The 72,089-nt window shown below is 40.5% G+C and overlaps 1 protein-coding gene across 1 annotated transcript; it reads right to left on the reverse strand.

The window, feature by feature from the left end:
- Window positions 1–41,967: 41,967 nt before the first annotated feature.
- On the reverse strand, window positions 41,968–46,889 carry LOC143364516 (uncharacterized). The gene is made up of 6 exons (XM_076804818.1): window positions 46,050–46,889; window positions 45,351–45,917; window positions 44,678–45,246; window positions 44,338–44,590; window positions 42,224–44,274; window positions 41,968–42,178 (listed from the first exon to the last, which is right to left on the reverse strand). The coding sequence occupies exons 1-6, from the start codon at window positions 46,887–46,889 to the stop codon at window positions 41,968–41,970; spliced, it is 4,491 nt and encodes a 1,496-aa protein (XP_076660933.1).
- Window positions 46,890–72,089: the final 25,200 nt, after the last annotated feature.

A 72,089-nucleotide genomic window follows, 5' to 3' on the forward strand; every position in this document is an offset into this window, starting at 1 on the left:
ACTTCACTCTCCACTTCACTTCACTCTTCACAACACTTTACTCTTCACAACACTTCACTCTTCACTTCACTTCACTCTTCTCTTCACTTCACTCTTCACTTCACTTCACTCTTCAATTCACTTCACTCTTCACTTCACTTCACTTCACTCTTTACTTTACTCCAAAGTTCACTTCCCCCTTCACTTCACTCCACTCTTCACTTCACTTCACTCTCCACTTCACTTCACCCGTCACAACACTTAACTCTTCACTTCACTTTCCAATTCACTGCACTCTTCACTTCACTTCACTCTTCACTTCACTTCACTCTCCACTTCAACTCACTCTTCACTTCACTCCACTCTTCACTTCACTCTTCACTTCACTTCACTCTTCACTTCACTTCACTCTTCACTTCACTTCACTCTTCACTTCACTTCACTTCTTCGTCTCTTCACTTCACTCTTCACTTCACTTCACTCTTCACTTCACTTCACTCTTCACTTCACTTCACTCTTCACTTCACTTCACTTCACTCTTCTCTTCACTTCACTCTTCACTTCACTTCACTTCTTCACCTTCACTTCACTCCACTCTTCACTTCACTTCACTCTACACTTCACTTCACTCTCCACTTCACTTCACTCTTCACAACACTTTACTCTTCACTTCACTTCACGCTTCACATCACCTCACTCTTCACTTCCCTCTTCACTTCACACCACCCTACACTTCACCTCAATCTACACTTCATGTTCACTCTTCACTTCACTTTACAACTCACTTCACTCTTCACTTCACTTCACTCTTCACTTCACTTCACTTTACTCTTCACTTCACTTCACTCTTCACCTCACATCACTCTTCACTTCCCTCTTCACTTCACACCACCCTACACTTCACTTCAATCTACACTTCATTTCACTCTTCACTTCACTTTACAAGTTCACTTCACTCTTCACTTCACTTCACTCTTCACTTCACTTCACTTCACTTCACTCTTCACTTCACTTCACTCTTCACTTCACTTCACTCTTCACTTCACTTCACTCTTCACTTCCCTTCACTCTTCACTTCACTTCACTCTTCACTTCACTTCACTCTTCACTTCACTTCACTCTTCACTTCACTTCACTCTTCACCTCACATCACCCTTCACTTCCATCCTCACTTCACACCACCCTACACTTCACTTCAATCTACACTTCATTTCACTCTTCACTTCACTTTAAAATTCACTTCACTCTTCACTTAACTTCACTCTTCACTTCACGTCACTCTTCACAATACTTCACTCTTCACTTCACTTCACTCTACACTTCACTTCACTCTTCACTTTACTTCACTCTTTACTTCACTTCACTCTGTCACTTCACTTCACTCTTCACTTCACTTCACTCTTCACTTCACTTCACTCTACACTTCACTTCACTCTTCACTTCACTTCACTCTTTACTTCACTTCACTCTTCACTTCACTTCACTCTTCTCTTCACTTCACTCTTCACTTCACATCACTCTTCAATTCACTTCACTCTCCACTTCACTTCACTTCACTCTTTACTTTACTCCAAATTCACTTCACCCTTCACTTCACTCCACTCTTCACTTCACTTCACTCTCCACTTCACTTCACTCTTCACAACACTTAACTCTTCACTTCACTTCACTCTTCACCTCACATCACTCTTCACTTCACTTCACTCTTCACTTCACTTCACTCTTCACTTCACTTCACTCTTCACTTCACTTCACTCTTCACTTCACTTCACTCTTCACTTCACTTCACTCTTCACTTCACTTCACTCAAAACTTCACTACACTCTTCACTTCACTTCACTCTTCACTTCACTTCACTCTTCACTTCACTTCACTCTTCACTTCACTTCACTCTTCACTTCACTTCACTCTTCACTTCACTTCACTCTTCACTTCACTTCACTCTTCACTTCACTTCACTCTTCACTTCACTTCACTCTTCACTTCACTTCACTCTTCACTTCACTTCACTCTTCACTTCACTTCACTCAAAACTTCACTACACTCTTCACTTCACTTCACTCTTCACTTCACTTCACTGTCCAATTCACTTCACTCTTCACTTCACTTCACTCTCCACTTCAACTCCCTCTTCACTTCACTCCACTCTTCACTTCACTCTTCACTTCACTTCACTCTTCACTTCACACCACCCTACACTTCACTTCAATCTACACTTCATTTCACTCTTCACTTCACTTTACAACTCACTTCACTCTTCACTTCACTTCACTCTTCACTTCACTTCACTCTTCACTTCACTTCACTCTACACATCACTTCACTCTTCACTTCACTTTACTCTTCACTTCACTTCACTCTTCACCTCACATCACTCTTCACTTCCCTCTTCACTTCACACCACCCTACACTTCACTTCAATCTACACTTCATTTCACTCTTCACTTCACTTCACTTTCCAATTCACTTCACGCTTCACTTCATTTCACTCTTCACTGTCACTTCACTTCACTCTTCACTTCACTCTTCACTTCACTCTTCACTTCACTTCACTCTTCACTTCACTTCACTCTTCACTTCACTTCACTCTTCACTTCACTTCACTCTTCACTTCACTTCACTCTTCACTTCACTTCACTCTTCATTTCACTTCACTCTTCACTTCACTTCACTTCACTCTTCACTTCACTCTTCACTTCACTCTTCACTTCACTTCACTCTTCACTTCACTTCACTCTTCACTTCACTTCACTCTTAACTTCACTTCACTCTTCACTTCACTTCACTCTTCACTTCACTTCACTTCTTCACTTCACTTCACTCTTCACTTCACTTCACTCTTCACTTCACTTCACTCTTCACTTCACTTCACTCTTCACTGCACTTCACTTGTTCACTTCACTTCACTCTTCACTTCACTTCACTCTTTTCTTCACTTCACTCTGTCACTTCACTTCACTCTTCACTTCACTTCACTCTTCACTTCACTACACTTCACTCTTCACTTCACTTCACTCTTCACTTCACTTCACTCTTCACTTCACTTCACTCTTCACTTCACTTCACTCTTCACTTCACTTCACTCTTCACAATACTTCACTCTTCACTTCACTTCACTCTTCACTTCACTTCACTCTTAACTTCACTACATTCTTCATTTCACTTCACTCTTCACTTCACTTCACTCTTCACTTCACTTCACTCTTCACTTCACTTCACTCTGTCACTTCACTTCACTCTTCTCTTCACTTCATTCTTCACTTCACATCACTCTTCAATTCACTTCACTCTCCACTTCACTTCACTTCACTCTTTACTTGACTCCAAATTCACTTCACCCTTCACTTCACTCACTCTTCACTTCACTTCACTCTCCACTTCACTTCACTCTTCACAACACTTAACTCTTCACTTCACTTCACTCTTCACCTCACATCACTCTTCACTTCACTTCACTCTTCACTTCACTTCACTCTTCACTTCACTTCACTCTTCACTTCACTTCACTCTTCACTTCACTTCACTCTTCACTTCACTTCACTCTTCACTTCACTTCACTCAAAACTTCACTACACTCTTCACTTCACTTCACTTTCCAATTCACTTCACTCTTCACTTCACTCTTCACTTCACTTCACTCTCCACTTCAACTCACTCTTCACTTCACTCCACTCTTCACTTCACTCTTCACTTCACTTCACTCTTCACTTCACACCACCCTACACTTCACTTCAATCTACACTTCATTTGCACTCTTCACTTCACTTTACAACTCACTTCACTCTTCACTTCACTTCACTTCACTTTCTCTTCACTTCACTCTTCACTTCACTTCACTCTTCACTTCACTTCACTCTCCACTTCACTTCACTCTTCACAACACTTTACTCTTCACAACACTTCACTCTTCACTTCACTTCACTCTTCTCTTCACTTCACTCTTCACTTCACTTCACTCTGCAATTCACTTCACTCTTCACTTCACTTCACTGTCACTCTTTACTTTACTCCAAATTCACTTCCCCCTTCACTTGCACTCCACTCTTCACTTCACTTCACTCTTCACTTCACTTCACTCTTCACTTCACTTCACTCTTCACTTCACTTCACTCAAAACTTCACTACACTCTTCACTTCACTGTCACTCTTCACTTCACTTCACTTTCCAAGTTCACTTCACTCTTCACTTCACTCTTCACTTCACTTCACTCTCCACTTCAACTCACTCTTCACTTCACTCCACTCTTCACTTCACTCTTCACTTCACTTCACTCTTCACTTCACTTCACTCTTCACTTCACACCACCCTACACTTCACTTCAATCTACACTTCATTTCACTCTTCACTTCACTTTACAACTCACTTCACTCTTCACTTCACTTCACTTCACTGTTTCTCTTCACTTCACTCTTCACTTCACTTCACTCTTCACTTCACTTCACTCTCCACTTCACTTCACTCTTCACAACACTGTTACTCTTCACAACACTTCACTCTTCACTTCACTTCACTCTTCTCTTCACTTCACTCTTCACTTCACTTCACTCTTCAATTCACTTCACTCTTCACTTCACTGCACTTCACTCTTTACTTTACTCCAAATTCACTTCCCCCTTCACTTCACTCCACTCTTCACTTCACTTCACTCTCCACTTCACTTCACCCTTCACAACACTTAACTCTTCACTTCACTTGTCCAAGTGTCACTTGCACCACACACACCCCCCCCCCCCCTTCGTCGTCTGCCCCTCGCTCTCAACACCACACCCCAGCCCACACCACACCACACCCCACACCACACCAGACACCACACCACAACACACACCACACCACACCACACAACACACCACACCATAAACCACACCCCCAACACCCCACCCCACACACCACACCACACCACACCACACACCACACCCACCACACACCACACCACACCACACACCACACCACACCACACACCACACCACACCACACACCACACCACACCACACCCCACACCACACCACACACCACACCACAACACACACCACACCACACCACACACCACACCACACCACACACCACACCACACCCCACACCACACCACACCACTCCACACACCACACGCCACCCCACACCACACCACACACCCCACCACACCTCCACCACACCACACCTGACATACACACCACACCACACTCCTCACCACTCCACACACCACACCACACCACACACCACTCTCAACACTCTCACCACACTCACAACTCATCACACACCACACCTCACCACACTCCTCTCCACACACCACTCCCATCCCTACCACACCTCTCCACACTCCTATCCACACCTACACTCCACTCCTAACCCTCTCTCCTATCCACTCTCTCATCCTATCCACACCTCTATCCTCACCTCTCCTCAATCCTATCCCATCCTCTATCTCACCTCTCCTGTTCCACACCAACTACTCCCCTACCCACTCACCTATCCTATCCTACACCTCCACTCCACTCCTCACTATCCTATCCTCTCCTCACTATCCTCACCTCTCTCAATCCTCACCTCTACTCCTACTCTCCACTACCCTATCCTCTCCACTACCTATCCTCATCTCTATCCTATCCTATCCTCTATCCTATCCTATCCTCTATCCTATCCTCTCCCCTATCCTATCCAATCCTATCCTCTATCCTATCGAATACCCTATTCCTATCCTCTATCCCATCCTATACTCAATCCTATCCTATACTGTATTATATCCTATCCTCTATCCTATCCTATCCTCTATCCTATCCTCTATTCTATCCTATCCTCTATCTAATCCTATGCTCTATCCTATCCTATCCTCTATCCTATCCTCTATCCTATCCAATGCCCTATCCTATCCTATCCTCTATACTATCCTAAAATCTATCCTATCCTATCCTCTATCCTATCCTATCCTCTATCCTATCCTATCCTCTATCCTATCCTATCCTCTATCCTATCCTATCCTCTATCCTATCCTATCCTCTATCCTATCCTATCCTCTATCATATCGTATCCTCTATCCTATCCTATCCTCTAACCTATAATATCCTCTATCCTATCCTATTCTCTATCCTATCCTATCCTCTATTCTATCCTATCCTGTATCCTATCCAAATTCTACCCTACCCTCTATCCTATCCTATCCTATGCTCTATCCTATCCAATCCTCTATCATATCCTATCCTCCATCCTATCCTCTCCTCTATCCTATCCTATCCTCGATCCTATCCTATCCTCTATCCTATCCTATCCTCTATCCTATCCTATCCTCTATCCTATCCCATCCTCCATACTATCCTAACCTCTATCCTATCCTATCCTCTATCCTATCCTATCCTCTATCCTACAATATCCTCTATCCTATCCTATCCTCTATCCTATCCTATCCTCTATCCTATCCTATCCTCTATCCTATCCTATCCTCTATCCTATCCTATCCTCTATCCTATACTATCCTATCCTCTATCCTATCCTATCCTCTATCCTATCCTATCCTCTATCCTATCCTCCCGCTATCCTATCCTATCCTCTATCCTATCCTATCCCCTATCCTATCCTATCCTCTATCCTATCCTATCCTCTATCCTATCCTATCCTCTATCCTATCCTATCCTCTATCCTATCCTATCCTCTATCCTATCCTATCCTCTATCCTATCCTATCCTCTATCCTATCCTAACCTCTATCCTATCCTATCCTCTATCCTATCCTATCCTCTATCCTATCCTATCCTCTATCCTATCCTCTATCCTATCCTCTATCCTATCCTATCCTATCCTCTAGCCTATCCCATCCTCTATCCTATCCTATCCTCTATCCTATCCTATCCTCTATCCTATCCTATCCTCTATCCTATCCTATCCTCTATCCTATCCTATCCTCTATCCTATCCTATCCTCTATCCTATCCTCTATCCTATCCTCTATCCTATCCTATCCTATCCTCTATCCCATCCTATCCTCTATCCTATCCAATGCCCTATCCTATCCTATCCTCTATCCCAGCCTATACTCAATCCTATCCTATACTGTATTATATCCTATCCTCTTTCCTATCCTCTATCATATCGTATCCTCTATCCTATCCTATCCTCTACCCTATCCTATCCTCTATCCTATCATATACTCTATCCTATCCTATCCTCTATCCTATCCTATCCTCTATCCTATCCTATCCTCTATCCTATCGAATACCCTATCCTATCCTCTATCCCATCCTATACTCAATCCTATCCTATACTGTATTATATCCTATCCTCTATCCTATCCTATCCTCTATCCTATCCTCTATTCTATCCTATCCTCTGTCTAATCCTATGCTCTATCCTATCCTATCCTCTATCCTATCCAATGCCCTATCCTATCCTATCCTCTATCCTATCCTATCCTCTATACTATCCTAAAATCTATCCTATCCTATCCTCTATCCTATCCTATCCTCTATCCTATCCTATCCTCTATCCTATCCTATCCTCTATCCTATCCTATCCTCTATCCTATCCTATCCTCTATCCTATCCTATCCTCTATCCTATCCTATCCTCTATCCTATCCTATCCTCTATCCTATCCTATCCTCTATCCTATCCTATCCTCTATCCTATCCTATCCTCTATACTATCCTAAAATCTATCCTATCCTATCCTCTATCCTATCCTATCCTCTATCCTATCCTATCCTCTATCCTATCCTATCCTCTATCCTATCCTATCCTCTATCCTATCCTATCCTCTATCCTATCCTATCCTCTATCATATCGTATCCTCTATCCTATCCTATCCTCTAACCTATAATATCCTCTATCCTATCCTATTCTCTATCCTATCCTATCCTCTATTCTATCCTATCCTGTATCCTATCCAAATTCTACCCTACCCTCTATCCTATCCTATCCTATGCTCTATCCTATCCAATCCTCTATCATATCCTATCCTCTATCCTATCCTCTCCTCTATCCTATCCTATCCTCTATCCTATCCTACCCTCTATCCTATCCTATCCTCTATCCTATCCTATACTCTATCCTATCCTATCCTCTATCCTATCCTATCCTCTATCCTATCCTATCCTCTATCCTATCCTACCCTCTATCCTACCCTATCCTCTATCCTATCCTATACTCTATCCTATCCTATCCTCTATCCTACAATATCCTCTATCCTATCCTATCCTCTATCCTAACCTATCCTCTATCCTATCCAAAACCCTATCCTATCCTCTATCCCATCCTATACTCAATCCTATCCTATACTGTATTATATCCTATCGTCATTCCTATCCTGTATCATATCGTATCCTCTATCCTATCCTATCCTCTATCCTATCCTATCCTCTATCCTATCCTATCCTCTATCCTATCCTATCCTCTATCCTGTCCTATCCTCTATCCTATCCTATCCTCTATCCTATCCTATCCTCTATCCTATCCTATCCTCTATCCTATCCTATCCTATCCTATCCTCTATCCTATCCTATCCTCTATCCTATCCAATACCCTATCCTATCCTCTATCCCATCCTATACTCAATCCTATCCTATACTGTATTATATCCTATCCTCTTTCCTATCCTCTATCATATCGTATCCTCTATCCTATCCTATCCTCTACCCTATCCTATCCTATCCTCTATCCTATCCTATCCTCTATCCTATCGAATACCCTATCCTATCCTCTATCCCATCCTATACTCAATCTTATCCTATACTGTATTATATCCTATCCTCTTTCCTATCCTCTATCGTATCATATCCTCTATCCTATCCTATCCTCTACCTATAATATCCTCTATCCTATCCTATTCTCTATCCTATCCTATACTCTATCCTATCCTATCCTCTATTCTATCCTATCCTCTATCCTATCCTATCCTCTATCCTATCCTCTCCTCTATCCTATCCTATCCTATCCTCTATCCTATCCTATCCTCTATCCTATCCTATCCTCTATCCTATCCTATCCTCTATCCTATCCTCTCCTCTATCCTATCCTATCCTCTATCCTATCCTATCCTCTATCCTATCCTATCCTCTATCCTATCCTATCCTCTATCCTATCCTCTATTCTATCCTATCCTCTATCTAATCCTATGCTCTATCCTATCCTATCCTCTATCCTATCCTATCCTCTATCCTATCCAATGCCCTATCCTATCCTCTAACCTATAATATCCTGTATCCTATCCTATTCTCTATCCTATCCTATCCTCTATTCTATCCTATCCTGTTTCCTATCCAAATTCTACCCTACCCTCTATCCTATCCTATCCTATCCTCTATCCTATCCAATCCTCTATCCTATCCTATCCTCTATCCTATCCTCTCCTCTATCCTATCCTATCCTCTATCCTATAATATCCTCTACCCTATAATATCCTCTATCCTATCCTATTCTCTATCCTATCCTATCCTCTATCCTATCCTATCCTCTATCCTATCCTCTCCCCTATCCTATCCTATCCTATCCTCTATCCTATCGAATACCCTATCCTATCCTCTATCCCATCCTATACTCAATCCTATCCTATACTGTATTATATCCTATCCTCTATCCTATCCTATCCTCTATCCTATCCTCTATCCTATCCTCTATTCTATCCTATCCTCTATCTAATCCTATGCTCTATCCTATCCTATCCTCTATCCTATCCTCTATCCTATCCAATGCCCTATCCTATCCTATCCTCTATCCTATCCTATCCTCTATACTATCCTAAAATCTATCCTATCCTATCCTCTATCCTATCCTATCCTCTATCCTATCCTATCCTCTATCCTATCCTATCCTCTATCCTATCCTATCCTCTATCCTATCCTATCCTCTATCCTATCCTATCCTCTATCATATCGTATCCTCTATCCTATCCTATCCTCTAACCTATAATATCCTCTATCCTATCCTATTCTCTATCCTATCCTATCCTCTATTCTATCCTATCCTGTATCCTATCCAAATTCTACCCTACCCTCTATCCTATCCTATCCTATGCTCTATCCTATCCAATCCTCTATCATATCCTATCCTCTATCCTATCCCATCCTCCATACTATCCTAACCTCTATCCTATCCTATCCTCTATCCTATCCTATCCTCTATCCTACAATGATCCTCTATCCTATCCTATCCTCTATCCTATCCTATCCTCTATCCTATCCTATCCTCTATCCTATCCTATCCTCTATCCTATCCTATCCTCTATCCTATACTATCCTATCCTCTATCCTATCCTATCCTCTATCCTATCCTATCCTCTATCCTATCCTCCCCGCTATCCTATCCTATCCTCTATCCTATCCTATCCCCTATCCTATCCTATCCTCTATCCTATCCTATCCTCTATCCTATCCTATCCTCTATCCTATCCTATCCTCTATCCTATCCTATCCTCTATCCTATCCTATCCTCTATCCTATCCTCTATCCTATCCTCTATCCTATCCTATCCTATCCTCTAGCCTATCCTATCCTCTATCCTATCCTATCCTCTATCCTATCCTATCCTCTATCCTATCCTATCCTCTATCCTATCCTATCCTCTATCCTATCCAATACCCTATCGTATCCTCTATCCCATCCTATACTCAATCCTATCCTATACTGTATTATATCCTATCCTCTTTCCTATCCTCTATCATATCGTATCCTCTATCCTATACTATCCTTTATCCTATCCTATCCTCTATTCTATCCTATCCTGTATCCTATCCAAATTCTACCCTACCCTCTATCCTATCCTATCCTCTATCCTATACTATCCTATCCTCTATCCTATCCTATCCTCTATCTAATCCTATGCTCTATCCTATCCTATCCTCTATCCTATCCTATCCTCTATCCTATCCAATGCCCTATCCTATCCTATCCTCTATCCCAGCCTATACTCAATCCTATCCTATACTGTATTATATCCTATCCTCTTTCCTATCCTCTATCATATCGTATCCTCTATCCTATCCTATCCTCTACCCTATCCTATCCTCTATCCTATCATATACTCTATCCTATCCTATCCTCTATCCTATCCTATCCTCTATCCTATCCTATCCTCTATCCTATCGAATACCCTATCCTATCCTCTATCCCATCCTATACTCAATCCTATCCTATACTGTATTATATCCTATCCTCTATCCTATCCTATCCTCTATCCTATCCTCTATTCTATCCTATCCTCTATCTAATCCTATGCTCTATCCTATCCTATCCTCTATCCTATCCAATGCCCTATCCTATCCTATCCTCTATCCTATCCTATCCTCTATACTATCCTAAAATCTATCCTATCCTATCCTCTATCCTATCCTATCCTCTATCCTATCCTATCCTCTATCCTATCCTATCCTCTATCCTATCCTATCCTCTATCCTATCCTATCCTCTATCCTAAAATATCCTCTATCCTATCCTATCCTCTATCCTATCCTATCCTCTATCCTATCCAATCCTCTATCCTATCCTATCCTCTATCCTATCCTATCCTCTATCCTATCCTATCCTCTATCCTATCCTATCCTCTATCCTATCCTATCCTCTATCCTATCCTATCCTCTATCCTATCCTATCCTCTATCCTATCCTATCCTCTATCCTATCCTATCCTCTATCCTATCCTATCCTCTATCCTATCCTATCCTCTATCCTATCCTATCCTCTATCCTATCCTATCCTCTATCCTATCCTATCCTCTATCCTAAAATATCCTCTATCCTATCCTATCCTCTATCCTATCCTATCCTCTATCCTATCCTATCCTCTATCCTATCCTATCCTCTATCCTATCCTATCCTCTATCCTATCCTATCCTCTATCCTATCCTATCCTCTATCCTATCCTATCCTCTATCCTATCCTATCCTCTATCCTATCCTATCCTCTATCCTATCCTATCCTCTATCCTATCCTATCCTCTATCCTATCCTATCCTCTATCCTATCCTATCCTCTATCCTATCCTATCCTCTATCCTATCCTATCCTCTATCCTATCCTATCCTCTATCCTATCCAATACCCTATCGTATCCTCTATCCATCCTATACTCAATCCTATCCTATACTGTATTATATCCTATCCTCTTTCCTATCTTCTATCATATCGTATCCTCTATCCTATACTATCCTTTATCCTATCCTATCCTCTATTCTATCCTATCCTGTATCCTATCCAAATTCTACCCTACCCTCTATCCTATCCTATCCTCTATCCTATACTATCCTATCCTCTATCCTATCCTATCCTCTATCTAATCCTATGCTCTATCCTATCCTATCCTCTATCCTATCCTATCCTCTATCCTATCCAATGCCCTATCCTATCCTATCCTCTATCCCAGCCTATACTCAATCCTATCCTATACTGTATTATATCCTATCCTCTTTCCTATCCTCTATCATATCGTATCCTCTATCCTATCCTATCCTCTACCCTATCCTATCCTCTATCCTATCATATACTCTATCCTATCCTATCCTCTATCCTATCCTATCCTCTATCCTATCCTATCCTCTATCCTATCGAATACCCTATCCTATCCTCTATCCCATCCTATACTCAATCCTATCCTATACTGTATTATATCCTATCCTCTATCCTATCCTATCCTCTATCCTATCCTCTATTCTATCCTATCCTCTATCTAATCCTATGCTCTATCCTATCCTATCCTCTATCCGTATCCAATGCCCTATCCTATCCTATCCTCTATCCTATCCTATCCTCTATACTATCCTAAAATCTATCCTATCCTATCCTCTATCCTATCCTATCCTCTATCCTATCCTATCCTCTATCCTATCCTATCCTCTATCCTATCCTATCCTCTATCCTATCCTATCCTCTATCCTAAAATATCCTCTATCCTATCCTATCCTCTATCCTATCCTATCCTCTATCCTATCCTATCCTCTATCCTATCCTATCCTCTATCCTATCCTATCCTCTATCCTATCCTATCCTCTATCCTATCCTTTCCTCTATCCTATCCTATCCTCTATCCTATCCAATACCCTATCGTATCCTCTATCCCATCCTATACTCAATCCTATCCTATACTGTATTATATCCTATCCTCTTTCCTATCCTCTATCATATCGTATCCTCTATCCTATACTATCCTTTATCCTATCCTATCCTCTATTCTATCCTATCCTGTATCCTATCCAAATTCTACCCTACCCTCTATCCTATCCTATCCTCTATCCTATACTATCCTATCCTCTATCCTATCCTATCCTCTATCTAATCTATCCTATCCTATCCTCTATCCTATCCTATCCTCTATCCTATCCAATGCCCTATCCTATCCTATCTTCTATCCCAGCCTATACTCAATCCTATCCTATACTGTATTATATCCTATCCTCTTTCCTATCCTCTATCATATCGTATCCTCTATCCTATCCTATCCTCTACCCTATCCTATCCTCTATCCTATCATATACTCTATCCTATCCTATCCTCTATCCTATCCTATCCTCTATCCTATCCTATCCTCTATCCTATCGAATACCCTATCCTATCCTCTATCCCATCCTATACTCAATCCTATCCTATACTGTATTATATCCTATCCTCTATCCTATCCTATCCTCTATCCTATCCTCTATTCTATCCTATCCTCTATCTAATCCTATGCTCTATCCTATCCTATCCTCTATCCTATCCAATGCCCTATCCTATCCTATCCTCTATCCTATCCTATCCTCTATACTATCCTAAAATCTATCCTATCCTATCCTCTATCCTATCCTATCCTCTATCCTATCCTATCCTCTATCCTATCCTATCCTCTATCCTATCCTATCCTCTATCCTATCCTATCCTCTATCCTATCCTATCCTCTATCCTATCCTATCCTCTATCCTAAAATATCCTCTATCCTATCCTATCCTCTATCCTATCCTATCCTCTATCCTATCCTATCCTCTATCCTATCCTATCCTCTATCCTATCCTATCCTCTATCCTATCCTATCCTCTATCCTATCCTATCCTATCCTATCCTATCCTATCCTATCCTCTATCCTATCCTATCCTCTATCCTATCCTATCCTCTATCCTATCCTATCCTCTATCCTATCCTATCCTCTATCCTATCCTATCCTCTATCCTATCCTATCCTCTATCCTATCCTATCCTCTATCCTATCCTATCCTCTATCCTATCCTATCCTCTATCCTATCCTATCCTCTATCCTATCCTATCCTCTATCCTATCCTATCCTCTATCCTATCCTATCCTCTATCCTATCCAATACCCTATCGTATCCTCTATCCCATCCTATACTCAATCCTATCCTATACTGTATTATATCCTATCCTCTTTCCTATGCTCTATCATATCGTATCCTCTATCCTATACTATCCTTTATCCTATCCTTTCCTCTATTCTATCCTATCCTGTATCCTATCCAAATTCTACCCTACCCTCTATCCTATCCTATCCTCTATCCTATACTATCCTATCCTCTATCCTATCCTATCCTCTATCTAATCCTATGCTCTATCCTATCCTATCCTCTATCCTATCCTATCCTCTATCCTATCCAATGCCCTATCCTATCCTATCCTCTATCCCAGCCTATACTCAATCCTATCCTATACTGTATTATATCCTATCCTCTTTCCTATCCTCTATCATATCGTATCCTCTATCCTATCCTATCCTCTATCCTATCCTATCCTCTATCCTATCATATTCTCTATCCTATCCTATCCTCTATCCTATCCTATCCTCTATCCTATCCTATCCTCTATCCTATCGAATACCCTATCCTATCCTCTATCCCATCCTATACTCAATCCTATCCTATACTGTATTATATCCTATCCTCTATCCTATCCTATCCTCTATCCTATCCTCTATTCTATCCTATCCTCTATCTAATCCTATGCTCTATCCTATCCTATCCTCTATCCTATCCTATCCTCTATCCTATCCAATGCCCTATCCTATCCTATCCTCTATCCTATCCTATCCTCTATCCTATCCTATCCTCTATCCTATCCTATCCTCTATCCTATCCTATCCTCTATCCTATCCTATCCTCTATCCTATCCTATCCTCTATCCTATCCTAATCCTCTATCCTCTATCCTATCCTCTATCCTATCCTATCCTCTATCCTATCCTATCCTCTATCCTATCCTATCCTCTATCCTATCCTATCCTCTATCCTATCCTATCCTCTATCCTATCCTATCCTCAATCCTATCCTATCCTCTATCCTATCCTATCCTCTATCCTATCCTATCCTCTATCATATCCTATCCTCTATCCTATCCTATCCTCTATCCTATCCTATCCTCTATCCTATCCTATCCTCTATCCTATCCTATCCTCTATCCTATCCTATCCTATCCTCTATCCTATCCTATCCTATCTCTATCCTATCCTATCCTCTATCCTATCCTATCCTCTATCCTATCCTATCCTCTATCCTATCCTATCCTCTATCCTATCCTATCCTCTATCCTATCCTATCCTCTATCCTATCCTATCCTCTATCCTATACTATCCTATCCTCTATCCTATCCTATCCTCTATCCTATCCTATCCTCTATCCTATCCTCCCCGCTATCCTATCCTATCCTCTATCCTATCCTATCCCCTATCCTATCCTATCCTCTATCCTATCCTATCCTCTATCCTATCCTATCCTCTATCCTATCCTATCCTCTATCCTATCCTATCCTCTATCCTATCCTATCCTCTATCCTATCCTATCCTCTATCCTATCCTATCCTCTATCCTGTCCTATCCTCTATCCTATCCTATCCTCTATCCTATCCTCTATCCTATCCTCTATCCTATCCTATCCTATCCTCTAGCCTATCCTATCCTCTATCCTATCCTATCCTCTATCCTATCCTATCCTCTATCCTATCCAATACCCTATCGTATCCTCTATCCCATCCTATACTCAATCCTATCCTATACTGTATTATATCCTATCCTCTTTCCTATCCTCTATCATATCGTATCCTCTATCCTATCCTATCCTCTATCCTATCCTATCCTCTATCCTATCCTATCCTCTATCCTATCCTATCCTCTATCCTATCCTATCCTCTATCCTATCCTATCCTCTATCCTATCCAATACCCTATCGTATCCTCTATCCCATCCTATACTCAATCCTATCCTATACTGTATTATATCCTATCCTCTTTCCTATCTTCTATCATATCGTATCCTCTATCCTATACTATCCTTTATCCTATCCTATCCTCTATTCTATCCTATCCTGTATCCTATCCAAATTCTACCCTACCCTCTATCCTATCCTATCCTCTATCCTATACTATCCTATCCTCTATCCTATCCTATCCTCTATCTAATCCTATGCTCTATCCTATCCTATCCTCTATCCTATCCTATCCTCTATCCTATCCAATGCCCTATCCTATCCTATCCTCTATCCCAGCCTATACTCAATCCTATCCTATACTGTATTATATCCTATCCTCTTTCCTATCCTCTATCATATCGTATCCTCTATCCTATCCTATCCTCTACCCTATCCTATCCTCTATCCTATCATATACTCTATCCTATCCTATCCTCTATCCTATCCTATCCTCTATCCTATCCTATCCTCTATCCTATCGAATACCCTATCCTATCCTCTATCCCATCCTATACTCAATCCTATCCTATACTGTATTATATCCTATCCTCTATCCTATCCTATCCTCTATCCTATCCTCTATCTAATCCTATGCTCTATCCTATCCTATCCTCTATCCTATCCAATGCCCTATCCTATCCTATCCTCTATCCTATCCTATCCTCTATACTATCCTAAAATCTATCCTATCCTATCCTCTATCCTATCCTATCCTCTATCCTATCCTATCCTCTATCCTATCCTATCCTCTATCCTATCCTATCCTCTATCCTATCCTATCCTCTATCCTAAAATATCCTCTATCCTATCCTATCCTCTATCCTATCCTATCCTCTATCCTATCCTATCCTCTATCCTATCCTATCCTCTATCCTATCCTATCCTCTATCCTATCCTATCCTCTATCCTATCCTATCCTCTATCCTATCCAATACCCTATCGTATCCTCTATCCCATCCTATACTCAATCCTATCCTATACTGTATTATATCCTATCCTCTTTCCTATCCTCTATCATATCGTATCCTCTATCCTATACTATCCTTTATCCTATCCTATCCTCTATTCTATCCTATCCTGTATCCTATCCAAATTCTACCCTACCCTCTATCCTATCCTATCCTCTATCCTATACTATCCTATCCTCTATCCTATCCTATCCTCTATCTAATCCTATGCTCTATCCTATCCTATCCTCTATCCTATCCTATCCTCTATCCTATCCAATGCCCTATCCTATCCTATCTTCTATCCCAGCCTATACTCAATCCTATCCTATACTGTATTATATCCTATCCTCTTTCCTATCCTCTATCATATCGTATCCTCTATCCTATCCTATCCTCTACCCTATCCTATCCTCTATCCTATCATATACTCTATCCTATCCTATCCTCTATCCTATCCTATCCTCTATCCTATCCTATCCTCTATCCTATCGAATACCCTATCCTATCCTCTATCCCATCCTATACTCAATCCTATCCTATACTGTATTATATCCTATCCTCTATCCTATCCTATCCTCTATCCTATCCTCTATTCTATCCTATCCTCTATCTAATCCTATGCTCTATCCTATCCTATCCTCTATCCTATCCAATGCCCTATCCTATCCTATCCTCTATCCTATCCTATCCTCTATACTATCCTAAAATCTATCCTATCCTATCCTCTATCCTATCCTATCCTCTATCCTATCCTATCCTCTATCCTATCCTATCCTCTATCCTATCCTATCCTCTATCCTATCCTATCCTCTATCCTATCCTATCCTCTATCCTATCCTATCCTCTATCCTAAAATATCCTCTATCCTATCCTATCCTCTATCCTATCCTATCCTCTATCCTATCCTATCCTCTATCCTATCCTATCCTCTATCCTATCCTATCCTCTATCCTATCCTATCCTCTATCCTATCCTATCCTCTATCCTATCCTATCCTCTATCCTATCCTATCCTCTATCCTATCCTATCCTCTATCCTATCCTATCCTCTATCCTATCCTATCCTCTATCCTATCCTATCCTCTATCCTATCCTATCCTCTATCCTATCCTATCCTCTATCCTATCCTATCCTCTATCCTATCCTATCCTCTATCCTATCCTATCCTCTATCCTATCCTATCCTCTATCCTATCCAATACCCTATCGTATCCTCTATCCCATCCTATACTCAATCCTATCCTATACTGTATTATATCCTATCCTCTTTCCTATGCTCTATCATATCGTATCCTCTATCCTATACTATCCTTTATCCTATCCTATCCTCTATTCTATCCTATCCTGTATCCTATCCAAATTCTACCCTACCCTCTATCCTATCCTATCCTCTATCCTATACTATCCTATCCTCTATCCTATCCTATCCTCTATCTAATCCTATGCTCTATCCTATCCTATCCTCTATCCTATCCTATCCTCTATCCTATCCAATGCCCTATCCTATCCTATCCTCTATCCCAGCCTATACTCAATCCTATCCTATACTGTATTATATCCTATCCTCTTTCCTATCCTCTATCATATCGTATCCTCTATCCTATCCTATCCTCTACCCTATCCTATCCTCTATCCTATCATATACTCTATCCTATCCTATCCTCTATCCTATCCTATCCTCTATCCTATCCTATCCTCTATCCTATCGAATACCCTATCCTATCCTCTATCCCATCCTATACTCAATCCTATCCTATACTGTATTATATCCTATCCTCTATCCTATCCTATCCTCTATCCTATCCTCTATTCTATCCTATCCTCTATCTAATCCTATGCTCTATCCTATCCTATCCTCTATCCTATCCTATCCTCTATCCTATCCAATGCCCTATCCTATCCTATCCTCTATCCTATCCTATCCTCTATCCTATCCTATCCTCTATATTATCCTATCCTCTATCCTATCCTATCCTCTATCCTATCCTATCCTCTATCCTATCCTATCCTCTATCCTATCCTATCCTCTATCCTATCCTATCCTCTATCCTATCCTATCCTCTATCCTATCCTATCCTCTATCCTATCCTATCCTCTATCCTATCCTATCCTCTATCCTATCCTATCCTCTATCCTATCCTATCCTCAATCCTATCCTATCCTCTATCCTATCCTATCCTCTATCCTATCCTATCCTCTATCATATCCTATCCTCTATCCTATCCTATCCTCTATCCTATCCTATCCTCTATCCTATCCTATCCTCTATCCTATCCTATCCTCTATCCTATCCTCTATCCTATCCTCTATCCTATCCTATCCTATCCTCTATCCTATCCTATCCTCTATCCTATCCTATCCTCTATCCTATCCTATCCTCTATCCTATCCTATCCTCTATCCTATCCTATCCTCTATCCTATCCTATCCTCTATCCTATACTATCCTATCCTCTATCCTATCCTATCCTCTATCCTATCCTATCCTCTATCCTATCCTCCCCGCTATCCTATCCTATCCTCTATCCTATCCTATCCCCTATCCTATCCTATCCTCTATCCTATCCTATCCTCTATCCTATCCTATCCTCTATCCTATCCTATCCTCTATCCTATCCTATCCTCTATCCTATCCTATCCTCTATCCTATCCTATCCTCTATCCTATCCTATCCTCTATCCTATCCTATCCTCTATCCTATCCTATCCTCTATCCTATCCTATCCTCTATCCTATCCTATCCTCTATCCTATCCTCTATCCTATCCTCTATCCTATCCTATCCTATCCTCTAGCCTATCCTATCCTCTATCCTATCCTATCCTCTATCCTATCCTATCCTCTATCCTATCCAATACCCTATCGTATCCTCTATCCCATCCTATACTCAATCCTATCCTATACTGTATTATATCCTATCCTCTTTCCTATCCTCTATCATATCGTATCCTCTATCCTATCCTATCCTTTATCCTATCCTATCCTCTATTCTATCCTATCCTGTATCCTATCCAAATTCTACCCTACCCTCTATCCTATCCTATCCTCTATCCTATACTATCCTATCCTCTATCCTATCCTATCCTCTATCTAATCCTATGCTCTATCCTATCCTATCCTCTATCCCATCCTATCCTCTATCCTATCCAATGCCCTATCCTATCCTATCCTCTATCCCAGCCTATACTCAATCCTATCCTATACTGTATTATATCCTATCCTCTTTCCTATCCTCTATCATATCGTATCCTCTATCCTATCCTATCCTCTACCCTATCCTATCCTCTATCCTATCCTATCCTCTATTCTATCCTATCCTCTATCCTATCCTATCCTCTATCCCAGCCTATACTCAATCCTATCCTATACTGTATTATATCCTATCCTCTTTCCTATCCTCTATCATATCGTATCCTCTATCCTATCCTATCCTCTACCCTATCCTATCCTCTATCCTATCATATACTCTATCCTATCCTATCCTCTATCCTATCCTATCCTCTATCCTATCCTATCCTCTATCCTATCGAATACCCTATCCTATCCTCTATCCCATCCTATACTCAATCCTATCCTATACTGTATTTTATCCTATCATCTATCCTATCCTATCCTCTATCCTATCCTCTCCTCTATCCTATCCTATCCTCTATCCTATCCTATCCCTTATCCTATCCTATATCCTATTGTATCCTCTATCCTACAATATCCTCCATCCTATCCTATCCTCTATCCTATCCTATCCTCTATCCTATCCTATCCTCTATCCTATCCTATCCTCTATCCTATCCTATCCTCTATCCTATCCTATCCTCTATCCTATCCTATCCTCTATCCTATCCTATCCTCTATCCTATCCTATCCTCTATCTAATCCTATGCTCTATCCTATCCTATCCTCTATCCCATCCTATCCTCTATCCTATCCAATGCCCTATCCTATCCTATCCTCTATTCCAGCCTATACTCAATCCTATCCTATACTGTATTATATCCTATCCTCTTTCCTATCCTCTATCATATCGTATCCTCTATCCTATCCTATCCTCTACCCTATCCTATCCTCTATCCTATCCTATCCTCTATTCTATCCTATCCTCTATCCTATCCTATCCTCTATCCCAGCCTATACTCAATCCTATCCTATACTGTATTATATCCTATCCTCTTTCCTATCCTCTATCATATCGTATCCTCTATCCTATCCTATCCTCTACCCTATCCTATCCTCTATCCTATCATATACTCTATCCTATCCTATCCTCTATCCTATCCTATCCTCTATCCTATCCTATCCTCTATCCTATCGAATACCCTATCCTATCCTCTATCCCATCCTATACTCAATCCTATCCTATACTGTATTATATCCTATCATCTATCCTATCCTATCCTCTATCCTATCCTCTCCTCTATCCTATCCTATCCTCTATCCTATCCTATCCCTTATCCTATCCTATATCCTATTGTATCCTCTATCCTACAATATCCTCCATCCTATCCTATCCTCTATCCTATCCTATCCTCTATCCTATCCTATCCTCTATCCTATCCTATCCTCTATCCTATCCTATCCTCTATCCTATCCTATCCTCTATCCTATCCTATCCTCTATCCTATCCTATCCTCTATCCTATCCTATCCTCTATCCTATCCTATCGTCTATCCTATCCTATCCTCTATCCTATCCTATCCTCTATCCTATCCTATCCTCTATCCTATAATATCCTCTATCCTATCCAATACCCTATCCTATCCTCTATCCCATCCTATACTCAATCCTATCCTATACTGTATTATATCCTATCCTCTTTCCTATCCTCTATCATATCGTATACTCTGTCCTATCCTATCCTCTACCCTATCCTATCCTCTATCCTATCCTACCCTCTATCCTATACTATCCTCTATCCTATCGAATACCCTATCCTATCCTCTATCCCATCCTATACTCAATCCTATCCTATACTGTATTATATCCTATCCTCTTTCCTATCCTCTATCGTATCATATCCTCTATCCTATCCTATCCTCTACCTTATAATATCCTCTATCCTATCCTATTCTCTATCCTATCCTATCCTCTATCCTACAATATCCTCTATCCTATCCTATCCTCTATCCTATCCTATCCTCTATCCTATCCTATCCTCTATCCTATCCTATCCTCTATCCTATCCTATCCTCTATCCTATCCTATCCTCTATCCTATCCTATCCTCTATCCTATCCAATGCCCTATCCTATCCTATCCTCTCTCCTATCCTATCCTCTATACTATCCTATCCTGTATCCTATCCTATCCTCTATACTATCCTAAAATCTATCCTATCCTATCCTCTATCCTATCCTATCCTCTATCCTATCCTATCCTCTATCCTATCCTATCCTCTAGCCTATCCTATCATCTATCCTATCCTATCCTCTATCCTATCCTATCCTCTATACTATCCTATCCTCTATCCTATCCTATCCTCTATCCTATCCTATCCTCTATCCTATCCTATCCTCTATCCTACAATATCCTCTATCCTATCCTGTCCTCTATCCTATCCTATCCTCTATCCTATCCTATCCTCTATCCTATCCTATCCTCTATCCTATCCTATCCTCTATCCTATCCTATCCTCTATCCTATCCTATCCTCTATCATATCCTATCCTCTATCCTATCCTATCCTCTATCCTATCCTATCCTCTATCCTATCCTATCCTCTATCCTATCCTATCCTCTATCCTATCCTATCCTCTATCCTATCCTATCCTCTATCCTATCCTATCCTCTATCCTATCCTATCCTCTATCCTATCCAATACCCTATCGTATCCTCCATCCCATCCTATACTCAATCCTATCCTATACTGTATTATATCCTATCCTCTATAATATCGTATCCTCTATCCTATCCTATCCTCTATCCTATCCTATCCTCTATTCTATCCTATCCTGTATCCTATCCAAATTCTACCCTACCCTCTATCCTATCCTATCCTCTATCCTATACTATCCTATCCTCTATCCTATCCTATCCTCTATCCTATCCTATCCTCTATCCTATCCTCCCCGCTATCCTATCCTATCCTCTATCCTATCCTATCCTCTATCCTATCCTCTCCTCTATCCTATCCTATCCTATCCTCTATCCTATCCTATCCTCTATCCTATCCTATCCTCTATCCCAGCCTATACTCAATCCTATCCTATACTGTATTATATAATATCCTCTTTCCTATCCTCTATCATATCGTATCCTCTATCCTATCCTATCCTCTAGCCTATAATATCCTCTATCCTATACTATACTCTATCCTATCCTATCCACTATTCTATCCTATCCTCTATCCTATCCTATCCTCTATCCTATCCTATCCTCTATCCTACAATATCCTCTATCCTCTCCTATCCTCTATCCTATCCTATCCTCTATCGTATCCTATCCTCTATCCTATCCTATCCTGTATCCTATCCTATCCTCTATCCTATCCTATCCTCTATCCTATCCTCTATCCTACCCTCTATCCTATCCTATCCTATCCTCTATCCTATCCTATACTCTATCCTATCCTATCCTATCCTCTATCCTACCCTATCCTATCCTCTATCCTATCCTGTCCTCTATCCTATCGTATCCTCTATCGTATCGTATCCTCTATCCTATCCTATCCTCTATCCTATCCTACCCTCTATCCTATCCTATCCTCTATCCTATCCTATACTCTATCCTATCCTATCCTCTATCCCATCCTATACTCAATCCTATCCTATACTGTATTATATCCTATCCTCTTTCCTATCCTCTATCGTATCATATCCTCTATCCTATCCTATCCTCTACCTTATAATATCCTCTATCCTATCCTATTCTCTATCCTATCCTATCCTCTATCCTACAATATCCTCTATCCTATCCTATCCTCTATCCTATCCTATCCTCTATTCTATCCTATCCTCTATCCTATCCTATCCTCTATCCCAGCCTATACTCAATCCTATCCTATACTGTATTATATCCTATCCTCTTTCCTATCCTCTATCATATCGTATCCTCTATCCTATCCTATCCTCTACCCTATCCTATCCTCTATCCTATCATATACTCTATCCTATCCTATCCTTTATCCTATCCTATCCTCTATCCTATCCTATCCTCTATCCTATCCTATCCTCTATCCTATCGAATACCCTATCCTATCCTCTATCCCATCCTATACTCAATCCTATCCTATACTGTATTATATCCTATCCTCTATCCTATCCTATCCTCTATCCTATCCTACCCTCTATCCTATCCTATCCTCTATCCTATCCTATCCTCTATCCTATCCTACCCTCTATCCTATCCTATCCTCTATCCTATCCTATACTCTATCGTATCATATCCTCTATCCTATCCTATCCTCTATCCTATCCTATCCTCTATCCTATCCTATCCTATCCTATCCTCTATCCTACCCTATCCTATCCTCTATCCTATCCAATCCTCTATCCTATCCTATCCTCTGTCCTATCCTATCCTCTATCCTATCCTATCCTCTATCCTATCCTATACTCTATCGTATCATATCCTCTATCCTATCCTTTCCTCTATCCTATCCTATCCTCTATCCTATCCTATCCTCTATTCTATCCTATCCTCTATCCTATCCTATCCTCTATCCCAGCCTATACTCAATCCTATCCTATACTGTATTATATCCTATCCTCTTTCCTATCCTCTATCATATCGTATCCTCTTTCCTATCCTCTATCATATCGTATCCTCTATTCTATCCTATCCTCTACCCTATCCTATCCTCTATCCTATCATATACTCTATCCTATCCTATCCTCTATCGTATCGTATCCTCTATCCTATCCTATCCTCTATCCTATCCTACCCTCTATCCTATCCTATCCTCTATCCTATCCTATACTCTATCCTATCCTATCCTCTATCCCATCCTATACTCAATCCTATCCTATACTGTATTATATCCTATCCTCTTTCCTATCCTCTATCGTATCATATCCTCTATCCTATCCTATCCTCTACCTTATAATATCCTCTATCCTATCCTATTCTCTATCCTATCCTATCCTCTATCCTACAATATCCTCTATCCTATCCTATCCTCTATCCTATCCTATCCTCTATTCTATCCTATCCTCTATCCTATCCTATCCTCTATCCCAGCCTATACTCAATCCTATCCTATACTGTATTATATCCTATCCTCTTTCCTATCCTCTATCATATCGTATCCTCTATCCTATCCTATCCTCTACCCTATCCTATCCTCTATCCTATCATATACTCTATCCTATCCTATCCTCTATCCTATCCTATCCTCTATCCTATCCTATCCTCTATCCTATCCTATCCTCTATCCTATCGAATACCCTATCCTATCCTCTATCCCATCCTATACTCAATCCTATCCTATACTGTATTATATCCTATCCTCTATCCTATCCTATCCTCTATCCTATCCTACCCTCTATCCTATCCTATCCTCTATCCTATCCTATCCTCTATCCTATCCTACCCTCTATCCTATCCTATCCTCTATCCTATCCTATACTCTATCGTATCATATCCTCTATCCTATCCTATCCTCTATCCTATCCTATCCTCTATCCTATCCTATCCTATCCTATCCTCTATCCTACCCTATCCTATCCTCTATCCTATCCAATCCTCTATCCTATCCTATCCTCTATCCTATCCTATCCTCTATCCTATCCTATCCTCTATCCTATCCTATACTCTATCGTATCATATCCTCTATCCTATCCTTTCCTCTATCCTATCCTATCCTCTATCCTATCCTATCCTCTATTCTATCCTATCCTCTATCCTATCCTATCCTCTATCCCAGCCTATACTCAATCCTATCCTATACTGTATTATATCCTATCCTCTTTCCTATCCTCTATCATATCGTATCCTCTATTCTATCCTATCCTCTACCCTATCCTATCCTCTATCCTATCATATACTCTATCCTATCCTATCCTCTATCCTATCCTATCCTCTATCCTATCCTATCCTCTATCCTATCGAATACCCTATCCTATCCTCTATCCCATCCTATACTCAATCCTATCCTATACTGTATTATATCCTATCATCTATCCTATCCTATCCTCTATCCTATCCTCTCCTCTATCCTATCCTATCCTCTATCCTATCCTATCCCTTATCCTATCCTATATCCTATTGTATCCTCTATCCTACAATATCCTCCATCCTATCCTATCCTCTATCCTACCCTATCCTCTATCCTATCCTATCCTCTATCCTATCCTATCCTCTATCCTATCCTATCCTCTATCCTATCCTATCCTCTATCCTATCCTATCCTCTATCCTATCCTATCCTCTATCCTATCCTATCCTCTATCCTATAATATCCTCTATCCTATCCAATACCCTATCCTATCCTCTATCCCATCCTATACTCAATCCTATCCTATACTGTATTATATCCTATCCTCTTTCCTATCCTCTATCATATCGTATACTCTGTCCTATCCTATCCTCTACCCTATCCTATCCTCTATCCTATCCTACCCTCTATCCTATACTATCCTCTATCCTATCGAATACCCTATCCTATCCTCTATCCCATCCTATACTCAATCCTATCCTATACTGTATTATATCCTATCCTCTTTCCTATCCTCTATCGTATCATATCCTCTATCCTATCCTATCCTCTACCTTATAATATCCTCTATCCTATCCTATTCTCTATCCTATCCTATCCTCTATCCTACAATATCCTCTATCCTATCCTATCCTCTATCCTATCCTATCCTCTATCCTATCCTATCCTCTATCCTATCCTATCCTCTATCCTATCCTATCCTCTATCCTATCCAATGCCCTATCCTATCCTATCCTCTCTCCTATCCCATCCTCTATACTATCCTATCCTGTATCCTATCCTATCCTCTATACTATCCTAAAATCTATCCTATCCTATCCTCTATCCTATCCTATCCTCTATCCTATCCTATCCTCTATCCTATCCTATCCTCTATCCTATCCTATTCTCTATCCTATCCTATCCTCTATCCTACAATATCCTCTATCCTATCCTATCCTCTATCCTATCCTATCCTCTATCCTATCCTATCCTCTATCCTATCCTCTATCCTATCCTATCCTCTATCCTATCCTATCCTCTATACTATCCTAAAATCTATCCTATCCTATCCTCTATCCTATCCTATCCTCTATCCTATCCTATCCTCTATCCTATCCTATCCTCTATCCTATCCTATCCTCTATCCTATCCTATCCTCTATCCTATCCTATCCTCTATCCTATCCTATCCTCTATCCTATCCTATCCTCTATCATATCGTATCCTCTATCCTATCCTATCCTCTAACCTATAATATCCTCTATCCTATCCTATTCTCTATCCTATCCTATCCTCTATTCTATCCTATCCTGTATCCTATCCAAATTCTACCCTACCCTCTATCCTATCCTATCCTATGCTCTATCCTATCCAATCCTCTATCATATCCTATCCTCTATCCTATCCTCTCCTCTATCCTATCCTATCCTCGATCCTATCCTATCCTCTATCCTATCCTATCCTCTATCCTATCCTATCCTCTATCCTATCCCATCCTCCATACTATCCTAACCTCTATCCTATCCTATCCTCTATCCTATCCTATCCTCTATCCTACAATATCCTCTATCCTATCCTATCCTCTATCCTATCCTATCCTCTATCCTATCCTATCCTCTATCCTATACTATCCTATCCTCTATCCTATCCTATCCTCTATCCTATCCTATCCTCTATCCTATCCTCCCCGCTATCCTATCCTATCCTCTATCCTATCCTATCCCCTATCCTATCCTATCCTCTATCCTATCCTATCCTCTATCCTATCCTATCCTCCATCCTATCCTATCCTCTATCCTATCCTATCCTCTATCCTATCCTATCCTCTATCCTATCCTATCCTCTATCCTATCCTATCCTCTATCCTATCCTATCCTCTATCCTATCCTATCCTCTATCCTATCCTCTATCCTATCCTCTATCCTATCCTATCCTATCCTCTAGCCTATCCTATCCTCTATCCTATCCTATCCTCTATCCTATCCTATCCTCTATCCTATCCTATCCTCTATCCTATCCTATCCTCTATCCTATCCAATACCCTATCGTATCCTCTATCGCATCCTATACTCAATCCTATCCTATACTGTATTATATCCTATCCTCTTTCCTATCCTCTATCATATCGTATCCTCTATCCTATCCTATCCTTTATCCTATCCTATCCTCTATTCTATCCTATCCTGTATCCTATCCAAATTCTACCCTACCCTCTATCCTATCCTATCCTCTATCCTATACTATCCTATCCTCTATCCTATCCTATCCTCTATCTAATCCTATGCTCTATCCTATCCTATCCTCTATCCCATCCTATCCTCTATCCTATCCAATGCCCTATCCTATCCTATCCTCTATCCCAGCCTATACTCAATCCTATCCTATACTGTATTATATCCTATCCTCTTTCCTATCCTCTATCATATCGTATCCTCTATCCTATCCTATCCTCTACCCTATCCTATCCTCTATCCTATCATATACTCTATCCTATCCTATCCTCTATCCTATCCTATCCTCTATCCTATCCTATCCTCTATCCTATCGAATACCCTATCCTATCCTCTATCCCATCCTATACTCAATCCTATCCTATACTGTATTATATCCTATCCTCTATCCTATCCTATCCTCTATCCTATCCTCTATTCTATCCTATCCTCTATCTAATCCTATGCTCTATCCTATCCTATCCTCTATCCTATCCAATGCCCTATCCTATCCTATCCTCTATCCTATCCTATCCTCTATACTATCCTAAAATCTATCCTATCCTATCCTCTATCCTATGCTATCCTCTATCCTATCCTATCCTCTATCCTATCCTATCCTCTATCCTATCCTATCCTCTATCCTATCCTATCCTCTATCCTATCCTATCCTCTATCCTATCCTATCCTCTATCCTATCCTATCCTCTATCCTATCCTATCCTCTATCCTATCCTATCCTCTATCCTATCCTATCCTCTATCCTATCCTATCCTCTATCCTATCCTATCCTCTATCCTATCCTATCCTCTATCCTATCCTATCCTCTATCCTATCCTATCCTCTATCCTATCCTATCCTCTATCCTATCCTATCCTCTATCCTATCCTATCCTCTATCCTATCCTATCCTCTATCCTATCCAATACCCTATCGTATCCTCTATCCCATCCTATACTCAATCCTATCCTATACTGTATTATATCCTATCCTCTTTCCTATGCTCTATCATATCGTATCCTCTATCCTTTACTATCCTTTATCCTATCCTATCCTCTATTCTATCCTATCCTGTATCCTATCCAAATTCTACCCTACCCTCTATCCTATCCTATCCTCTATCCTATACTATCCTATCCTCTATCCTATCCTATCCTCTATCTAATCCTATGCTCTATCCTATCCTATCCTCTATCCTATCCTATCCTCTATCCTATCCAATGCCCTATCCTATCCTATCCTCTATCCCAGCCTATACTCAATCCTATCCTATACTGTATTATATCCTATCCTCTTTCCTATCCTCTATCATATCGTATCCTCTATCCTATCCTATCCTCTACCCTATCCTATCCTCTATCCTATCATATCCTCTATCCTATCCTATCCTCTATCCTATCCTATCCTCTATCCTATCCTATCCTCTATCCTATCCTATCCTCTATCCTATCCTATCCTCTATCCTATCCTATCCTCTATCCTATCCTATCCTCTATCCTATCCTATCCTCTATCATATCGTATCCTCTATCCTATCCTATCCTCTAACCTATAATATCCTCTATCCTATCCTATTCTCTATCCTATCCTATCCTCTATTCTATCCTATCCTGTATCCTATCCAAATTCTACCCTACCCTCTATCCTATCCTATCCTATGCTCTATCCTATCCAATCCTCTATCATATCCTATCCTCTATCCTATCCTCTCCTCTATCCTATCCTATCCTCGATCCTATCCTATCCTCTATCCTATCCTATCCTCTATCCTATCCTATCCTCTATCCTATCCCATCCTCCATACTATCCTAACCTCTATCCTATCCTATCCTCTATCCTATCCTATCCTCTATCCTACAATATCCTCTATCCTATCCTATCCTCTATCCTATCCTATCCTCTATCCTATCCTATCCTCTATCCTATACTATCCTATCCTCTATCCTATCCTATCCTCTATCCTATCCTATCCTCTATCCTATCCTCCCCGCTATCCTATCCTATCCTCTATCCTATCCTATCCCCTATCCTATCCTATCCTCTATCCTATCCTATCCTCTATCCTATCCTATCCTCCATCCTATCCTATCCTCTATCCTATCCTATCCTCTATCCTATCCTATCCTCTATCCTATCCTATCCTCTATCCTATCCTATCCTCTATCCTATCCTATCCTCTATCCTATCCTATCCTCTATCCTATCCTCTATCCTATCCTCTATCCTATCCTATCCTATCCTCTAGCCTATCCTATCCTCTATCCTATCCTATCCTCTATCCTATCCTATCCTCTATCCTATCCTATCCTCTATCCTATCCTATCCTCTATCCTATCCAATACCCTATCGTATCCTCTATCGCATCCTATACTCAATCCTATCCTATACTGTATTATATCCTATCCTCTTTCCTATCCTCTATCATATCGTATCCTCTATCCTATCCTATCCTTTATCCTATCCTATCCTCTATTCTATCCTATCCTGTATCCTATCCAAATTCTACCCTACCCTCTATCCTATCCTATCCTCTATCCTATACTATCCTATCCTCTATCCTATCCTATCCTCTATCTAATCCTATGCTCTATCCTATCCTATCCTCTATCCCATCCTATCCTCTATCCTATCCAATGCCCTATCCTATCCTATCCTCTATCCCAGCCTATACTCAATCCTATCCTATACTGTATTATATCCTATCCTCTTTCCTATCCTCTATCATATCGTATCCTCTATCCTATCCTATCCTCTACCCTATCCTATCCTCTATCCTATCATATACTCTATCCTATCCTATCCTCTATCCTATCCTATCCTCTATCCTATCCTATCCTCTATCCTATCGAATACCCTATCCTATCCTCTATCCCATCCTATACTCAATCCTATCCTATACTGTATTATATCCTATCCTCTATCCTATCCTATCCTCTATCCTATCCTCTATTCTATCCTATCCTCTATCTAATCCTATGCTCTATCCTATCCTATCCTCTATCCTATCCAATGCCCTATCCTATCCTATCCTCTATCCTATCCTATCCTCTATACTATCCTAAAATCTATCCTATCCTATCCTCTATCCTATGCTATCCTCTATCCTATCCTATCCTCTATCCTATCCTATCCTCTATCCTATCCTATCCTCTATCCTATCCTATCCTCTATCCTATCCTATCCTCTATCCTATCCTATCCTCTATCCTATCCTATCCTCTATCCTATCCTATCCTCTATCCTATCCTATCCTCTATCCTATCCTATCCTCTATCCTATCCTATCCTCTATCCTATCCTATCCTCTATCCTATCCTATCCTCTATCCTATCCTATCCTCTATCCTATCCTATCCTCTATCCTATCCTATCCTCTATCCTATCCTATCCTCTATCCTATCCTATCCTCTATCCTATCCTATCCTCTATCCTATCCAATACCCTATCGTATCCTCTATCCCATCCTATACTCAATCCTATCCTATACTGTATTATATCCTATCCTCTTTCCTATGCTCTATCATATCGTATCCTCTATCCTTTACTATCCTTTATCCTATCCTATCCTCTATTCTATCCTATCCTGTATCCTATCCAAATTCTACCCTACCCTCTATCCTATCCTATCCTCTATCCTATACTATCCTATCCTCTATCCTATCCTATCCTCTATCTAATCCTATGCTCTATCCTATCCTATCCTCTATCCTATCCTATCCTCTATCCTATCCAATGCCCTATCCTATCCTATCCTCTATCCCAGCCTATACTCAATCCTATCCTATACTGTATTATATCCTATCCTCTTTCCTATCCTCTATCATATCGTATCCTCTATCCTATCCTATCCTCTACCCTATCCTATCCTCTATCCTATCATATACTCTATCCTATCCTATCCTCTATCCTATCCTATCCTCTATCCTATCCTATCCTCTATCCTATCCTATCCTCTATCCTATCGAATACCCTATCCTATCCTCTATCCCATCCTATACTCAATGCTATCCTATACTGTATTATATCCTATCCTCTATCCTATCCTATCCTCTATCCTATCCTCTATTCTATCCTATCCTCTATCTAATCCTATGCTCTATCCTATCCTATCCTCTATCCTATCCTATCCTCTATTCTATCCAATGCCCTATCCTATCCTATCCTCTATCCTATCCTATCCTCTATCCTAAAATATCCTCTATCCTATCCTATCCTCTATCCTATCCTATCCTCTATCCTATCCTATCCTCTATCCTATCCTATCCTCTATCCTATCCTATCCTCTATCCTATCCTATCCTCTATCCTATCCTATCCTCTATCCTATCCTATCCTCTATCCTATCCTATCCTCTATCCTATCCTATCCTCTATCCTATCCTATCCTCTATCCTATCCTATCCTCTATCCTATCCTATCCTCAATCCTATCCTATCCTCTATCCTATGCTATCCTCTATCCTATCCTATCCTCTATCATATCCTATCCTCTATCCTATCCTATCCTCTATCCTATCCTATCCTCTATCCTATCCTATCCTCTATCCTATCCTATCCTCTATCCTATCCTATCCTCTATCCTATCCTCTATCCTATCCTCTATCCTATCCTATCCTATCCTCTATCCTATCCTATCCTCTATCCTATCCTATCCTCTATCCTATCCTATCCTCTATCCTATCCTATCCTCTATCCTATCCTATCCTCTATCCTATACTATCCTATCCTCTATCCTATCCTATCCTCTATCCTATCCTATCCTCTATCCTATCCTCCCCGCTATCCTATCCTATCCTCTATCCTATCCTATCCCCTATCCTATCCTATCCTCTATCCTATCCTATCCTCTATCCTATCCTATCCTCTATCCTATCCTATCCTCTATCCTATCCTATCCTCTATCCTATCCTATCCTCTATCCTATCCTATCCTCTATCCTATCCTATCCTCTATCCTATCCTATCCTCTATCCTATCCTCTATCCTATCCTCTATCCTATCCTATCCTATCCTCTAGCCTATCCTATCCTCTATCCTATCCTATCCTCTATCCTATCCTATCCTCTATCCTATCCTATCCTCTATCCTATCCAATACCCTATCGTATCCTCTATCCCATCCTATACTCAATCCTATCCTATACTGTATTATATCCTATCCTCTTTCCTATCCTCTATCATATCGTATCCTCTATCCTATCCTATCCTTTATCCTATCCTATCCTCTATTCTATCCTATCCTGTATCCTATCCAAATTCTACCCTACCCTCTATCCTATCCTATCCTCTATCCTATACTATCCTATCCTCTATCCTATCCTATCCTCTATCTAATCCTATGCTCTATCCTATCCTATCCTCTATCCCATCCTATCCTCTATCCTATCCAATGCCCTATCCTATCCTATCCTCTATCCCAGCCTATACTCAATCCTATCCTATACTGTATTATATCCTATCCTCTTTCCTATCCTCTATCATATCGTATCCTCTATCCTATCCTATCCTCTACCCTATCCTATCCTCTATCCTATCCTATCCTCTATTCTATCCTATCCTCTATCCTATCCTATCCTCTATCCCAGCCTATACTCAATCCTATCCTATACTGTATTATATCCTATCCTCTTTCCTATCCTCTATCATATCGTATCCTCTATCCTATCCTATCCTCTACCCTATCCTATCCTCTATCCTATCATATACTCTATCCTATCCTATCCTCTATCCTATCCTATCCTCTATTCTATCCTATCCTCTATCCTATCGAATACCCTATCCTATCATCTATCCCATCCTATACTCAATCCTATCCTATACTGTATTATATCCTATCATCTATCCTATCCTCTATCATATCGTATCCTCTATCCTATCCTATCCTCTACCCTATCCTATCCTCTATCCTATCATATACTCTATCCTATCCTATCCTCTATCCTATCCTATCCTCTATCCTATCCTATCCTCTATCCTATCCTATCCTCTATCCTATCGAATACCCTATCCTATCCTCTATCCCATCCTATACTCAATGCTATCCTATACTGTATTATATCCTATCCTCTATCCTATCCTATCCTCTATCCTATCCTCTATTCTATCCTATCCTCTATCTAATCCTATGCTCTATCCTATCCTATCCTCTATCCTATCCTATCCTCTATTCTATCCAATGCCCTATCCTATCCTATCCTCTATCCTATCCTATCCTCTATCCTAAAATATCCTCTATCCTATCCTATCCTCTATCCTATCCTATCCTCTATCCTATCCTATCCTCTATCCTCTATCCTATCCTATCCTCTATCCTATCCTATCCTCTATCCTATCCTATCCTCTATCCTATCCTATCCTCTATCCTATCCTATCCTCTATCCTATCCTATCCTCTATCCTATCCTATCCTCTATCCTATCCTATCCTCAATCCTATCCTATCCTCTATCCTATGCTATCCTCTATCCTATCCTATCCTCTATCATATCCTATCCTCTATCCTATCCTATCCTCTATCCTATCCTATCCTCTATCCTATCCTATCCTCTATCCTATCCTATCCTCTATCCTATCCTATCCTCTATCCTATCCTCTATCCTATCCTCTATCCTATCCTATCCTATCCTCTATCCTATCCTATCCTCTATCCTATCCTATCCTCTATCCTATCCTATCCTCTATCCTATCCTATCCTCTATCCTATCCTATCCTCTATCCTATACTATCCTATCCTCTATCCTATCCTATCCTCTATCCTATCCTATCCTCTATCCTATCCTCCCCGCTATCCTATCCTATCCTCTATCCTATCCTATCCCCTATCCTATCCTATCCTCTATCCTATCCTATCCTCTATCCTATCCTATCCTCTATCCTATCCTATCCTCTATCCTATCCTATCCTCTATCCTATCCTATCCTCTATCCTATCCTATCCTCTATCCTATCCTATCCTCTATCCTATCCTATCCTCTATCCTATCCTCTATCCTATCCTCTATCCTATCCTATCCTATCCTCTAGCCTATCCTATCCTCTATCCTATCCTATCCTCTATCCTATCCTATCCTCTATCCTATCCTATCCTCTATCCTATCCAATACCCTATCGTATCCTCTATCCCATCCTATACTCAATCCTATCCTATACTGTATTATATCCTATCCTCTTTCCTATCCTCTATCATATCGTATCCTCTATCCTATCCTATCCTTTATCCTATCCTATCCTCTATTCTATCCTATCCTGTATCCTATCCAAATTCTACCCTACCCTCTATCCTATCCTATCCTCTATCCTATACTATCCTATCCTCTATCCTATCCTATCCTCTATCTAATCCTATGCTCTATCCTATCCTATCCTCTATCCCATCCTATCCTCTATCCTATCCAATGCCCTATCCTATCCTATCCTCTATCCCAGCCTATACTCAATCCTATCCTATACTGTATTATATCCTATCCTCTTTCCTATCCTCTATCATATCGTATCCTCTATCCTATCCTATCCTCTACCCTATCCTATCCTCTATCCTATCCTATCCTCTATTCTATCCTATCCTCTATCCTATCCTATCCTCTATCCCAGCCTATACTCAATCCTATCCTATACTGTATTATATCCTATCCTCTTTCCTATCCTCTATCATATCGTATCCTCTATCCTATCCTATCCTCTACCCTATCCTATCCTCTATCCTATCATATACTCTATCCTATCCTATCCTCTATCCTATCCTATCCTCTATTCTATCCTATCCTCTATCCTATCGAATACCCTATCCTATCATCTATCCCATCCTATACTCAATCCTATCCTATACTGTATTATATCCTATCATCTATCCTATCCTATCCTCTATCCTATCCTCTCCTCTATCCTATCCTATCCTCTATCCTATCCTATCCCTTATCCTATCCTATATCCTATTGTATCCTCTATCCTACAATATCCTCCATCCTATCCTATCCTCTATCCTATCCTATCCTCTATCCTATCCTATCCTCTATCCTATCCTATCCTCTATCCTATCCTATCCTCTATCCTATCCTATCCTCTATCCTATCCTATCCTCTATCCTATCCTATCGTCTATCCTATCCTATCCTCTATCCTATCCTATCCTCTATCCTATCCTATCCTCTATCCTATAATATCCTCTATCCTATCCAATACCCTATCCTATCCTCTATCCCATCCTATACTCAATCCTATCCTATACTGTATTATATCCTATCCTCTTTCCTATCCTCTATCATATCGTACACTCTGTCCTATCCTATCCTCTACCCTATCCTATCCTCTATCCTATCCTACCCTCTATCCTATACTATCCTCTATCCTATCGAATACCCTATCCTATCCTCTATCCCATCCTATACTCAATCCTATCCTATACTGTATTATATCCTATCCTCTTTCCTATCCTCTATCGTATCATATCCTCTATCCTATCCTATCCTCTACCTTATAATATCCTCTATCCTATCCTATTCTCTATCCTATCCTATCCTCTATCCTACAATATCCTCTATCCTATCCTATCCTATCCTCTATCCTATCCTATCCTCTATCCTATCCTATCCTCTATCCTATCCTATCCTCTATCCTATCCTATCCTCTATCCTATCCTATCCTCTATCCTATCCAATGCCCTATCCTATCCTATCCTCTCTCCTATCCTATCCTCTATACTATCCTATCCTGTATCCTATCCTATCCTCTATACTATCCTAAAATCTATCCTATCCTATCCTCTATCCTATCCTATCCTCTATCCTATCCTATCCTCTATCCTATCCTATCCTCTAGCCTATCCTATCATCTATCCTATCCTATCCTCTATCCTATCCTATCCTCTATCCTATCCTATCCTCTATCCTATCCTATCCTCTATCCTATCCTATCCTCTATCCTATCCTATCCTCTATCCTACAATATCCTCTATCCTATCCTGTCCTCTATCCTATCCTATCCTCTATCCTATCCTATCCTCTATCCTATCCTATCCTCTATCCTATCCTATCCTCTATCCTATCCTATCCTCTATCCTATCCTATCCTCTATCATATCCTATCCTCTATCCTATCCTATCCTCTATCCTATCCTATCCTCTATCCTATCCTATCCTCTATCCTATCCTATCCTCTATCCTATCCTATCCTCTATCCTATCCTATCCTCTATCCTATCCTATCCTCTATCCTATCCTATCCTCTATCCTATCCAATACCCTATCGTATCCTCTATTCCATCCTATACTCAATCCTATCCTATACTGTATTATATCCTATCCTCTTTCCTATCCTCTATAATATCGTATCCTCTATCCTATCCTATCCTCTATCCTATCCTATCCTCTATTCTATCCTATCCTGTATCCTATCCAAATTCTACCCTACCCTCTATCCTATCCTATCCTCTATCCTATACTATCCTATCCTCTATCCTATCCTATCCTCTATCCTATCCTATCCTCTATCCTATCCTCCCCGCTATCCTATCCTATCCTCTATCCTATCCTATCCTCTATCCTATCCTCTCCTCTATCCTATCCTATCCTCTATCGTATCCTATCCTCTATCCTATCCTATCCTGTATCCTATCCTATCCTCTATCCTATCCTATCCTCTATCCTATCCTCTATCCTACCCTCTATCCTATCCTATCCTATCCTCTATCCTATCCTATACTCTATCCTATCCTATCCTATCCTCTATCCTACCCTATCCTATCCTCTATCCTATCCTATCCTCTATCCTATCGTATCCTCTATCGTATCGTATCCTCTATCCTATCCTATCCTCTATCCTATCCTACCCTCTATCCTATCCTATCCTCTATCCTATCCTATACTCTATCCTATCCTATCCTCTATCCCATCCTATACTCAATCCTATCCTATACTGTATTATATCCTATCCTCTTTCCTATCCTCTATCGTATCATATCCTCTATCCTATCCTATCCTCTACCTTATAATATCCTCTATCCTATCCTATTCTCTATCCTATCCTATCCTCTATCCTACAATATCCTCTATCCTATCCTATCCTCTATCCTATCCTACCCTCTATCCTATCCTATCCTCTATCCTATCCTATACTCTATCGTATCATATCCTCTATCCTATCCTATCCTCTATCCTATCCTATCCTCTATCCTATCCTATCCTATCCTATCCTCTATCCTACCCTATCCTATCCTCTATCCTATCCTATCCTCTATCCTATCCTATCCTCTATCCTATCGTATCCTCTATCCTATCCTATCCTCTATCCTATCCTATCCTCTATCCTATCCTATCCTCTATCCTATCCTATCCTCTATCCTATCCTATACTCTATCGTATCATATCCTCTATCCTATCCTTTCCTCTATCCTATCCTATCCTCTATCCTATCCTATCCTCTATTCTATCCTATCCTCTATCCTATCCTATCCTCTATCCCAGCCTATACTCAATCCTATCCTATACTGTATTATATCCTATCCTCTTTCCTATCCTCTATCATATCGTATCCTCTATCCTATCCTATCCTCTACCCTATCCTATCCTCTATCCTATCATATACTCTATCCTATCCTATCCTCTATCCTATCCTATCCTCTATCCTATCCTATCCTCTATCCTATCGAATACCCTATCCTATCCTCTATCCCATCCTATACTCAATCCTATCCTATACTGTATTATATCCTATCATCTATCCTATCCTATCCTCTATCCTATCCTCTCCTCTATCCTATCCTATCCTCTATCCTATCCTATCCCTTATCCTATCCTTTTTTTTTGTATTAAAATTTCCTCTTTATTTATCAATTTCTTGTACAATCATTACAATTACCATTACAATTACATATCCTTTCGCAATACACTTCTTACATTGACATATTGTTTGTTTCTCCGCTCTTAACACATGCATCTCTTTCTCTCTTACACTCTTCTCTCTTGCCGCTCTCTTAGTAGGTTATTCTTCGTTTTTATTATCTTTACCGTTACATTCTTACTTTTATTCCATTCATTCCACTGCGCTCCTCACTCACTCAAACTCTCACAAATTGTTCGCACGCATCTACCATTTTAATTTCGTTCCTTCATTCATTCATCTGCCTTCCACCCTCATACATCACTCTTACTAATTTTTCACACTCATCCAACACTTTAATTTCATTCCTTTCTCTGCATCGCACCCTCATACAGAACGCTTACAGATTGTTTGCACTCATCCAACATTGTAATTTCATTGATTCGTCTACCTTCCACGCTCATACAACACGCTTACCTATTGTTTCGCTCATCCAGCACTTTAATTTCATTCATTCCTTTCTCTGCATCACACTCCCATACAGATCGCTTACAAATTGTTTGCACTCATCCAGCATTGTAATTTCATTCCTTAATCTACCTTCCACACTCATACAACACGCTTACATATTGTTTCGCTCATCCAGCACTTTAATTTCATTCATTCCTTTCTCTGTATCACACTCTCATACAGATCGCTTACAACTTGTTTGCACTCATCCAACCTTGTAATTTCATTCATTCATCTACCTTCCACACTCATACAACACGCTTCCCTATATTTTTTTTTTTTTTTTTTTTTTTTGCGCTCATCCGCCGCTTTAGTTTCATTCCTTCCTCTGAATCACCCGCTCATACAAGTCTCATACAGATTGTTTGCACACTATTGACCCTTTATTTGTTTTCATTCTTCTGGTTGCCGCCTTCATAAACGGCGTTTTTAACTACTCTGTACGTATTATCAATTTACATATTTACATCTTATCCTACCTTATCCTACCTTATCCTAACTTATCCTATCTGTCCTAACTACTTTTCTTTGGCTTCCTAAGTCAGAAGGAGACAAAAGAAAAAGGAAAAAAGAAAAAAGAAACCAAAGCAAAGATAAGAACGAACTAAAAAGAAATTTGAAAAAAGAAAAAGAAGAAATTGGAAAAAGAAAAAGAGAAGAGAAAAAGAAGAAAGCAAAAGAAAAAACATATATAAGGAAATGATAAAAAGAAACTAAAAATACATTTAGATAAAAAATAAAAATAGATAGAAAATAACTAAAAAATAGAAAATAGAGCGGAGGGGCGAAGGTAAGGAGTGGGCTTACCTCCCCTCTTCCTCCCACCCCCCCTTTTTGTCCCTCTGGTAAGATCTCCTATTATCTCCCTTTCGACTCGTATCTCTTGAGTCCCTTACACCTTATCTTAGTCCTTTCACCCTGTAGAGTCCTTATTGCGCAGAGGGAGGGTGTGGGAGGGTTCTGTTTCACCCTGGGGGGTGAACCTCTGTTCCCCTATCCAGTTTTTGGTTTCTCATCGCCTCTCCCTCACACCCCCGTCCTCATCTCTGGTAATCTCTACCATAAGTAGACCCTTTAGGCCTTCGTTATTTGCCTTTGCATCTGTGTTCCCTTGTATCTTACCTCCCTTCCCTCTTTTCCCTTTCCCTGATCTCCCGTCCTTTCCTTCCCTTCTCCTTCTCTTCCTGTTCACCGTTTTACCCTTATTACTATATTAATATTTCTTCTTCTTATTTTCTCTCATTATCCCTTTCTCTCCTCTCTATTCTCTATCCGTCTTCGCTACGCGATTTCCCTACATTAGTTTTCCGTTTCTCTCCTTTCTCATTTGTATTCTCTCATTTGTCTTATACTAGGCGGGTCTTCCTGAAAAACAGAGTTCCTTTTCCTAGTTATCTTTTTCTTATTTCCCCCTTTTTTTTTTTTTTTTTTTTTGACGTTAATATTATTCTAAACCCCTTTTATTTTCATCCTTTCTATTTTATTTCTTCTTTTATCTTTTCCCCTCTATTTTCTATCTTGGTACCTATTCCCTGTGTCTCTGTTTTTCTTGGGAGTTCCTTCCTTGTGTTCGTCCTCTCTTCTTTATTCCCTAATATCCTTCCTATCCTTTCTCGGGAACACTTCAGCTAAGATAGAGTTTCTTATTACTTCTACAGATTCTCTTTTCTCCTGTGTATTCAGTTAGCAATTATCTCATTTTATTCTGATTCCCTATTTTCTTATTGAGGGTTTTTTCCTTCCTTTGATTTTCTTTCCTATTTTCTTATTATCTCTATCTTACTTGAAGCTTTCCCTTCCTGTTCTTATTTTACCCCCTCTCCTGTACCTCCCTCCAGGGGTTCTTTTCCCTCTTCTCTACTACTATCTCTCTTCTTCCCTCCTTTCGTTCCTATTTTGGCTTCTGCCTCAGCCCCCCTCTGGACACGTCGGGTGGTCCTCCGACTGGGAGGAAGGAGGGTGAGATTGGGGGAGAGATAATACCGGGAGCACTGTCCTCTGCCGCTCGGAGTTTCCTTCTCCATACTTGCTGCGACCTCCTCGGCCTGGACCTGCTTTCCAGCTTTTACACAGGCTTCCGGGTGCCGCAGCTTCGATGTTTCTGGTCCCTTCTTGCTGGCTTCTTCCCTGGGCTCCCCTCTCATCATCTCCCCCTCTCCCCCCCTCCCTTCCCCTGCACCCGACTTTTCCGGGGAAGCTGAAAACAGAAACAACTATCATTCCTCCTTCTTTACGTTGTTCTCCTTTATTTACATCTCATTACTTATTTTATATTTATAGTTATTTATAGATCCCTTCTTCTTTCCGTATCTCCTGACTCTAGGTCCGCCTGGATATCTCTTAAAGTGGGAGTTTCTCCCGCCATCTTCTCCCTCCTTCTCTCTTCCTCCTCCTTCCTTTTCATTACCCTTCTGCAAAATCCTTCAAAAGCTATCCAGTTCTCTCCTTTTTTAACGCTCTCTTCCATCAGTTTTTCGATCGTCAGTCTATCTCTCCTTATTTTTATACTTTCAAGCATCTCTCTCCTTTCTTCTTCCCACTCCTCGCAATCTATTATAGTATGCTCCGGGGTATCCGGACAATTCTGGTGGTACCAGCACTCCCCTGTTTCCGATTTCCCTATTCTTTCCCTATAAGTGTTAAAAACCCCATGTCCGGTTAGTACTTGTGTTACGTAAAAACTCAATTGCCCGTATTTCCTTTTTCTCCATTTAACTATATTAGGGATTAGGCGGTACGTCCACCTGCCCACCACCTCCCTTTCCCACTCCCTCTGCCATAAGATGTCGGTTATGTCCTTCATCCTCCTCCTTATCCAAATTTTTACGGATTTTTTAAGGCTTTCCTCACCCTCTTCCTCCTCTAATTCCAATCTTAGGCCCTCCAGAATCTCGTGTATGGTCCCTAGGTTTCTCCCCTCTCTGCATAGGGTTTTTATATTGTCTATGTTCTCCTCTTTTAATATTTGGTTTTCAATCTGGAATAGCTGTTTCCTTTCCTGGATTTTTAAATGCCAGGGTGTTATGCCTGCTAGTACACACAGCGTTTCCTGTGGTACAGTCCTATATGCCGACACCACCCTTCCCAGGCCCAATTTTTGAGTTTTCCTTAATGTGTTTTTATTGCGGTTTGCTAAGGCCCCTTCCGCCCATACTGGGGCTCCATATAAAACTATCGCTTCGAGCGTCATATAGAATAGCCTTCTAACAGCCTGGCTAGTCCTTTTACCATTTGTCATTAGACTGCTTAATACAGTCATCGTCTTTATGGCCTTATTTGTGGCGTCCTCTATGTGTTTCTTAAAGTTCTTCTTTTCGTCAAAAGTTACTCCTAAATATTTTAAAAACGGACTCGGCTTTATTTTCGTCCCACCTATTCGGATTTCTAGCCCCCCCTCTATTTTTTTTTGATTCATCAGCATAATCTCCGTTTTTTGTTCCGCAAGGGATAGTCCTTTTGTCTTCATCCATTTCCTCGTATCTTCTACGACTCTCTCAATCCTCTTCCTTAATCCATTAATCGTTGATGCTTGTATCGTAATAATTATGTCATCCGCAAAAGCATATTTGCTGGTCATTTCCGGGTTTTCTCTTTTCAGGAGATCGTCATACACCAAGTTCCACATAAACGGTCCCAATACCGACCCCTGTGGAACCCCCATTTTCATTTCTCTCCAAATTGTTTCGTCCGAATTTTTGTAGCATATTGTCCTTTCGTTAAAATAATCCTGCATTAGCCTCGTCAGATAGTCACTAAAACCTCTCATTTTCATTTGCTCTATTATCGTATCCCATCTTAGGGTGTTAAAAGCATTCCTGACGTCCAGAGCTATCATAACCCCGAATCTCTGTTTATCGGTTGCTGTCCATGCGTCTTCTACTACCTTGGTCATGGCGTGGACCGTTGACCTTCCTTTCACAAATCCGTATTGGTTTTTGTCAAACGATTCCCTCCCCATTTCCTTCTCCAATCTATCTCTTGTGATGTATTCCATCATTTTCGCTATCGCGTCTATTACACATATTGGTCGGTACGCCGAGGGTTCATCCGGATTTTTCCCCGGCTTTCTGAGGAGGATCGTCCTGGCCTTCTTCCATTCTCCCGGTATTCTCCCCCTTTCGAAAATTCCATTGAACAGAGCCTGGAATCTATCCGGTCTCCTCTCCGCTAATTTTTTTATTATCTCCGGAATCATCCCGTCCAATCCCGCCGCCTTATTTGGTTTTAGATTCTTAACTGCTCTAAGAATTTCTTCCATCGTTATCCTGGGTATTTCTTCTCTTTCTCTCTCTCTCTCTTCCCTTACCTCTTGGTTCATCTCTCTCATTTCACCCCTTTCCCCTTCTCTATTCCTCGTATTTTCTTCTCTTTCGTTTGCCGCCTCCTTTCCCCCGTCTGAGGGGAACAGTTCCTTTAATACTTCCTTAGCCATTTCCGTTGATATATTTGCCGGGGGTGTGTCGGGTTTGACTTGCCTAATCACCGTTTTGTAGGGTTTTCCCCATGGGTCTTTATTTATTGTCTCGCAAAGTTCCTTCCATTTTCTCTCTTTTTCCTTCGCTATGAGTCTTTGAAGTACTCTTTTACTTTTCTTATATAAGAAATTTATTATTTCCTCCATGTCCCGTTTTCCTTTTTTCCTGTATCTTTGCACTTTTCTTCTTAGATTGTTTGTTTTGCTCCTTTGTTCTCTTATTTCATCGTTCCACCATATATTTGCCTTTTTCTTTTTTCCTTCTCCCGTTTTTATTTTTTCGAAAGCTCTCTCACATATTTCGGGGAGCGCACCTAGGAATTTTTTTTCTTCCTCTTCTCGATACTTTTCTTGAGTTATCAGTCTTTTCTCTCTCCAAATTTCGTCTGCTATTTCTATGCTTTTTTCTAAGCCGGCTTTCGTCACCCTCCATCTGAAAACACATGCATTAATATCTTCAACTACCTCTTTACTTACCATCCTTATTTTTGTCAATAAATATTTGTGATCGGAGGCTGACTCCACGTCTATTATATTTGTTACGGTTTCCCTGTCCCTTGTCAGGTCCCTCGTCACTGCAATGAAGTCAAGATTTGACTTTACTTGTCCCCTTTCGTAAGTATGACCCCCCTCCGGTTTGATCGGTGTCAGGCCCCACTCGAGAAATCTGTCCAGCAGGATACTCCCTTTGTCATTTTGCTCCTTGGACCCCCAGCTCGGTGATTTTGCGTTGAAATCTCCTCCAACGCAGATGCTCCTCCCCTTTCTTCTTTCCTTGCTGATGAATTCTGATAATATACTAAGCCTGTAAGCATATTCGTCAGTTGACATGTTTGGAGATAAATATATACTTATATAAGTTTCTTTATTAATTTTTATTGCTACGAAATCTTCATCTATCACGTCTCCGTCCTCTAGTCTTTTCTTTCCCTTCAAGTCGCAGGTCCATATAGCGGCGGTCCCCTTTTTCGAATAGATCCAGTTTCCCGGATTAAAAAGTGGCTCCGCTATTAATACTACATTCGCATTTAGGTCAATTGCTGTTTGCATTAGCAAGTAATGCGCAAGTCGGCAATGGTTTAAATTTATCTGTAAAATATCCATATTTATTAATTTTTACCCTCTGCCAGCCCCAACACATATTTTTTATATTGCGGGCATCCCGCTGCTCCCGCCACATGTTCCGCCTTTACCGCAGGAATGCCAGCTCTAATGCAAAGGATGCAGCTTTTAATCGCCTCACATCCGTTGATTTGGTGTCCTACTTTGCCACATCTTCTGCAGAGTTCTTTCCCCTGTATTTCCAACTTGCAGTTATATGATAGATGCCCGAAGTCGTGGCATTTAAAGCATCTCACGAGGTTCTGCGTTCTCCTCATTTTACATGCCGTGTACCCTACCCTCACTTTATTTTCTTCGCCTATTTTCTCTAACATCCCCGTTGGAACTGTTATTATCGCAGTTTTCGTTCCTCCGTATCCAAAACGGACTGTTTTTACCTCTATTTCGCTATTTTCAATTTGTAGCGCCTTGGCAATTTCGTTCCTTACCTCTTCCCGTTCCAATGTCGGGTCAATGTCCCTTACCTCGTAAAAAATTTTTGGTGCCACTCTTTTAATTTTGTGTTCTTCCCCTAGGACCTCCTTTACCGCTTTCTCCAGATTTACCCCCTCGCGTCCCTTCTCCATCTCTATTATAAGGTCCCCTCCCCTTGATTTCCTCACAGTTTGTATCCCCTCTATCTTGTTTCCCGCCTTATCCTTTATTTGTTTGAATAGGTCTGCAAATGTCCTATTTTCCGTCGCTTTGACTATTACTGCCTCATTTTTTGGTCCTACCGGAGGCTTCCTTTTCTCCCCCTTCTCCTCTTTTTCTCTTCTCGCTTTCTCTACCCCCTCTTCCTCATTTCCCTTGCTGCTCCTAACTGATTTTCCCCCTCTATTCTTGTTTCTGTTCACCACCACCCAGTTGCTCTCCCCTTTTTCATTAACTTCCTTATTTCCTTCCATACTCGTCCCCTCTTTTTCCGTCTCTGTCCTATCTACCCCCCTTTGTCCCTCTTCTCCTTCTGTTTCATCCTCCCTCCCGTCTGTTTCCCACTGTTTCGTTCTGCTCTTCCTTTGTTGCCTATATTCCCTATGCTTTCTGTCCATATTTCCTTCCCCCATCTTTCCCCTATTCTCGAGACAAGGGGAACTTTGCGTCCCCTGCTCCCTTATCTGTAGTGCCTTTTTTAGCTTTTGATTTTCCACCCTTAATCCAATACTTATGACTCTCGTCAAAGCTGCCTCTAGTTGTCTATCCGCTTGTGCAGCATGATTCACAATGTTTGCCCTGAGAAGTTCACTATTTTCTATCGTGTATCCCCTTACCTCTCTCGTGGAGTTCCTAGTTTTCCTCAGGAGGTGTTCCAGTTCCTTGATCTCCTCGAACACATCTCCCTCCTCTCCTTTTCTGTATGTTTCCTCCTCAGCACCCGAATCGCTTATATGAACTATCGGTTCCATGCTTACTATTTCCCGTTTTTCTACCACCTTTTTCCTTTTACTTCTTGTTATTCTTAGTCCTTCACACGATCTCGAGTCTATCGAGTCCGTATCTGTTTCGTTTCCGCTAGTCCTGTCCCTTTTTTCCGCCAATTTCTCCCCTAAGTACACGAACGGTCCGCTTTTTACGTTTTTCCCCATTTTCTCCATTTTTCTGGGGGCGTCCGGAGTTAAGAATACCTCCATTTCCCCCCCTCCCTTGTTACTATCCCCCCCTCCCTTATCGCTTTGTTTTTTCGGGCTGTGCCGAATCATATTTTGTAATTATTTCTTTCCTCTTTCTTTTATTTCTTAACCTGATCGTTATTCCTAAGTCCTAAATCTTAATCCTACCCCTATCCTATTTTACTGATAATATCACTAAAACCAGTATTACTATCTAGCTAAAACTAAAACCTAAACACTTGCACTATACTACTACTTAATATTAATACTTTTATTGTCGCTGTACCCTTCTTAGCAAATTTAATCTATTCTAAATTATTTACAATTACGCTAAAATGTTACTAATTATCCTCCTATTATTAATGTTGCTTAACCTAGGTCTAATTCTATTAATATTATAGCTAATCCTACTAATATTCTTATATCCAGTCTTTTGCTATACTAAACTCGCTCCTTTGTTGCGATTGGCTGCTCTTTCCCGATTGGCCAATCAGCTCGCTGTACCGGATCCCATGCGAGTTTGCCCCTCTAGTCAGCTCTTTATCCTTCTGCCTACGGTTGCCCTCCTGTGGCGCCCTCTCTTGCACAGAGTTTACACTCTTCACTCTCTATAGTTCGTGGCCGTTCTCAAACCGCGTGGCCGTTACTCTTAGACTGTAAAACCTTAATATATTCGCAATCCACGCACCGATTTTCCCGATTCAAAGCTCGGAAAACTCCTGCCGCGGTCGCGCACCTTCCCCAATCAATATTTTTCCTTTGAGTTCCCTCCTTCCCTCTTACAGGGCTCCTATACTGTTGAACTGTCGCCACGTGGGCCAACAGTCCTTCTCTCTCTTCTAACACACTTTTCGTATATTTTCTCACTGTCCTCACTTATAATTTATATTCCACCTCGTTTCGGGTTATTAGCCCTTCCACCGGTATCACTTCTATATATATACGTTCGCTAAAACCTCTAAAATCCTCGTAAGTTTGCGGAGCTCTCTAGATTCGTGTCACCTAGTGGCGCGTCCACCCTATCCTCCTCATCCCCTTATCCTATCCTATATCCTATTGTATCCTCTATCCTACAATATCCTCCATCCTATCCTATCCTCTATCCTACCCTATCCTCTATCCTATCCTATCCTCTATCCTATCCTATCCTCTATCCTATCCTATCCTCTATCCTATCCTATCCTCTATCCTATCCTATCCTCTATCCTATCCTATCCTCTATCCTATCCTATCCTCTATCCTATCCTATCCTCTATCCTATCCTATCCTCTATCCTATCCTATCCTCTATCCTATAATATCCTCTATCCTATCCAATACCCTATCCTATCCTCTATCCCATCCTATACTCAATCCTATCCTATACTGTATTATATCCTATCCTCTTTCCTATCCTCTATCATATCGTATACTCTGTCCTATCCTATCCTCTACCCTATCCTATCCTCTATCCTATCCTACCCTCTATCCTATACTATCCTCTATCCTATCGAATACCCTATCCTATCCTCTATCCCATCCTATACTCAATCCTATCCTATACTGTATTATATCCTATCCTCTTTCCTATCCTCTATCGTATCATATCCTCTATCCTATCCTATCCTCTACCTTATAATATCCTCTATCCTATCCTATTCTCTATCCTATCCTATCCTCTATCCTACAATATCCTCTATCCTATCCTATCCTCTATCCTATCCTATCCTCTATCCTATCCTATCCTCTATCCTATCCTATCCTCTATCCTATCCTATCCTCTATCCTATCCTATCCTCTATCCTATCCAATGCCCTATCCTATCCTATCCTCTCTCCTATCCTATCCTCTATACTATCCTATCCTGTATCCTATCCTATCCTCTATACTATCCTAAAATCTATCCTATCCTATCCTCTATCCTATCCTATCCTCTATCCTATCCTATCCTCTATCCTATCCTATCCTCTATCCTATCCTATTCTCTATCCTATCCTATCCTCTATCCTACAATATCCTCTATCCTATCCTATCCTCTATCCTATCCTATCCTCTATCCTATCCTATCCTCTATCCTATCCTATCCTCTATCCTATCCTATCCTCTATCCTATCCTATCCTCTATCCTATCCTATCCTCTATCCTATCCTATCCTCTATCCTATCCTATCCTCTATCCTATCCTATCCTCTATCCTATCCTATCCTCTATCCTATCCTATCCTCTATCCTATCCTATCCTCTATCCTATCCTATCCTCTATCCTATCCTATCCTCTATCCTACAATATCCTCTATCCTATCCTGTCCTCTATCCTATCCTATCCTCTATCCTATCCTATCCTCTATCCTATCCTATCCTCTATCCTATCCTATCCTCTATCCTATCCTATCCTCTATCATATCCTATCCTCTATCCTATCCTATCCTCTATCCTATCCTATCCTCTATCCTATCCTATCCTCTATCCTATCCTCCCCGCTATCCTATCCTATCCTCTATCCTATCCTCTCCTCTATCCTATCCTATCCTCTATCCTATCCTATCCTCTATCCTATCCTATCCTCTATCCTATCCTATCCTCTATCCCAGCCTATACTCAATCCTATCCTATACTGTATTATATCCTATCCTCTTTCCTATCCTCTATCATATCGTATCCTCTATCCTATCCTATCCTCTACCCTATAATATCCTCTATCCTATACTATACTCTATCCTATCCTATCCACTATTCTATCCTATCCTCTATCCTATCCTATCCTCTATCCTATCCTATCCTCTATCCTACAAAATCCTCTATCCTCTCCTATCCTCTATCCTATCCTATCCTCTATCGTATCCTATCCTCTATCCTATCCTATCCTGTATCCTATCCTATCCTCTATCCTATCCTATCCTCTATCCTATCCTCTATCCTACCCTCTATCCTATCCTATCCTCTATCCTATCCTATCCTATCCTCTATCCTACCCTATCCTATCCTCTATCCTATTATATCCTCTATCCTATCGTATCCTCTATCGTATCGTATCCTCTATCCTATCCTATCCTCTATCCTATCCTACCCTCTATCCTATCCTATCCTCTATCCTATCCTATACTCTATCCTATCCTATCGTCTATCCCATCCTATACTCAATCCTATCCTATACTGTATTATATCCTATCCTCTTTCCTATCCTCTATCGTATCATATCCTCTATCCTATCCTATCCTCTACCTTATAATATCCTCTATCCTATCCTATTCTCTATCCTATCCTATCCTCTATCCTACAATATCCTCTATCCTATCCTATCCTCTATCCTATCCTATCCTCTATTCTATCCTATCCTCTATCCTATCCTATCCTCTATCCCAGCCTATACTCAATCCTATCCTATACTGTATTATATCCTATCCTCTTTCCTATCCTCTATCATATCGTACCCTCTATCCTATCCTATCCTCTACCCTATCCTATCCTCTATCCTATTATATACTCTATCCTATCCTATCCTCTATCCTATCCTATCCTCTATCCTATCCAATACCCTATCGTATCCTCTATCCCATCCTATACTCAATCCTATCCTATACTGTATTATATCCTATCCTCTTTCCTATCCTCTATCATATCGTATCCTCTATCCTATCCTATCCTTTATCCTATCCTATCCTCTATTCTATCCTATCCTGTATCCTATCCAAATTCTACCCTACCCTCTATCCTATCCTATCCTCTATCCTATACTATCCTATCCTCTATCCTATCCTATCCTCTATCTAATCCTATGCTCTATCCTATCCTATCCTCTATCCCATCCTATCCTCTATCCTATCCAATGCCCTATCCTATCCTATCCTCTATCCCAGCCTATACTCAATCCTATCCTATACTGTATTATATCCTATCCTCTTTCCTATCCTCTATCATATCGTATCCTCTATCCTATCCTATCATCTACCCTATCCTATCATCTATCCTATCCTATCCTCTATTCTATCCTATCCTCTATCCTATCCTATCCTCTATCCCAGCCTATACTCAATCCTATCCTATACTGTATTATATCCTATCCTCTTTCCTATCCTCTATCATATCGTATCCTCTATCCTATCCTATCCTCTACCCTATCCTATCCTCTATCCTATCATATACTCTATCCTATCCTATCCTCTATCCTATCCTATCCTCTATTCTATCCTATCCTCTATCCTATCGAATACCCTATCCTATCATCTATCCCATCCTATACTCAATCCTATCCTATACTGTATTATATCCTATCATCTATCCTATCCTATCCTCTATCCTATCCTCTCCTCTATCCTATCCTATCCTCTATCCTATCCTATCCCTTATCCTATCCTATATCCTATTGTATCCTCTATCCTACAATATCCTCCATCCTATCCTATCCTCTATCCTATCCTATCCTCTATCCTATCCTATCCTCTATCCTATCCTATCCTCTATCCTATCCTATCCTCTATCCTATCCTATCCTCTATCCTATCCTATCCTCTATCCTATCCTATCGTCTATCCTATCCTATCCTCTATCCTATCCTATCCTCTATCCTATCCTATCCTCTATCCTATAATATCCTCTATCCTATCCAATACCCTATCCTATCCTCTATCCCATCCTATACTCAATCCTATCCTATACTGTATTATATCCTATCCTCTTTCCTATCCTCTATCATATCGTACACTCTGTCCTATCCTATCCTCTACCCTATCCTATCCTCTATCCTATCCTACCCTCTATCCTATACTATCCTCTATCCTATCGAATACCCTATCCTATCCTCTATCCCATCCTATACTCAATCCTATCCTATACTGTATTATATCCTATCCTCTTTCCTATCCTCTATCGTATCATATCCTCTATCCTATCCTATCCTCTACCTTATAATATCCTCTATCCTATCCTATTCTCTATCCTATCCTATCCTCTATCCTACAATATCCTCTATCCTATCCTATCCTCTATCCTATCCTATCCTCTATCCTATCCTATCCTCTATCCTATCCTATCCTTTATCCTATCCTATCCTCTATCCTATCCTATCCTCTATCCTATCCTATCCTCTATCCTATCCAATGCCCTATCCTATCCTATCCTCTCTCCTATCCTATCCTCTATACTATCCTATCCTGTATCCTATCCTATCCTCTATACTATCCTAAAATCTATCCTATCCTATCCTCTATCCTATCCTATCCTCTATCCTATCCTATCCTCTATCCTATCCTATCCTCTAGCCTATCCTATCATCTATCCTATCCTATCCTCTATCCTATCCTATCCTCTATCCTATCCTATCCTCTATCCTATCCTATCCTCTATCCTATCCTATCCTCTATCCTACAATATCCTCTATCCTATCCTGTCCTCTATCCTATCCTATCCTCTATCCTATCCTATCCTCTATCCTATCCTATCCTCTATCCTATCCTATCCTCTATCCTATCCTATCCTCTATCCTATCCTATCCTCTATCATATCCTATCCTCTATCCTATCCTATCCTCTATCCTATCCTATCCTCTATCCTATCCTATCCTCTATCCTATCCTATCCTCTATCCTATACTATCCTCTATCCTATCCTATCCTCTATCCTATCCTATCCTCTATCCTATCCTATCCTCTATCCTATCCAATACCCTATCGTATCCTCTATTCCATCCTATACTCAATCCTATCCTATACTGTATTATATCCTATCCTCTTTCCTATCCTCTATAATATCGTATCCTCTATCCTATCCTATCCTCTATCCTATCCTATCCTCTATTCTATCCTATCCTGTATCCTATCCAAATTCTACCCTACCCTCTATCCTATCCTATCCTCTATCCTATACTATCCTATCCTCTATCCTATCCTATCCTCTATCCTATCCTATCCTCTATCCTATCCTCCCCGCTATCCTATCCTATCCTCTATCCTATCCTATCCTCTATCCTATCCTCTCCTCTATCCTATCCTATCCTCTATCGTATCCTATCCTCTATCCTATCCTATCCTGTATCCTATCCTATCCTCTATCCTATCCTATCCTCTATCCTATCCTCTATCCTACCCTCTATCCTATCCTATCCTATCCTCTATCCTATCCTATACTCTATCCTATCCTATCCTATCCTCTATCCTACCCTATCCTATCCTCTATCCTATCCTATCCTCTATCCTATCGTATCCTCTATCGTATCGTATCCTCTATCCTATCCTATCCTCTATCCTATCCTACCCTCTATCCTATCCTATCCTCTATCCTATCCTATACTCTATCCTATCCTATCCTCTATCCCATCCTATACTCAATCCTATCCTATACTGTATTATATCCTATCCTCTTTCCTATCCTCTATCGTATCATATCCTCTATCCTATCCTATCCTCTACCTTATAATATCCTCTATCCTATCCTATTCTCTATCCTATCCTATCCTCTATCCTACAATATCCTCTATCCTATCCTATCCTCTATCCTATCCTACCCTCTATCCTATCCTATCCTCTATCCTATCCTATACTCTATCGTATCATATCCTCTATCCTATCCTATCCTCTATCCTATCCTATCCTCTATCCTATCCTATCCTATCCTATCCTCTATCCTACCCTATCCTATCCTCTATCCTATCCTATCCTCTATCCTATCCTATCCTCTGTCCTATCGTATCCTCTATCCTATCCTATCCTCTATCCTATCCTATCCTCTATCCTATCCTATCCTCTATCCTATCCTATCCTCTATCCTATCCTATACTCTATCGTATCATATCCTCTATCCTATCCTTTCCTCTATCCTATCCTATCCTCTATCCTATCCTATCCTCTATTCTATCCTATCCTCTATCCTATCCTATCCTCTATCCCAGCCTATACTCAATCCTATCCTATACTGTATTATATCCTATCCTCTTTCCTATCCTCTATCATATCGTATCCTCTATCCTATCCTATCCTCTACCCTATCCTATCCTCTATCCTATCATATACTCTATCCTATCCTATCCTCTATCCTATCCTATCCTCTATCCTATCCTATCCTCTATCCTATCGAATACCCTATCCTATCCTCTATCCCATCCTATACTCAATCCTATCCTATACTGTATTATATCCTATCATCTATCCTATCCTATCCTCTATCCTATCCTCTCCTCTATCCTATCCTATCCTCTATCCTATCCTATCCCTTATCCTATCCTATATCCTATTGTATCCTCTATCCTACAATATCCTCCATCCTATCCTATCCTCTATCCTACCCTATCCTCTATCCTATCCTATCCTCTATCCTATCCTATCCTCTATCCTATCCTATCCTCTATCCTATCCTATCCTCTATCCTATCCTATCCTCTATCCTATCCTATCCTCTATCCTATCCTATCCTCTATCCTATCCTATCCTCTATCCTATCCTATCCTCTATCCTATCCTATCCTCTATCCTATAATATCCTCTATCCTATCCAATACCCTATCCTATCCTCTATCCCATCCTATACTCAATCCTATCCTATACTGTATTATATCCTATCCTCTTTCCTATCCTCTATCATATCGTATACTCTGTCCTATCCTATCCTCTACCCTATCCTATCCTCTATCCTATCCTACCCTCTATCCTATGCTATCCTCTATCCTATCGAATACCCTATCCTATCCTCTATCCCATCCTATACTCAATCCTATCCTATACTGTATTATATCCTATCCTCTTTCCTATCCTCTATCGTATCATATCCTCTATCCTATCCTATCCTCTACCTTATAATATCCTCTATCCTATCCTATTCTCTATCCTATCCTATCCTCTATCCTACAATATCCTCTATCCTATCCTATCCTCTATCCTATCCTATCCTCTATCCTATCCTATCCTCTATCCTATCCTATCCTCTATCCTATCCTATCCTCTATCCTATCCAATGCCCTATCCTATCCTATCCTCTCTCCTATCCTATCCTCTATACTATCCTATCCTGTATCCTATCCTATCCTCTATACTATCCTAAAATCTATCCTATCCTATCCTCTATCCTATCCTATCCTCTATCCTATCCTATCCTCTATCCTATCCTATCCTCTATCCTATCCTATTCTCTATCCTATCCTATCCTCTATCCTACAATATCCTCTATCCTATCCTATCCTCTATCCTATCCTATCCTCTATCCTATCCTATCCTCTATCCTATCCTATCCTCTATCCTATCCTATCCTCTATCCTATCCTATCCTCTATCCTATCCTATCCTCTATCCTATCCTATCCTCTATCCTATCCTATCCTCTATCCTATCCTATCCTCTATCCTATCCTATCCTCTATCCTATCCTCTCCTCTATCCTATCCTATCCTCTATCCTATCCTATCCTCTATCCTATCCTATCCTCTATCCTATCCTATCCTCTATCCTACAATATCCTCTATCCTATCCTGTCCTCTATCCTATCCTATCCTCTATCCTATCCTATCCTCTATCCTATCCTATCCTCTATCCTATCCTATCCTCTATCCTATCCTATCCTCTATCATATCCTATCCTCTATCCTATCCTATCCTCTATCCTATCCTATCCTCTATCCTATCCTATCCTCTATCCTATCCTCCCCGCTATCCTATCATATCCTCTATCCTATCCTATCCTCTATCCTATCCTCTCCTCTATCCTATCCTATCCTCTATCCTATCCTATCCTCTATCCTATCCTATCCTCTATCCTATCCTATCCTCTATCCCAGCCTATACTCAATCCTATCCTATACTGTATTATATCCTATCCTCTTTCCTATCCTCTATCATATCGTATCCTCTATCCTATCCTATCCTCTACCCTATAATATCCTCTATCCTATACTATACTCTATCCTATCCTATCCACTATTCTATCCTATCCTCTATCCTATCCTATCCTATCCTCTATCCTATCCTATCCTCTATCCTATCCTATCCTCTATCCTACAATATCCTCTATCCTCTCCTATCCTCTATCCTATCCTATCCTCTATCGTATCCTATCCTCTATCCTATCCTATCCTGTATCCTATCCTATCCTCTATCCTATCCTATCCTCTATCCTATCCTCTATCCTACCCTCTATCCTATCCTATCCTCTATCCTATCCTATCCTATCCTCTATCCTACCCTATCCTATCCTCTATCCTATTATATCCTCTATCCTATCGTATCCTCTATCGTATCGTATCCTCTATCCTATCCTATCCTCTATCCTATCCTACCCTCTATCCTATCCTATCCTCTATCCTATCCTATACTCTATCCTATCCTATCGTCTATCCCATCCTATACTCAATCCTATCCTATACTGTATTATATCCTATCCTCTTTCCTATCCTCTATCGTATCATATCCTCTATCCTATCCTATCCTCTACCTTATAATATCCTCTATCCTATCCTATTCTCTATCCTATCCTATCCTCTATCCTACAATATCCTCTATCCTATCCTATCCTCTATCCTATCCTATCCTCTATTCTATCCTATCCTCTATCCTATCCTATCCTCTATCCCAGCCTATACTCAATCCTATCCTATACTGTATTATATCCTATCCTCTTTCCTATCCTCTATCATATCGTACCCTCTATCCTATCCTATCCTCTACCCTATCCTATCCTCTATCCTATTATATACTCTATCCTATCCTATCCTCTATCCTATCCTATCCTCTATCCTATCCTATCCTCTATCCTATCGAATACCCTATCCTATCCTCTATCCCATCCTATACTCAATCCTATCCTATACTGTATTATATCCTATCATCTATCCTATCCTATCCTCTATCCTATCCTCTCCTCTATCCTATCCTATCCTCTATCCTATCCTATCCCTTATCCTATCCTATATCCTATTGTATCCTCTATCCTACAATATCCTCCATCCTATCCTATCCTCTATCCTATCCTATCCTCTATCCTATCCTATCCTCTATCCTATCCTATCCTCTATCCTATCCTATCCTCTATCCTATCCTATCCTCTATCCTATCCTATCCTCTATCCTATCCTATCCTCTATCCTATCCTCTATCCTACCCTCTATCCTATCCTATCCTATCCTCTATCCTATCCTATCCTCTATCCTATCCTATCCTATCCTCTATCCTACCCTATCCTATCCTCTATCCTATCCTATCCTCTATCCTATCGTATCCTCAATCGTATCGTATCCTCTATCCTATCCTATCCTCTATCCTATCCTACCCTCTATCCTATCCTATCCTCTATCCTATCCTATACTCTATCCTATCCTATCCTCTATCCTATCCTATCCTCTATCTTATCCTATCCTCTATCCTATCCTACCCTCTATCCTATCCTATCCTCTATCCTATCCTATACTCTATCCTATCCTATCCTCTATCCTACAATATCCTCTATCCTATCCTATCCTCTATCCTAACCTATCCTCTATCCTATCCAAAACCCTATCCTATCCTCTATCCCATCCTATACTCAATCCTATCCTATACTGTATTATATCCTATCCTCTTTCCTATCCTCTATCATATCGTATCCTCTATCCTATCCTATCCTCTAACCTATAATATCCTCTATCCTATCCTATTCTCTATCCTATCCTATCCTCTATTCTATCCTATCCTGTATCCTATCCAAATTCTCCCTACCCTCTATCCTATCCTATCCTATCCTCTATCCTATCCAATCCTCTATCCTATCCTATCCTCTATCCTACCCTCTCCTCTATCCTATCCTATCCTCGATCCTATCCTATCCTCTATCCTATCCTATCCTCTATCCTATCCTATCCTCTATCCTATCCCATCCTCCATACTATCCTAACCTCTATCCTATCCTATCCTCTATCCTATCCTATCCTCTATCCTACAATATCCTCTATCCTATCCTATCCTCTATCCTATCCTATCCTCTATCCTATCCTATCCTCTATCCTATACTATCCTATCGTCTATCCTATCCTATCCTCTATCCTATCCTATCATCTATCCTATCCTCCCCGCTATCCTATCCTATCCTCTATCCTATCCTATCCCCTATCCTATCCTATCCTCTATCCTATCCTATCCTCTATCCTATCCTATCCTCTATCCTATCCTATCCTCTATCCTATCCTATCCTCTATCCTATCCTATCCTCTATCCTATCCTATCCTCTATCCTATCCTATCCTCTATCCTATCCTATCCTCTATCCTATCCTATCCTCTATCCTATCCTCTATCCTATCCTCTATCCTATCCTATCCTATCCTCTAGCCTATCCTATCCTCTATCCTATCCTATACTCTATCCTATCCTATCCTCTATCCTATCCTATCCTCTATCCTATCCTATCCTCTATCCTATCCAATACCCTATCGTATCCTCTATCCCATCCTACACTCAATCCTATCCTATACTGTATTATATCCTATCCTCTTTCCTATCCTCTATCATATCGTATCCTCTATCCTATCCTATCCTCTATCCTATCCTATCCTCTATTCTATCCTATCCTGTATCCTATCCAAATTCTACCCTACCCTCTATCCTATCCTATCCTCTATCCTATACTATCCTATCCTCTATCCTATTATATCCTCTATCCTATCCTATCCTCTATCCTATCCTCCCCGCTATATTATCCTATCCTCTATCCTATCCCATCCCCTATCCTATCCTATCCTCTATCCTATCCTATCCTCTATCCTATCCTCTCCTCTATCCTATCCTATCCTCTATCCTATCCTATCCTCTATCGTATCGTATCCTCTATCCTATCCTATCCTCTATCCTATCCTACCCTCTATCCTATCCTATCCTCTATCCTATCCTATACTCTATCCTATCCTATCCTCTATCCTATCCTATCATCTACCCTATCGTATCCTCTATCCTATCCTACCCTCTATCCTATCCTATCCTCTATCCTATCCTATACTCTATCCTATCCTATCCTCTATCCTACAATATCCTCTATCCTATCCTATCCTCTATCCTAACCTATCCTCTATCCTATCCAAAACCCTATCCTATCCTCTATCCCATCCTATACTCAATCCTATCCTATACTCTATCCTATCCAATTACCTATCCAATCCTCTATCCTATCCTATCCTCTATCCTATCCTATCCTCTATCCTATCCTATCCTCTATCCTATCCTATCCTCTATCCTATCCTATCCTATCCTCTATCCTATCCTATCCTCTATCCTATCCTATCCTCTATCCTATCCTATCCTCTATCCTATCCTCTATCCTATCCTATCCTCTATCCTATCCTATCCTATCCTATCCTCTATCCTACCCTATCCTGTCCTCTATCCTATCCTATCCTCTATCCTATCCTATCCTCTATCCTATCCTATCCTCTATCATATCCTATCCTCTATCCTATCCTATCCTCTATCCTATCCTATCCTCTATCCTATCCTATCCTCTATCCTATCCTCCCCGCTATCCTATCCTATCCTCTATCCTATCCTATCCTCTATCCTATCCTCTCCTCTATCCTATCCTATCCTCTATCCTATCCTATCCTCTATCCTATCCTATCCTCTATCCTATCCTATCCTCTATCCCAGCCTATACTCAATCCTATCCTATACTGTATTATATCCTATCCTCTTTCCTATCCTCTATCATATCGTATCCTCTATCCTATCCTATCCTCTACCCTATAATATCCTCTATCCTATACTATACTCTATCCTATCCTATCCACTATTCTATCCTATCCTCTATCCTATCCTATCCTATCCTCTATCCTATCCTATCCTCTATCCTATCCTATCCTCTATCCTACAATATCCTCTATCCTCTCCTATCCTCTATCCTATCCTATCCTCTATCGTATCCTATCCTCTATCCTATCCTATCCTGTATCCTATCCTATCCTCTATCCTATCCTATCCTCTATCCTATCCTCTATCCTACCCTCTATCCTATCCTATCCTCTATCCTATCCTATCAAATCCTCTATCCTACCCTATCCTATCCTCTATCCTATTATATCCTCTATCCTATCGTATCCTCTATCGTATCGTATCCTCTATCCTATCCTATCCTCTATCCTATCCTACCCTCTATCCTATCCTATCCTCTATCCTATCCTATCCTCTATCCTATCGAATACCCTATCCTATCCTCTATCCCATCCTATACTCAATCCTATCCTATACTGTATTATATCCTATCATCTATCCTATCCTATCCTCTATCCTATCCTCTCCTCTATCCTATCCTATCCTCTATCCTATCCTATCCCTTATCCTATCCTATATCCTATTGTATCCTCTATCCTACAATATCCTCCATCCTATCCTATCCTCTATCCTATCCTATCCTCTATCCTATCCTATCCTCTATCCTATCCTATCCTCTATCCTATCCTATCCTCTATCCTATCCTATCCTCTATCCTATCCTATCCTCTATCCTATCCTATCCTCTATCCTATCCTATCCTCTATCCTATCCTCTATCCTACCCTCTATCCTATCCTATCCTATCCTCTATCCTATCCTATCCTCTATCCTATCCTATCCTATCCTCTATCCTACCCTATCCTATCCTCTATCCTATCCTATCCTCTATCCTATCGTATCCTCAATCGTATCGTATCCTCTATCCTATCCTATCCTCTATCCTATCCTACCCTCTATCCTATCCTATCCTCTATCCTATCCTATACTCTATCCTATCCTATCCTCTATCCTATCCTATCCTCTATCTTATCCTATCCTCTATCCTATCCTACCCTCTATCCTATCCTATCCTCTATCCTATCCTATACTCTATCCTATCCTATCCTCTATCCTACAATATCCTCTATCCTATCCTATCCTCTATCCTAACCTATCCTCTATCCTATCCAAAACCCTATCCTATCCTCTATCCCATCCTATACTCAATCCTATCCTATACTGTATTATATCCTATCCTCTTTCCTATCCTCTATCATATCGTATCCTCTATCCTATCCTATCCTCTAACCTATAATATCCTCTATCCTATCCTATTCTCTATCCTATCCTATCCTCTACTCTATCCTATCCTGTATCCTATCCAAATTCTCCCTACCCTCTATCCTATCCTATCCTATCCTCTATCCTATCCAATCCTCTATCCTATCCTATCCTCTATCCTACCCTCTCCTCTATCCTATCCTATCCTCGATCCTATCCTATCCTCTATCCTATCCTATCCTCTATCCTATCCTATCCTCTATCCTATCCCATCCTCCATACTATCCTAACCTCTATCCTATCCTATCCTCTATCCTATCCTATCCTCTATCCTACAATATCCTCTATCCTATCCTATCCTCTATCCTATCCTATCCTCTATCCTATCCTATCCTCTATCCTATACTATCCTATCGTCTATCCTATCCTATCCTCTATCCTATCCTATCATCTATCCTATCCTCCCCGCTATCCTATCCTATCCTCTATCCTATCCTATCCCCTATCCTATCCTATCCTCTATCCTATCCTATCCTCTATCCTATCCTATCCTCTATCCTATCCTATCCTCTATCCTATCCTATCCTCTATCCTATCCTATCCTCTATCCTATCCTATCCTCTATCCTATCCTATCCTCTATCCTATCCTATCCTCTATCCTATCCTATCCTCTATCCTATCCTCTATCCTATCCTCTATCCTATCCTATCCTATCCTCTAGCCTATCCTATCCTCTATCCTATCCTATACTCTATCCTATCCTATCCTCTATCCTATCCTATCCTCTATCCTATCCTATCCTCTATCCTATCCAATACCCTATCGTATCCTCTATCCCATCCTACACTCAATCCTATCCTATACTGTATTATATCCTATCCTCTTTCCTATCCTCTATCATATCGTATCCTCTATCCTATCCTATCCTCTATCCTATCCTATCCTCTATTCTATCCTATCCTGTATCCTATCCAAATTCTACCCTACCCTCTATCCTATCCTATCCTCTATCCTATACTATCCTATCCTCTATCCTATTATATCCTCTATCCTATCCTATCCTCTATCCTATCCTCCCCGCTATATTATCCTATCCTCTATCCTATCCCATCCCCTATCCTATCCTATCCTCTATCCTATCCTATCCTCTATCCTATGCTCTCCTCTATCCTATCCTATCCTCTATCCTATCCTATCCTCTATCGTATCGTATCCTCTATCCTATCCTATCCTCTATCCTATCCTACCCTCTATCCTATCCTATCCTCTATCCTATCCTATCCTCTATCCTATACTATCCTATCGTCTATCCTATCCTATCCTCTATCCTATCCTATCATCTATCCTATCCTCCCCGCTATCCTATCCTATCCTCTATCCTATCCTATCCCCTATCCTATCCTATCCTCTATCCTATCCTATCCTCTATCCTATCCTATCCTCTATCCTATCCTATCCTCTATCCTATCCTATCCTCTATCCTATCCTATCCTCTATCCTATCCTATCCTCTATCCTATCCTATCCTCTATCCTATCCTATCCTCTATCCTATCCTATCCTCTATCCTATCCTCTATCCTATCCTCTATCCTATCCTATCCTATCCTCTAGCCTATCCTATCCTCTATCCTATCCTATACTCTATCCTATCCTATCCTCTATCCTATCCTATCCTCTATCCTATCCTATCCTCTATCCTATCCAATACCCTATCGTATCCTCTATCCCATCCTACACTCAATCCTATCCTATACTGTATTATATCCTATCCTCTTTCCTATCCTCTATCATATCGTATCCTCTATCCTATCCTATCCTCTATCCTATCCTATCCTCTATTCTATCCTATCCTGTATCCTATCCAAATTCTACCCTACCCTCTATCCTATCCTATCCTCTATCCTATACTATCCTATCCTCTATCCTATTATATCCTCTATCCTATCCTATCCTCTATCCTATCCTCCCCGCTATATTATCCTATCCTCTATCCTATCCCATCCCCTATCCTATCCTATCCTCTATCCTATCCTATCCTCTATCCTATCCTCTCCTCTATCCTATCCTATCCTCTATCCTATCCTATCCTCTATCGTATCGTATCCTCTATCCTATCCTATCCTCTATCCTATCCTACCCTCTATCCTATCCTATCCTCTATCCTATCCTATACTCTATCCTATCCTATCCTCTATCCTATCCTATCATCTACCCTATCGTATCCTCTATCCTATCCTACCCTCTATCCTATCCTATCCTCTATCCTATTATATACTCTATCCTATCCTATCCTCTATCCTACAATATCCTCTATCCTATCCTATCCTCTATCCTAACCTATCCTCTATCCTATCCAAAACCCTATCCTATCCTCTATCCCATCCTATACTCAATCCTATCCTATACTCTATCCTATCCAATTACCTATCCAATCCTCTATCCTATCCTATCCTCTATCCTATCCTATCCTCTATCCTATCCTATCCTCTATCCTATCCTATCCTCTATCCTATCCTATCCTATCCTCTATCCTATCCTATCCTCTATCCTATCCTATCCTCTATCCTATCCTATCCTCTATCCTATCCTCTATCCTATCCTATCCTCTATCCTATCCTATCCTATCCTATCCTCTATCCTACCCTATCCTGTCCTCTATCCTATCCTATCCTCTATCCTATCCTATCCTCTATCCTATCCTATCCTCTATCATATCCTATCCTCTATCCTATCCTATCCTCTATCCTATCCTATCCTCTATCCTATCCTATCCTCTATCCTATCCTCCCCGCTATCCTATCCTATCCTCTATCCTATCCTATCCTCTATCCTATCCTCTCCTCTATCCTATCCTATCCTCTATCCTATCCTATCCTCTATCCTATCCTATCCTCTATCCTATCCTATCCTCTATCCCAGCCTATACTCAATCCTATCCTATACTGTATTATATCCTATCCTCTTTCCTATCCTCTATCATATCGTATCCTCTATCCTATCCTATCCTCTACCCTATAATATCCTCTATCCTATACTATACTCTATCCTATCCTATCCACTATTCTATCCTATCCTCTATCCTATCCTATCCTATCCTCTATCCTATCCTATCCTCTATCCTATCCTATCCTCTATCCTACAATATCCTCTATCCTCTCCTATCCTCTATCCTATCCTATCCTCTATCGTATCCTATCCTCTATCCTATCCTATCCTGTATCCTATCCTATCCTCTATCCTATCCTATCCTCTATCCTATCCTCTATCCTACCCTCTATCCTATCCTATCCTCTATCCTATCCTATCCTATCCTCTATCCTACCCTATCCTATCCTCTATCCTATTATATCCTCTATCCTATCGTATCCTCTATCGTATCGTATCCTCTATCCTATCCTATCCTCTATCCTATCCTACCCTCTATCCTATCCTATCCTCTATCCTATCCTATACTCTATCCTATCCTATCGTCTATCCCATCCTATACTCAATCCTATCCTATACTGTATTATATCCTATCCTCTTTCCTATCCTCTATCGTATCATATCCTCTATCCTATCCTATCCTCTACCTTATAATATCCTCTATCCTATCCTATTCTCTATCCTATCCTATCCTCTATCCTACAATATCCTCTATCCTATCCTATCCTCTATCCTATCCTATCCTCTATTCTATCCTATCCTCTATCCTATCCTATCCTCTATCCCAGCCTATACTCAATCCTATCCTATACTGTATTATATCCTATCCTCTTTCCTATCCTCTATCATATCGTACCCTCTATCCTATCCTATCCTCTACCCTATCCTATCCTCTATCCTATTATATACTCTATCCTATCCTATCCTCTATCCTATCCTATCCTCTATCCTATCCTATCCTCTATCCTATCGAATACCCTATCCTATCCTCTATCCCATCCTATACTCAATCCTATCCTATACTGTATTATATCCTATCATCTATCCTATCCTATCCTCTATCCTATCCTCTCCTCTATCCTATCCTATCCTCTATCCTATCCTATCCCTTATCCTATCCTATATCCTATTGTATCCTCTATCCTACAATATCCTCCATCCTATCCTATCCTCTATCCTATCCTATCCTCTATCCTATCCTATCCTCTATCCTATCCTATCCTCTATCCTATACTATCCTATCGTCTATCCTATCCTATCCTCTATCCTATCCTATCATCTATCCTATCCTCCCCGCTATCCTATCCTATCCTCTATCCTATCCTATCCCCTATCCTATCCTATCCTCTATCCTATCCTATCCTCTATCCTATCCTATCCTCTATCCTATCCTATCCTCTATCCTATCCTATCCTCTATCCTATCCTATCCTCTATCCTATCCTATCCTCTATCCTATCCTATCCTCTATCCCATCCTATACTCAATCCTATCCTATACTCTATCCTATCCAATTACCTATCCAATCCTCTATCCTATCCTATCCTCTATCCTATCCTATCCTCTATCCTATCCTATCCTCTATCCTATCCTATCCTCTATCCTATCCTATCCTATCCTCTATCCTATCCTATCCTCTATCCTATCCTATCCTCTATCCTATCCTATCCTCTATCCTATCCTCTATCCTATCCTATCCTCTATCCTATCCTATCCTATCCTATCCTCTATCCTACCCTATCCTGTCCTCTATCCTATCCTATCCTCTATCCTATCCTATCCTCTATCCTATCCTATCCTCTATCATATCCTATCCTCTATCCTATCCTATCCTCTATCCTATCCTATCCTCTATCCTATCCTATCCTCTATCCTATCCTCCCCGCTATCCTATCCTATCCTCTATCCTATCCTATCCTCTATCCTATCCTCTCCTCTATCCTATCCTATCCTCTATCCTATCCTATCCTCTATCCTATCCTATCCTCTATCCTATCCTATCCTCTATCCCAGCCTATACTCAATCCTATCCTATACTGTATTATATCCTATCCTCTTTCCTATCCTCTATCATATCGTATCCTCTATCCTATCCTATCCTCTACCCTATAATATCCTCTATCCTATACTATACTCTATCCTATCCTATCCACTATTCTATCCTATCCTCTATCCTATCCTATCCTATCCTCTATCCTATCCTATCCTCTATCCTATCCTATCCTCTATCCTACAATATCCTCTATCCTCTCCTATCCTCTATCCTATCCTATCCTCTATCGTATCCTATCCTCTATCCTATCCTATCCTGTATCCTATCCTATCCTCTATCCTATCCTATCCTCTATCCTATCCTCTATCCTACCCTCTATCCTATCCTATCCTCTATCCTATCCTATCCTATCCTCTATCCTACCCTATCCTATCCTCTATCCTATTATATCCTCTATCCTATCGTATCCTCTATCGTATCGTATCCTCTATCCTATCCTATCCTCTATCCTATCCTACCCTCTATCCTATCCTATCCTCTATCCTATCCTATACTCTATCCTATCCTATCGTCTATCCCATCCTATACTCAATCCTATCCTATACTGTATTATATCCTATCCTCTTTCCTATCCTCTATCGTATCATATCCTCTATCCTATCCTATCCTCTACCTTATAATATCCTCTATCCTATCCTATTCTCTATCCTATCCTATCCTCTATCCTACAATATCCTCTATCCTATCCTATCCTCTATCCTATCCTATCCTCTATTCTATCCTATCCTCTATCCTATCCTATCCTCTATCCCAGCCTATACTCAATCCTATCCTATACTGTATTATATCCTATCCTCTTTCCTATCCTCTATCATATCGTACCCTCTATCCTATCCTATCCTCTACCCTATCCTATCCTCTATCCTATTATATACTCTATCCTATCCTATCCTCTATCCTATCCTATCCTCTATCCTATCCTATCCTCTATCCTATCGAATACCCTATCCTATCCTCTATCCCATCCTATACTCAATCCTATCCTATACTGTATTATATCCTATCATCTATCCTATCCTATCCTCTATCCTATCCTCTCCTCTATCCTATCCTATCCTCTATCCTATCCTATCCCTTATCCTATCCTATATCCTATTGTATCCTCTATCCTACAATATCCTCCATCCTATCCTATCCTCTATCCTATCCTATCCTCTATCCTATCCTATCCTCTATCCTATCCTATCCTCTATCCTATCCTATCCTCTATCCTATCCTATCCTCTATCCTATCCTATCCTCTATCCTATCCTATCCTCTATCCTATCCTCTATCCTACCCTCTATCCTATCCTATCCTATCCTCTATCCTATCCTATCCTCTATCCTATCCTATCCTATCCTCTATCCTACCCTATCCTATCCTCTATCCTATCCTATCCTCTATCCTATCGTATCCTCAATCGTATCGTATCCTCTATCCTATCCTATCCTCTATCCTATCCTACCCTCTATCCTATCCTATCCTCTATCCTATCCTATACTCTATCCTATCCTATCCTCTATCCTATCCTATCCTCTATCTTATCCTATCCTCTATCCTATCCTACCCTCTATCCTATCCTATCCTCTATCCTATCCTATACTCTATCCTATCCTATCCTCTATCCTACAATATCCTCTATCCTATCCTATCCTCTATCCTAACCTATCCTCTATCCTATCCAAAACCCTATCCTATCCTCTATCCCATCCTATACTCAATCCTATCCTATACTGTATTATATCCTATCCTCTTTCCTATCCTCTATCATATCGTATCCTCTATCCTATCCTATCCTCTAACCTATAATATCCTCTATCCTATCCTATTCTCTATCCTATCCTATCCTCTACTCTATCCTATCCTGTATCCTATCCAAATTCTCCCTACCCTCTATCCTATCCTATCCTATCCTCTATCCTATCCAATCCTCTATCCTATCCTATCCTCTATCCTACCCTCTCCTCTATCCTATCCTATCCTCGATCCTATCCTATCCTCTATCCTATCCTATCCTCTATCCTATCCTATCCTCTATCCTATCCCATCCTCCATACTATCCTAACCTCTATCCTATCCTATCCTCTATCCTATCCTATCCTCTATCCTACAATATCCTCTATCCTATCCTATCCTCTATCCTATCCTATCCTCTATCCTATCCTATCCTCTATCCTATACTATCCTATCGTCTATCCTATCCTATCCTCTATCCTATCCTATCATCTATCCTATCCTCCCCGCTATCCTATCCTATCCTCTATCCTATCCTATCCCCTATCCTATCCTATCCTCTATCCTATCCTATCCTCTATCCTATCCTATCCTCTATCCTATCCTATCCTCTATCCTATCCTATCCTCTATCCTATCCTATCCTCTATCCTATCCTATCCTCTATCCTATCCTATCCTCTATCCTATCCTATCCTCTATCCTATCCTATCCTCTATCCTATCCTCTATCCTATCCTCTATCCTATCCTATCCTATCCTCTAGCCTATCCTATCCTCTATCCTATCCTATACTCTATCCTATCCTATCCTCTATCCTATCCTATCCTCTATCCTATCCTATCCTCTATCCTATCCAATACCCTATCGTATCCTCTATCCCATCCTACACTCAATCCTATCCTATACTGTATTATATCCTATCCTCTTTCCTATCCTCTATCATATCGTATCCTCTATCCTATCCTATCCTCTATCCTATCCTATCCTCTATTCTATCCTATCCTGTATCCTATCCAAATTCTACCCTACCCTCTATCCTATCCTATCCTCTATCCTATACTATCCTATCCTCTATCCTATTATATCCTCTATCCTATCCTATCCTCTATCCTATCCTCCCCGCTATATTATCCTATCCTCTATCCTATCCCATCCCCTATCCTATCCTATCCTCTATCCTATCCTATCCTCTATCCTATCCTCTCCTCTATCCTATCCTATCCTCTATCCTATCCTATCCTCTATCGTATCGTATCCTCTATCCTATCCTATCCTCTATCCTATCCTACCCTCTATCCTATCCTATCCTCTATCCTATCCTATACTCTATCCTATCCTATCCTCTATCCTATCCTATCATCTACCCTATCGTATCCTCTATCCTATCCTACCCTCTATCCTATCCTATCCTCTATCCTATCCTATACTCTATCCTATCCTATCCTCTATCCTACAATATCCTCTATCCTATCCTATCCTCTATCCTAACCTATCCTCTATCCTATCCAAAACCCTATCCTATCCTCTATCCCATCCTATACTCAATCCTATCCTATACTGTATTATATCCTATCCTCTTTCCTATCCTCTATCATATCGTATCCTCTATCCTATCCTATCCTCTAACCTATAATATCCTCTATCCTATCCTATTCTCTATCCTATCCTATCCTCTATTCTATCCTATCCTGTATCCTATCCAAATTCTACCCTACCCTCTATCCTATCCTATCCTATGCTCTATCCTATCCAATCCTCTATCATATCCTATCCTCTATCCTATCCTCTCCTCTATCCTATCCTATCCTATCCTCGATCCTATCCTATCCTCTATCCTATCCTATCCTCTATCCTATCCTATCCTCTATCCTATCCCATCCTCCATACTATCCTAACCTCAATCCTATCCTATCCTCTATCCTACAATATTCTCTATCCTATCCTATCCTCTATCCTATCCTATCCTCTATCCTATCCTATCCTCTATCCTATCCTATCCTCTATCCTATCCTATCCTCTATCCTATACTATCCTATCCTCTATCCTATCCTATCCTCTATCCTATCCTATCCTCTATCCTATCCTATCCTCTATCCTATCCTCCCCGCTATCCTATCCTATCCTCTATCCTATCCTATCCCCTATCCTATCCTATCCTCTATCCTATCCTATCCTCTATCCTATCCTATCCTCTATCCTATCCTATCCTCTATCCTATCCTATCCTCTATCCTATCCTATCCTCTATCCTATCCTATCCTCTATCCTATCCTCTATCCTCTATCCTATCCTATCCTCTATCCTATCCTATCCTCTATCCTATCCTCTATCCTATCCTCTATCCTATCCTATCCTATCCTCTAGCCTATCCTATCCTCTATCCTATCCTATCCTGTATCCTATCCTATCCTCTATCCTATCCTATCCTCTATCCTATCCTATCCTCTATCCTATCCTATCCTCTATCCTATCCAATACCCTATCGTATCCTCTATCCCATCCTATACTCAATCCTATCCTATACTGTATTATATCCTATCCTCTTTCCTATCCTCTATCATATCGTATCCTCTATCCTATCCTATCCTTTATCCTATCCTATCCTCTATTCTATCCTATCCTGTATCCTATCCAAATTCTACCCTACCCTCTATCCTATCCTATCCCCTATCCTACCCTATCCTATCCTCTATCCTATCCTATCCTCTATCTAATCCTATGCTCTATCCTATCCTATCCTCTATCCCATCCTATCCTCTATCCTATCCAATGCCCTATCCTATCCTATCCTCTATCCCAGCCTATACTCAATCCTATCCTATACTGTATTATATCCTATCCTCTTTCCTATCCTCTATCATATCGTATCCTCTATCCTATCCTATCCTCTACCCTATCCTATCCTCTATCCTATCATATACTCTATCCTATCCTATCCTCTATCCTATCCTATCCTCTATCCTATCCTATCCTCTATCCTATCGAATACCCTATCCTATCCTCTATCCCATCCTATACTCAATCCTATCCTATACTGTATTATATCCTATCCTCTATCCTATCCTATCCTCTATCCTATCCTCTATTCTATCCTATCCTCTATCTAATCCTATGCTCTATCCTATCCTATCCTCTATCCTATCCTATCCTCTATCCTATCCAATGCCCTATCCTATCCTATCCTCTATCCTATCCTATCCTCTATACTATCCTAAAATCTATCCTATCCTATCCTCTATCCTATCCTATCCTCTATCCTATCCTATCCTCTATCCTATCCTATCCTCTATCCTATCCTATCCTCTATCCTATCCTATCCTCTATCCTATCCTATCCTCTATCCTATCCTATCCTCTATCCTATCCTATCCTCTATCCTATCCTATCATCTATCCTAAAATATCCTCTATCCTATCCTATCCTCTATCCTATCCTATCCTCTATCCTATCCTATCCTCTATCCTATCCTATCCTCTATCCTATCCTATCCTCTATCCTATCCTATCCTCTATCCTATCCTATCCCTTATCCTATCCTATATCCTATTGTATCCTCTATCCTACAATATCCTCCATCCTATCCTATCCTCTATCCTATCCTATCCTCTATCCTATCCTATCCTCTATCCTATCCTATCCTCTATCCTATCCTATCCTCTATCCTATGCTATCCTCTATCCTATCCTATCCTCTATGCTATCCTATCCTCTATCCTATCCTATCCTCTATCCTATAATATCCTCTATCCTATCCAATACCCTATCCTATCCTCTATCCCATCCTATACTCAATCCTATCCTATACTGTATTATATCCTATCCTCTTTCCTATCCTCTATCATATCGTATACTCTGTCCTATCCTATCCTCTACCCTATCCTATCCTCTATCCTATCCTACCCTCTATCCTATACTATCCTCTATCCTATCGAATACCCTATCCTATCCTCTATCCCATCCTATACTCAATCCTATCCTATACTGTATTATATCCTATCCTCTTTCCTATCCTCTATCGTATCATATCCTCTATCCTATCCTATCCTCTACCTTATAATATCCTCTATCCTATCCTATTCTCTATCCTATCCTATCCTCTATACTATCCTAAAATCTATCCTATCCTATCCTCTATCCTATCCTATCCTCTATCCTATCCTATCCTCTATCCTATCCTATCCTCTATCCTATCCTATCCTCTATCCTATCCTATCCTCTATCCTATCCTATCCTCTATCCTATCCTATCCTCTATCCTATCCTATCCTCTATCCTATCCTATCATCTATCCTAAAATATCCTCTATCCTATCCTATCCTCTATCCTATCCTATCCTCTATCCTATCCTATCCTCTATCCTATCCTATCCTCTATCCTATCCTATCCTCTATCCTATCCTATCCTCTATCCTATCCTATCCCTTATCCTATCCTATATCCTATTGTATCCTCTATCCTACAATATCCTCCATCCTATCCTATCCTCTATCCTATCCTATCCTCTATCCTATCCTATCCTCTATCCTATCCTATCCTCTATCCTATCCTATCCTCTATCCTATGCTATCCTCTATCCTATCCTATCCTCTATGCTATCCTAT

The sequence above is a fragment of the Halictus rubicundus genome, unplaced genomic scaffold, assembly GCF_050948215.1.
Source record: "Halictus rubicundus isolate RS-2024b unplaced genomic scaffold, iyHalRubi1_principal scaffold0618, whole genome shotgun sequence".
In the NCBI taxonomy this organism is placed as follows: Eukaryota; Metazoa; Arthropoda; class Insecta; order Hymenoptera; family Halictidae; genus Halictus; species Halictus rubicundus.

Excerpts from the sequence above, each read along its gene's own strand:
- LOC143364516 (XM_076804818.1), bottom strand. The coding sequence starts at position 46,889 with ATGGAGGTATTCTTAACTCCGGACGCCCCCAGAAAAATGGAGAAAATG. Across the intron at positions 45,918-46,049 it reads AGGGAAATGAGGAAGAGGGG|GATAAGGCGGGAAACAAGAT; the intron begins GTAGAGAAAGCG and ends AAACAAATAAAG. Across the intron at positions 42,179-42,223 it reads ACTATAATAGATTGCGAGGA|GAGAGATAGACTGACGATCG; the intron begins GTGGGAAGAAGA and ends TATAAAAATAAG.